Source organism: Drosophila mojavensis, unplaced genomic scaffold (assembly GCF_018153725.1).
Source record: "Drosophila mojavensis isolate 15081-1352.22 unplaced genomic scaffold, ASM1815372v1 contig_136, whole genome shotgun sequence".
NCBI lineage: Eukaryota > Metazoa > Arthropoda > Insecta > Diptera > Drosophilidae > Drosophila > Drosophila mojavensis.
In genome coordinates this window covers 13,986,217-14,041,510 of record NW_025318667.1, presented here as the reverse complement: position 1 = coordinate 14,041,510, position 55,294 = coordinate 13,986,217, and the positions used below count along the sequence as shown (strand labels likewise).

At 39.9% G+C, this 55,294-nt stretch overlaps 6 protein-coding genes and 1 long non-coding RNA gene across 13 annotated transcripts; 4 read left to right on the top strand and 3 right to left on the bottom strand.

Annotated features, from left to right (window-relative positions):
- Window positions 1-2,609: 2,609 nt before the first annotated feature.
- On the bottom strand, window positions 2,610-6,589 carry LOC6583804 (putative glycine-rich cell wall structural protein 1). The gene is made up of 2 exons (XM_002009433.3): window positions 6,482-6,589; window positions 2,610-3,447 (listed from the first exon to the last, which is right to left on the bottom strand). The coding sequence occupies exons 1-2, from the start codon at window positions 6,587-6,589 to the stop codon at window positions 2,833-2,835; spliced, it is 723 nt and encodes a 240-aa protein (XP_002009469.3). The 3' UTR covers window positions 2,610-2,832.
- A 3,848-nt stretch (window positions 6,590-10,437) lies between these two features.
- Window positions 10,438-11,815, bottom strand: LOC6583803 (transmembrane emp24 domain-containing protein 3). The gene is made up of 2 exons (XM_002009432.4): window positions 11,665-11,815; window positions 10,438-11,553 (listed from the first exon to the last, which is right to left on the bottom strand). The coding sequence occupies exon 2, from the start codon at window positions 11,425-11,427 to the stop codon at window positions 10,720-10,722; it is 708 nt and encodes a 235-aa protein (XP_002009468.1). The 5' UTR covers window positions 11,428-11,553; window positions 11,665-11,815; the 3' UTR covers window positions 10,438-10,719.
- A 461-nt stretch (window positions 11,816-12,276) lies between these two features.
- LOC6583802 (nudC domain-containing protein 1) lies at window positions 12,277-14,303 on the top strand. Its single transcript, XM_002009431.4, has 2 exons — window positions 12,277-13,690; window positions 13,761-14,303. Exons 1-2 carry the CDS (start codon window positions 12,430-12,432, stop codon window positions 14,243-14,245), a joined length of 1,746 nt encoding a protein of 581 aa, XP_002009467.1. The 5' UTR covers window positions 12,277-12,429; the 3' UTR covers window positions 14,246-14,303.
- Window positions 14,304-14,530: 227 nt separating this feature from the next.
- LOC6583801 (glutamate--cysteine ligase) lies at window positions 14,531-32,470 on the top strand. Of its 5 annotated transcripts, none has more exons than XM_015161381.3 (6): window positions 14,531-14,806; window positions 15,296-15,920; window positions 29,359-29,985; window positions 30,049-31,154; window positions 31,246-31,427; window positions 31,571-32,470. In XM_015161381.3, the coding sequence occupies exons 3-6, from the start codon at window positions 29,361-29,363 to the stop codon at window positions 31,752-31,754; spliced, it is 2,097 nt and encodes a 698-aa protein (XP_015016867.1). In that variant the 5' UTR covers window positions 14,531-14,806; window positions 15,296-15,920; window positions 29,359-29,360; the 3' UTR covers window positions 31,755-32,470. The 5 variants fall into 5 exon arrangements, with proteins under 5 accessions (XP_015016867.1, XP_015016868.1, XP_043863774.1 ...); XM_015161382.3 differs by having other exon boundaries at window positions 15,292-15,920; XM_044007839.1 differs by lacking the exon at window positions 14,531-14,806 and having other exon boundaries at window positions 15,220-15,920.
- A 1,529-nt stretch (window positions 32,471-33,999) lies between these two features.
- On the top strand, window positions 34,000-40,576 carry LOC6583800 (NCK-interacting protein with SH3 domain). Of its 2 annotated transcripts, none has more exons than XM_002009429.4 (9): window positions 34,000-35,146; window positions 36,056-36,375; window positions 36,439-36,588; window positions 36,988-38,232; window positions 38,893-39,090; window positions 39,153-39,261; window positions 39,347-39,556; window positions 39,613-39,785; window positions 39,863-40,576. In XM_002009429.4, exons 1-9 carry the CDS (start codon window positions 35,143-35,145, stop codon window positions 40,052-40,054), a joined length of 2,601 nt encoding a protein of 866 aa, XP_002009465.3. In that variant the 5' UTR covers window positions 34,000-35,142; the 3' UTR covers window positions 40,055-40,576. The 2 variants fall into 2 exon arrangements, with proteins under 2 accessions (XP_002009465.3, XP_032587939.1); XM_032732048.2 differs by having other exon boundaries at window positions 36,053-36,375.
- A 1,907-nt stretch (window positions 40,577-42,483) lies between these two features.
- LOC116804456 lies at window positions 42,484-43,517 on the bottom strand. The gene is made up of 2 exons (XR_004364422.2): window positions 43,122-43,517; window positions 42,484-43,056 (listed from the first exon to the last, which is right to left on the bottom strand). It is a non-coding gene; the product is annotated as an uncharacterized LOC116804456 (long non-coding RNA).
- An 806-nt stretch (window positions 43,518-44,323) lies between these two features.
- LOC6583799 (trichohyalin) lies at window positions 44,324-47,904 on the top strand. 2 transcript variants are annotated; one of them, XM_002009428.4, is made up of 2 exons: window positions 44,324-47,505; window positions 47,577-47,904. In XM_002009428.4, exons 1-2 carry the CDS (start codon window positions 44,444-44,446, stop codon window positions 47,626-47,628), a joined length of 3,114 nt encoding a protein of 1,037 aa, XP_002009464.1. In that variant the 5' UTR covers window positions 44,324-44,443; the 3' UTR covers window positions 47,629-47,904. The 2 variants fall into 2 exon arrangements, with proteins under 2 accessions (XP_002009464.1, XP_043863761.1); XM_044007826.1 differs by having other exon boundaries at window positions 47,554-47,904.
- Window positions 47,905-55,294: the final 7,390 nt, after the last annotated feature.

The following is a 55,294-nucleotide window of genomic DNA, read 5'->3' as shown; positions in this document are numbered from 1 at the left end:
ATGATATATGCTAACAGATTGATTGACTTTTACTGGCTGATTGAATGATTGATTAGGTTATTCTCTCATTGATTGACTGACTGATCAACTGATTGACTATGTTGATTTTTTGTCTGATTGCTTGCTGATATAAATTATAAGTTGATTGATTGATTGACAGATGTTAACAGATTGATTGACTTTTACTAGCTGATTGACTGACTGACTCATTGCCTGATTATCTGAATTATAAGTTTGATTAATTAATAGATTAAGAGAGATAGGCTATCAACTATATGCTAACTGAATAATAGATTGATTGACTAACTGTTTTACTAGCTGATTGATTGACTGATTCACTGGCTGATTGACTGACAGACTGTTCGACTGACCAATTCATTATATGTTTCAATTTTTTGATTGACTGACTGATTGACTGAGCGACTGTTTGACTAACTTATAGCTTATGTGATTCCCAGGCTACCTACCTGTGACTGTGGCTGTTTTATCTTTAGTCATTGTGCATTAAATGAAATTCGTTCTTAATAATAGCGCCCTACTACGCGATTCTCATAAGCAATTGATAAGTTTTTCAAGAGTTAATTTAAAAGCAGTTTGTTTTTTAATTTATATATAATTTTTATAAACATTTGAGCTCAGCTTCGTTACAACTCTACGAACATCCCTCGTTTGACGCATAAGCTGACAGTCAGGTGGGCTTTTTTTTTTTTTGTTTGCTGCTGGCTGTTGGCTTGCACACCTTGCTGGCTCTGTCCCTCGATCTCTCACTCTCTCTTTCTTCCTCGCTGTCCCGGTTTCTTTGTGTGTCTCTTTTTATCAGCTTCCATCTAATTGATACATAAAGCATTGGCAGCCAAAGCGGCGGCGGCATCGATGCGTATTTTTGTTTTGTTTTGGGGCGTGTTTGTATTTCATGTAATATTTGAGGCTTGGAAGTTGAGATTCATTGATTGGTGGCATTTATTATGCATGCTTCACATGCAAATCTGAATGGATGTGGAAACATACACACACACACATACGCACACACACATGCATAATTAATGCGTAAATACAGCTACAGGTATGGGGAGGCCGAGTGGAGAGAGGAGGGTAGCTATAAAGTGGAGCGCAATCGGCCAATGAGCTGATCTTTAATGGTTTTTTAATGCGCGGCAAACGTATTGGCATCATTTCGCCTCCCCCATCCCCGCATCTTGTTGCTCTTCATAATTAGCATGCAAATTGTGCTGGCTGCTTGATTAACCCCAATTACATCAATCAATCGGTCAATCGGTCAGTCAGTCAGTCAGTCAGTCAGTCAGTCAGTCAACGCATTTTCAAATGTCCTTCACGGCGAGCTGCTGTTGCCTTTCACCCGCAGCTGCGTATGGAAAATCTTCTTCTTCTTCATTTAATATTTTTTTTCTACTTGTCTTTGACATGTGTGTGGCCTGGCCGAAACGCTAGCGGCTAAAAACGCATCAAAGCCTAAGCACGCGCGCGTTTTCGATTTGCATTAAATCTTATTTTTTCTGACGATGTTCGCAACGTTTTGTTATTTACTAATTGCCATTTATTACTATTTATTTGTCATTAACAAATTGAGCAATTTACAACAATGGCTAGTCAGGGTCAGCCCAACAATGTGAGCTACTCGACTCCACAAATACCCTGTAATCAGAATTATGTCAAATCACGTTGAGATCAATATAAAGTTTAACCTATTTATATAGATTAAAGTCGAAATTATATATAAATATATATATATTTTATAAATGTTGGATTTGGTATAGAACTTAACGAAGTTTCTATATTTGATTCAGAGCTCGCGTAAAATATTTTGTGAGCTGTGAACATGAGCAGAAGATAATACAAAAAATATTTCTATGGGTCTGTTTTGAGATTTCTTTGGCTCACATAAACTAAAGCTTGGAACAACATTTGTAAATGGATTTATCTTGGTACTAAAAAGCGTGTTCGCCATTTCATTTGGCATATATTGAGCCATTTGGGCTATTTACAGGGTATTTCACATTCGTATACTGTGATTCATAAACCAGCAGTCTGTCTCCTTCACTCTCGCAATCTCTCATTCCCTCACTATATTTCTCTGTCTTGCTCTATATTTTTTCTTTCTGCATCTCTCTCTCTCTCTCTCTTTCTCTCCCTCTTTCTCACTCCCTCTCTACTCCTCTATTCTTATCTCTACTCTTTCTCTCCCTTCCACATTTTAGATTCATGAATCCATTTAGTCTCACACCAACTTACAGGGTATTCCATATTCGTATACTGGCAAGCTCTTGTCATCTAGCACAATTTTCATAAATCACTTAGACAATGGCCATCAATAAAAGAGCTCTCTATCTCTATTTGTCTCTCTCTCTCTCTCTCTCACTCTAATAAATCAGCTTAGAGCCATAAACCAAAGCTATCCATATCTACCGCTCTCTCTCTCTCTCTTTCTTGCTCGCTCTATCTGCGTCACAAAAGGCATGCAAGAAAAGACTTTGCTGTCATTATATCACCGTGAGACAAAGATCCTTCAGCTGTGTGGCAATCCAGAGATTTATAGATCCATTCAGCATGGAAGACAGAGGCCCTCGAGCCCTTGGTTAACAGTTGACAGTATTTATATTTATTGGTTATTCGTGAAATATTCGGTAGTCTTTTGGCCAAGTTGCGACTTTGCAATCTTTTACATAATACAACATAATTTCTTTTCTTTCTTCCGTTACATAGGAAATTCGTATATAAAAAAAAGTTAAACAAAAAATGAAGGAAATTACAAACAATTTCTCAGTTATGTACAGTATATACAGGATGCTGGGATGGGGGGCTGTGCCTGGAGCCTTAGGCCCAGCCGCCAGCTGGCTGCCAGCCACCGCCGCCGCCGCCGCCACCACCACCCGAGGACCAGCCACCGCCGCCGCCGCCACCACCACCATGTCCGCCACCGCCGCCGCCGCCGCTGCTCAGCTTAATGATTTTGATGACCTTGGTGGCACCACCGCCGCCTCCGCCGCCACCACCTGAAGACCAGCCGCCGCCTCCACCGCCACCACCAGACGACCAGCCACCGCCGCCGCCGCCGCCGCCAGCGCTACCCAGGCTTATGATCTTAATGAGCTTTATGTCGCCACCGCCGCCGCCGCCACCACCGCCTCCTCCAGAAGACCAGCCACCGCCGCCTCCGCCGCCGGAGGACCAACCGCCGCCACCACCGCCTCCGCCTGAAGACCAGCCACCGCCACCGCCACCGCCGCCGCCGCTCTCTGTGATGACTTTGATGACCTGCACATCACCACCGCCGCCACCACCCCCGCCATGTCCGCCGCCGCCGCCGCCGCCGGATGACCAACCGCCACCGCCGCCGCCGCCACCACCACCCGAAGACCAGCCGCCTCCCCCGGGCTTGGGCTTGGCCGTTACGCTGGCTGCTCCAATCAGCAGAAGACACACGAAGGCCTGCAGGAGAGAGAAGAAGAATGTGACTCTTAAACTGTGTACATACAATGACTCTATAACTGTGAGTGTGTATGTTGCGCTAATGGTAATTCTTGAGTGTGAGTGAGAGAGCTGTAACATAACCAATGACTCTTAAACTGTTGAGCTAGTCTAGCTTCGCTGTGACTCAGAAACTGTGACTGTAAGTCTACCAGTTGATGTCGAACTGTTGCACAATAACTGCGGAATAAATCTAGCCGAGGGCGTGTCAAACGGTGACTCTTGCGTTGTAACTTTAAAACTGTACTTTACTAGGAGTAATAAACAGGTAGTGACTCGAAAACTGTGACTTGTGCTTGTCAACCTATGATCTAACTTTTGCTTTTATAACTTGGACTGTTAATTGTGACCGAAACAGTGACTCTTTCAGCTGTTACTGTGATTGATATTAAGATATAATAACGCAGCTATCGAACATAACTATCGATTCTTAAACAGTGACTCGTAAACCGTGCAGTGATCAATGACTCCAATTTGTGACTCTTAAACTGCGCACTCTGACAAACTACATATGTATATTTCCTTTGCTAACAAAATGCAGTGATTCTAAAACTGTGTGTCCTGAATGGCTCACTCTAGGCTCTCTTAGAGAGTTGCTATTGCTCGCAAACTTTACATTTCAAGCTGACACATTAAGTCAAAATCCACAGTGACTGTCAAACTGTTCAAGAGTTACTTTCAACGATGACTCTCGAACTGTACTACTAACACAAAGTCGTGTATCTACTCAACAGTCACTTAGCCTATGGTATCTTCCGCACAGTGACTCCCAAACTGTAAACTGTAAAGTCAAACGGTCTTCTATTATAATCAATGTCAAACTGTACTTAAGCTGCTCGACAGCCAATATGACTGTGGCGCTCAAACTGTAGATTTATGTTCACAACATTTTGCTGTGACTCTAAAACTGTTCGTTAAAGCGCTGCGCGCGCAATCGCTCTGAAACTGTACTATCAATATATATGTACATATATTGACAATATATTGAAGAAAAAAAAAAGGATGTCAAGCCAAGACACATGTCCTTAACGCGATCACAAAACACAAAGGCAACAAGAATAAAAAAACAAACAAAAAAAAAAAGGAAAAAATAAGTCAAATTTATCGACTGTTGCACGCGGCGTATGCGGAATTCTTGTTCATTGCTCAACATTGCGTATGCGCAACACAATGGCACCGTACGTACTTTCATGGCTGCACTTGTACGATTATTTGAATATATTCTCAGTTGGCTTTGAGTTGTTTGGTTAAGTCGGTTAGTCCTGCGCTGGCTGCTTTGACTGCGCCACGAATCGACACTGACATGACCACAGCTGGCGGCCCACACTTTTATAGCGACTAACCAAATGGCAGGCAACTGGCGGCACATTAACCGGAAAAACGTTTTTCCAAAAACCATTCGCCGCTGCATTCGCCATGCGGCCCGCGGGGCAGCGGCGGAGGCGGCGGCGGGGCGACGTCGGTGGTGCGGCTGCAAGGGTTTGTGTGTTGCGATTTTTTCCCGCCGTTGTCATGATTTCTATGTGTGAGTGTGTGTGTGTGTGTGTGTGTGTGAGTGTGTCTCTGGCAATATGGGCCAAATGCTGCCGCATCATTGCCATTAGGCGAAAGTGAGACTCAGTCAGAGTCACACTCAGACTCTGGCATAAAATCCAGCCAGACGCCACCCCCCCTCCTGCCGCCTGCTGCGCCCCCATGCTCTCGTCATAACAGACAACAAACAGTTGCTGCCGCATCTGCAGCAGCAACAGCAACAGCAGCAGCAGCAGCATCTGCCAGCGACTTGTTTGCGTTGCATCCGCAACCTCAGCCGCAGTCGCAGCCACCGTCGCCGTCGCCGTCGCCGCCACTGTAGCCGCAGCATTAACTCTGCACCTTTCTCATTACGTAAGCAACGGCTGCTGCTGTCTTTTGGCTTACAACTTGTTGCACCTTTTTTGGGTAGTTTTTATTGTTGTTGTTGTTGTTGTTGTTGTTGTTGTTGCTGTGGTCATTACACCACTTACATCTGCCTGTCATCAATATCCATTATTGGGCGTTGGCCGCTGCTTAGCATATGCCGCGTATGCCACACGCCGTTAGGCGATTGCGCATACGCCGCGTTGATCGCAATGCGAATCGCCTTGCATTGGCATTAATGCCAAAGTGCAACTAGTCGCTCGCCCCCAGCAGCTGCCCTGAGGGCCATGTTGCAAGCAAACCTTGGTCTAAACGCTTTCTAGCCAACCGCAAACCCATCAACTCGCCATTGACTTGAATCGATGCACAGCAGCTGCCTGATCCAGCTGAGTTTGTTGGCGAAAAACCACATTGAATATGTAATCAAAATGAATTACATAAATTAAACATTACATACGTATATTAATTATGCTAATTTAAGCTCTAAATAATTATTTAAATAAAAAGAGATAATTTATAAGAATTGTATATTAGATTGTAATTCATGTGTACATTCAATACATGATGTGGAAAACCACTGAGCAAATTATTATTATAATTTCACTTTCATTTTCCCACTACAAGTTTTGATCTCATTGCTGCAATTATTGACGAGTTTGATCAAAAATACCATGTCTCTCTCTATCTCTCTCTCTCTGTCTTACTCTCTCTCTCTCTCTCTCTCTCTGTCCAACTCTCTCTTTCTCTCTCTCTCTCTCTCTCTCTCTCTCTCTCTCTCTCTCTCTCTCTCTCTGTCTCAACCACTCTATCCCTTTCCCTTTAATATTCTCCTTCCACTTCTCCTTCTCCTTGTTCTCTTCTCAACATTCCCTTCTAGCTTTTTACTCATTTTTTAACTTTTCTTCTCCCTTCCCTTCTGCTTTTCCCCATTCTCCTCTTTGCTTAAGCCCACTTCATTTTAATTAATTAAAATTCTCTGATATTCTTTTACAAACTCTTTTCTTAATAAATTTATTTCTGTTTTCCTTGTATTTATTTTTGAGTGCTTTCCTTTTATCTTTACTTTTTCCTAGGTTTTCTTCTCTTATCTTCCCACTTGTCTTCTCCATAATAATCTATTCTCATATCTTCGCTTGCGCTCTATGATCTTATCTTCTTCGATGCTATGCTGTACTTTTTCAAAGTAGAGCACAACCTTTCTCATCTTGTTCTATACAGAACTTGACAAAAGTATATATGCTGCTTAAATATGCTGCTTATTTCAGTAAAAAGAAATTAAATTCAAGAGTCATTAATTTATCTTTTTAGTTTTTTTATTTAATATATATATAATATAATATTTAATAATATATACAATGCGTTTGAGTTCGTTCAATAGATATTATTATTCCAATTGCCTTAATTATGATAATAAATGCCTTAATCCATCCCTGTATATATGTAATTTTATTTCTATTTTACATCTAGACCCATTTATTTATTTATTTTTATATGCTTATTCTGTAATGTTTCCAGTTTACTTGATTCCATTCTGATCTAAAGTTGTGATCCGTTCCGCCTTAGCCTGTTTTTATTGGTATTATTATTAAGTGGAAACAGCAAATCACTGTAAAATATAGCTGCATCTAGTATAATATGGGATTTACACGATTTATTGTTGTATGTACATATATTGTTGCATGTTCATATATATTGTATAAGAGCCAAAAACCCCTACAAGCACAGCCCAAGAATTTAGTTAGACCAATTATGTTTAAATTAATTAAATATTTTAAATTAAGTAAATAAATCGATTTAATTATATTTAAATTAAATTTGTATCTTTAAATTAACAAATATTCAATTTAAAAATTATACAAATTTTTCTATTATATAAAAAAAAATAAAATAAAAAAAAAAAACTGTTGTCTAAAACATTAATTTCCAATTAAACATTTCCAATTAACTTTACTCTGAAGAGAAAGGAGTGTGAAGTGTAATTTAGTTGAGCACCTGAGACAAGTGCCACAATTATGATAAGGCACACCTTCACTGCTGATAAGATATGCACCGGGATCTGGGCGCTTTACAAAAAGTCTAGGGAAATTAACTAACTGAAAAGCTAACGAGCTGCAGGCCATTTGAATGCCTAAATGTCTCTCATCACAATGCAAATGAAATAACGATAGAGCCAAGTTAAGCTATTGGGATGCACGTACCCCCTCACTAGCCATCTAACCAGCTCACCCCCCTCCCTCCCCCACGCTGCCGCTGCTTACGCACGAAGCGAATTGCAAAATGGAAATTGTCAGCGAAATAAAATGCAATCATAAAATGCAATCAGTCGCCACTTATACAACACACGTGCGACAGCGTGCAGTGGGGCGGGGAAGGGTGCGGGGCCAGAGGGCGGCAAATAGAAATGACAAAACTGAAAAGCGTCGGAAAACCTCAAATTGCAGCCAAAGCCAAATGAAGTGCAGCGCAAAGCGATGAGAGTCATCCCACAAGTCCTAATGCCAGTTGCAACTCATTGAACTGAAAACGAAGCTCAAGCAGATGCAAAGCTATACGTATACATACATACATATACATATGTATATATAATATACATACACATAAAGAGATTGAAAAGCATAAAGAAAAACAGCAGTTAAGTCGATTGCCTCAGCGCCGTCTCTCACCTGGCAAACAGTCAATGGCAGCGCGTTTCTCATGCTGTTATATATAGTAGATAGTTTGTCAAAATTGCTGGGAGTAAGAGCCAGAGCCATAGTCATAGCGACGGAGTTACAAACGCAAAAGATATATGGGCAATATCATAAATATCATAGCCGACACTTTGTTTGAACATCTGACATAAATATATTTTAGTTAAACCAACGAGCTTCTCTATAGATCCTAAGTTCAAATGGAAAGACTATACATACATATATGTATGTAAACCTATTTTGTATCACTGTGGTAAAGGTTTTGCCCATGGTCCAATTCAATTATACTCGTTTATGATCTACAAATAGTAAATTGATTATAGCCATTATAATTTATAAATATTATATGTTCATCATGTCCGTCCGTCCGTCAGTCTATTTTGCTACTATTGAAGCTAGAAAGCTGCACATTTGGAATATATGTATATATATATGTACGTATATATCTCGTCTTTAAAAGTCATGTTCACACATCATACGATCGTTCCCCTTCAATTAACGTAATTTCAGATCATATATATGGTAGAGGAGAAATACTATAACTTTAGATGCTAAATACAGTCGAGGCTCAATAATTCGTACGCCGCTAAATCGAAAAAAAATTCGATCCCCTTGAAAGGAATTCGCTCTCAATAATTCGCGACAATTTGAATTTCTGTGTAGAGCGAAATAACACAGATCCCCTTGCCATTTCGAATTATCGGGATTCTACTGTATTTAAAATTTGTAATTGGCTTACGAACATAGACAATACACAGTTATTTATTTATAATGCCATTTATAATGCCATTACTATTAACCTCCTCTGATGATGCTTCCCCATTGAGGGGTGTGTCGTGTCGAAATCGAAATCATATAATTTCCATAATTTTTAATGCCGAGCCTAAAACTTAAAATTACATTACTCTAAACTTCTTCTAAGGATTGGTCGAAAATCATATATCCAACGCAACTTGAATATAAGAAATCGTAAACACTGTAAAAATAAACATTGATAGAAGGGAGGCATATAGTGTTAGATCGCATTTCTTATATATGTAGATTGATTCGAAATTGAGCAAGTCCAGCTCATCATATCTTTATCGATAAACATGGATGCTAAGTCAATTCTCTTAAGAATTGTAATGGATTATAAAACCCACTTATTTCATAATTCCAGGGTATGCGCCAGCTAGAGCTCCCGCCCACTCGCCCATTTGTCCGTCTCTCTTACATATTTCAGTGCATTTTAAAAGCTGCCAACGAGGAAGCAGCATCCAAAATCGCGACAACCTCGACCTATGCAGCATGCCCGTATACATGCATATATGTATATATGTGTGTGTGTGTGTGTGTGTGGCAAGTGAGCGGCAGCTGCTGCTGCTGCTCTGTAGTGTAGTGGAGCAGCAGGTCAGGCCGCGTCGCTCAAATTGCTGTTGCAGCACAAATTGTGGCTCATTTAAATGAACACTGTCATCGTAGTTGAAACAAAACGTGTTTTCTATTGTATTTGTTTACAAATACCCTGTACACATTGTTGGCTTGAGGACGAATAGCTTAGCTCTGAAAGATGGCCTAACTGTATAAACCAATATATGTATTATTATATTATTATATTCACTATTGCTGCATTCAACTCTCAATTGAAATTGAAAAATTAACAGCTTTAAATATACTCAAGTTAAGTATTTAATATCCCACGCAGTTCAACTGTTAGTCGAGCATGCCCTTTCGCTTTGCACTTGCTCTTCGCGACGGCTGAACTATGAGCCCGAAGACGAAATTGCCGCAACGAATTCGCCGTCGCTCAGCTGAGCCCAGCTAAGCCAGCACTGCACTCTTCAGTGTATGTGTGTGTGTGTGTGTGAGTGAGTGAGTGAGTGTATGCTTGCTCTACTGCTCTGGCGCTCTTGTTGATACAGTTGTTATACTATCGTATTGTTTCATATTTTTATTTTCTTTATTTATGTATGTATGTGAATACCATTCGCCGTCTGGCCCTGTGGCAGTTTGTACGAACTGTAATAATAATTTTGATCGAAATTTGATGATTTCGGTGCAAAATGCCACGGCAACAACAACAACTTCATATGTATGCCATCCCTGTCTCTCACAGTGAATCTTTTAGCTTCCGCCTATTAGGTAATCTCTAGCTGCTTCCTGCAAGGCGAGCGGGGAACAACAACAACAACAAGAGCGTGGGGCATCCTGCCTGTGCCATAACAAGCGTACATAATTTATAGCGAGCGTTAATAGCAACCTTTTATGGCGCTATTCTCCGCACTCGTCTTCAGGCATTGCACAAGCCACCAAAACACAAAACAATTTTTGCAAACAAAAATTCTAATAATTTGCAATTTTCAATTAAGAGTTTTGTTGTTGCTTTTGTTTTTAAGAAAAACATTCTCTTTGTTTTTAATGGGTATGGAGCGTGGAATTGGCTGGTGGCGCCAAGCTTTTGGAATACATGTGAGAGGTTTTTTTTTTTTTGGCGTGAAAACAAATGTAATAAAATTACGATTTAAAAAAAAAAATAATATATTTATATTTATGTATAAATGTAAGTGTGGTGTGTGTGTGTGGTGTGTGTGTGTGTGTGTGTGTCTGTTTGTGTATTACTATGGTAGAGATAGTTTCGCTGCTCCAGCTGCTTCCATTGTTACCCTTAGAGGCGCCCATAGCGCGCCTGGCTTGGCTTGCGATCTGTGAAGAAGTTGCGCAACACCAGGATTTGGACGAGGCCGATCAGGATGACGCTCGCCGTTTCCAATGAAGCCCAGACCATTACACGCTGATTGATGTCCTCGGCGCGTTTACGTCCTTGGGCCTCTCTTAGGCGATGGTGCGTCTGGGCGTCGAGTATGTCGTTAAGTGCCTTGTGTATTGCCTGAGCCGACGTCTCCATTTGGGTTAGCACCGTGGCGTGCTCGTCAACGCCAGGCAGGGACGGCTCGTCACCTACCTGAAAGTCCACGTAGACGATTTTGTGCGAGAACGCAGAGAATTTATTGCTAAAACAGGCCGTATAAACACCAGTTGTCTCGGCCGTAAACTGATGGCTATCGAAGGTCGCACGCTCCAGCGAATAGATAATCTTATTCTGTGGATCCTTCAGTGTCACATCCACATCCTGCTGGCCGCCGGCCGATACCTGAAATTCGAAATATGCGCTCGTATTGCGTTTGATCTCCTCGTAGAAGCAATCCTCGGCATTGTCCGCCAAATCGAACGTGAATTCCACTGCTGCGCTGCCCTGCAGCAGAGCCATTAGCGCTACCAGAGACAGCCACAACATTGTAGTTAGCTTTTTGTTATTTCTGCTCTTGCTGATGTTGGTGTCGTTCCTTTGGCTGTTCATCTGCTCGTTTCGCATCCTTACTATCTAACTTCCTCTATTTGGTATGCAGCTGGTTAATAACTAAATGAAAAATTTGCTGCCCCACAGCAGCTGACTTAAGGCGTAAGTTTTCCGGGCGTTCGCTGCAATCTTCGGTTTCGGCTTTTTTGCAAAACACGTCCACACAAACACAGGCACACACACAGAGAGGAATTAGAAAAATTGAATTATTATAATTCTAGTCAATTGTGCGGCATGCGCGGCTCTGCTTACCTGTTTAGAACGTTATTGCAGCTGTTTTTTTTCGCCTGACTTTCGCCTCGGTGGTTAACTAAATATACCAATAATAAAATAATTGAAATTAATTCGTCGTAAGACACGAACCAAATGTTCTGTCAACGTGTCAACACTTTTTTTTGTGTTCTCGTTGTGCAGCACTGGGTGAGCAGAGTTGCAAAGAACACGTATGCCTTGGCTAGTCAGCGGTTATGCTGGGATGACTCCAGACTTATTTCAAATGTGTTTCACTTGGCTGATAATTCCGATGAATATTATATAATAATTAATCGTAAAATATATATTATATAATAATTAATCGTAAAATAATTAAGAGTTTCAATCGAAAGTAACTTTTAGGTTTATAAATGTATAGTTAATTTGTTCTTGTTTGACAATTACCAATAATATCATAATATCAAAACCCACTCTTTTGGCTTACCAAAATTTACAACCACATGATAATATCAAAGCACACTCTTTAGGTCAAAAACTTTCTTAAAAATGTACACGATATATCAAGTTTAAATAATCTTCACCTATGTTACATATACAACAGCGTAGTAAGTGTCATGCTGGCACAAATGAGTTACTCGAACAGCATGCTAACATATCATAAACAGAGAATATTGTCATATCATAACGACAATATTGTCTTTATAATTTTACAACACTTTGCTGTGAAATTGAAACTTCAAAAAATTCAATCCAGTTTTTGCTTTCTCAGAAATTATCTCGACGCAGAAAATTTATTAATTCGCAATGGTGACCGTGGTGGACCTTAAGGTCGATCGCAATCTTTTGTGTCCCAATTTCGATGGCTATAAGCTCTCCTTCGATTCGGTACCGATGTTGCGCCAAAGCTTCCGTCACTACAAGGCTTTGAAATACGATCTATACAAGAATCACTATTCGCTGCTGCACACCGAACTGTTTGCCAAGCACAATTTGCTTACCGCCGATCCCTGGGCCCGACGTAATACCTATTTTGTAAATACAAACCATGAGGTGGTCCACTGCTCGTTTGACGAGATACGCAGCGATGCACGCAAGCCGCGCATTGTTTACAAAATGCAGTTCGAGGATAGCGGAGATGGCTATTACCAACCCGGAGACTATAATTATAGTATGCGTTTCATCTCCGAGAAGTATTGTGTGCTGTGCGACGGCAGGCAAAGCTATTTCCTGCTCGAGACGGGCGATCGCAGACGCCACACAGAATGGCGTCTTGTGACCAAGACGCATATAATACCTTCCTCAGAAACTCGTGGCTTTGTGCTATACGATGCCAGGCTGGACATTTTGCACGCTCGCAAGCAAGTCTCTCTGGTTGCCGGGCATGTGACGCGCTCCAAGTCGACGGACCGGCATTTGATGCTGCTGAATTGGTCATACTGGATGCTGCCAAATATTAAGGAGGAAGTCTGGTTTTATGTGCAGCGCGAGCAGCTACAGACCGTAGGCTCTGTCTATTACTGTGCTTTTGAACCGCACTCTGAATCCATCATAGTCTGCACCGATGGTCAACTGAAAACTGCAGAAGAAGCTCGTGTAGAGACTCTACAGGAGCTGAACAAATTTAGTTGTCCCCAATACAAGTGGACCCAGACAGAACGCGATATCGTCGTGAAATTCGATGTGCCAACAGGCACCAACCTACACAATTATAATTTCAAATACTCCTCCACCCACATCAATTTTAAATTGTACGAGCAGACGCTGCTGGAGGGCACACTCTATGCGCGAGTCAATGGTGACTTCACCATCATTAACTTGGATGAAAACGGACTGACGCTAAAGATGATCAAAGAGGAAGCATTTTTATGGCCGCAACTAATGCAGTGCGAGGATGAGGAGGAGGAGGAGAAGCTCTTTGACGAGGAAATCGGGGATGTCGCGGAAGTCGAGGAAGAGGCAGAATCATCAGAAGCGGAGCCAGAACCTCTGCCCATACCAAATTTGGAGGAGCCTATTGAGGAATGCGACCTTGCCATGGCCACAGACGAACCGGAGATTCAAATGGGCAAGCATAAGCATATGGAGCACATTATTCCTTGCCTAATCACAGTTATTCTCTACGACTTTCTTTTCAGTTCGCTATAATCTCCACGATTCAAAAATTACACACAAAGTTTCCTTGGGGAATATGCCGCCGCTCTTCACCACCTCGCTGCGTGCTGGCTATCCTCCGGCGTTCGCCACACGCGAAGGCGTGGACGCCTCCCTATGGCTGCAGTCCCACCAGCCAGTCAATCCGTCAGGTTGGAAGGTCCGCCACGAAGGCAATTTACATGCCTTTGGCTATGTGCTGGCCTCCAAGCAGCAGCGCAAATTCATTGACTGCTGTCCGGACCTAGAATATGCAGTAATTGCGGAGACCCGCCGCCATGTCTTCATCTATAAGCCGCGTAACGAATCCGCCGGAGGATTGCGCAATCGCAACGGGGCGCAGGTGATCATTGGCAAGCAACATTTAGTTACATTGAACGATGATTTCGGTGATATACTAGGCATGGCGACTGCCCCGAATCTGATTACTTTGCTCACCGCGAAAGCTGTACTCTTTCTCTCGGTCTAACATAAACAAAACAGAATGAAATAAATGTATTTACATATAATGTGCATTTATTTACAAACGAAGTGTGTTTTGGCTTTTACCACTATCCATATGTATATATGTACATAGTTCGTGCTTGTACTTTAGCGACATGGAATTTGAAATTCGGTCTCAGCGCGCGCGCTTTGCAACACTATCAGCTGATTGCGCTGCCATTTACACCCCATGGTGTGTTAGAGCATTAACATTGTCTGGCAGCACTATCCGATTGAATGCGTACAACCTTTTTTTTTTTTTTACATAAATAGCCGCGCGCAGTGGCAGGTTTTCTAGTTTGTTTTTCTTTTTTTTTTGGAATTTTGTGTTAAATATCGGTGTCGCTATTATTACGCTGGCAATTAGAAATTAACAACGAATAACAAAATAGCTGAATATTTCGAAGCACGTTAATATCGCCATTCAATTGAGTTTCAAGTGAAGTTTCTAGTAAATAATTGTGTGTGTGCATTTTAGTGGAATTGTGAAATTTTTGGTAGCGGCTCCATAAGACTTCGGATCGTCAGAGAGAGAGAATATTAAGCAGTAAGCAATCGGATCGCTAGCGCACTCACACTCATTAAACACGCACTCACATGTACGCAGCACACAACACATTAAGCAGCAGCGTCTTCTAATTAGAACAACTCGGTCATACACACATGCAAATGTAGAGGCCCATAGACAACCTTACATATGTACACACGCACACACATGCATAAACAACAAAATAGAAACTGAAAGGGACAGCCGCAACATTTGTGCTGTTCGTAAATATATACAAATTCTTATGCATCTATTATTAAGAAATATTCAAATTCTGCATGAGCTTGCAGTCGCAGTCGCAGTCAACGCTGATGTCACAGCTGTAACGGAAGTTACATAGTAAACGCAGTGCAAAGCAAATCAAAAAAAAAAAAAAAAAAAACACGCGGCCTGCACATTTTGTTGTTCTCACACACACATATATGTATATTAATTTATAGACAAATCTAAATGAAATTATATATGAATTTCTTTTGTTTACTAAGCAAGTTGTGAAATCGTGGCAAAACAATCTACTGCAATAAATCGGAACAACAACAAAAACAGAAGTGCAAATTACAACAACAGTTACAACTATTAGTAGCGACAAGTCGGAAAGAGCTAAGGCATCGCTCGTCAAATTGTCGCTGGTCAGTTGAGATTGGCCTTTGATTACACAACCAACAACAACAAAAGGAACGGCAAAAAACGAATGAAAAAAAAAAAAAACAATATTCAATATATCAGAATTAAAACGTGTGTGAAAAACATCAGCACGCGGTCGGTCACATACACGCGGTCCCATACACACACAAACACGCACACACACACACACACAGACAGCGCGAGCGCGCACGAGTAACAGAGACAGCGTGAGTAGCACAGCCAGTAGGAGCGAGTACAGCAGCACCAACAACAAACAGGTCATTTTGTTGTTCAGCCGACACCGACGCTGACGCCGACGACGCCGCCGCCTTTGGGCTTTATTATTGCTTCATATTCCAAAAGCGAGAGCAACAGCTGAGCAGCAGCAGTAGCATAATACAGCAACCTACCCAGAAATCAACCAACAACTTTTATTAGAAAGAAGCACGCGTTTGTTGCTTTTGGAATTCTTCTTCTACAGCATTTGCCGGTAAGTGTTTATTGTGCATACAAACATAGTTCTGATGACAATATAAGCTTTTAAAATGCACTTAGGGTATGAGATTCTTTTTTTAAACAAGTGCGTAATTTCGCAGTGGGTTTGAGTTTCTATTGATTTTCGTTTGAAATTATATGCCTTTTACCGTTGCTTTTGTATGTTCTCGCCGTTGTTGTCCAATTTTCAAGCCGTGCGCAACCTTGACATTCGCTTTCCATACCAATTTATGTGCATACCAATTGATGTGTGAGTGTGTGTGTGTGTGTGTGTGTGTGTGGGTAAGTGTGAGAAGGGTGCAGCCGCTACTTACATACAGTCCAATTGAGTTGGGTCACTGCTAGTCTTGAGACTAGAAGCTTCTAATTTGATTTTCTAATCAATTTGAAAACTTATCGCTGCATACATACTTACCTAGATATGTATGTGTGCTCTTAAATATCGTACGCGTTTAATTAAGTGCCAGTCACATTTCTGTGGAGTCATTCACTTGCTAAAATCGTCTGCTTTGTTTTTTAAAACTGAGAACAGCGTGATTTTTTTTTTGTGTTATTCTTGATCACTAATTGATAAAGTGCTTCACAAAACACGCATGCGCACATACACATATGTATTTTATACATTATGATAATATATACGGCAGCTGTGTCGTCACTGACCCATTACTCATGCACAAGTCGCGTGTGATAAACGAAAAGTAAATTACTTTTTAAACGGGTTTATGCATTGCTGCGGCTTTAGCTAAAAGACCTGCGAGTGGATGAGAGAGAGAGAGGGAGAGAGAGGGAGAGAGAGAGAGAGAGTGGTAGTGATGGGGGTCGAGCGGGTGTAAGTTGTGACTTTGAAGTTCAAGGCACTCCGCCGAGAAAATAAAAGTTGAGCGAAAGCGAGAGCGAGAGCAAAAGAGCGGCGAGATCAGCTCACACACTCATACGCATACGCACCAATCAATGTATTGATAGCTGCTATGGATTGCGCTCTCTTGCATATGTGAGAGCTACAATTTCACCACAAGAACGAACAACAACAACAACAGAAACTATAGATAACCGAGTAACAACATCATGCGAATTAGCATATTATGTCTGTGTGCTACAAGACTCGCAAATATCATCGTGAGTCAGCACATTAGGCGCAAACTCGCCATGACTCACGACAGGGCACGGCACCGCACGACACAAAACGTAACAGCACGGCACGACACGACATGACACGACACGACACGAACGTGGTTGCACTTGGCCTCGCTAATAACAGTTACGCATAGACACGATCGATTACTATCGCAATCAATGTTGATTCCCCTTACAGTAAACGCACACATACACCCAAAGGCACATTAATAGATAACTATTTATTATATATGCATGTATGTACTGGTGTATATAAATACATGTATCTGTATGCATAGTTTTTATCTATTGTGTGCAAAAGTTGACCTTGTCATTTATTAGTTCATTAAAGTCTATCTCAATGCCCCGTGGTGCCGCCGTCCATGGGCTAATCGCTTTGTCAAATGACGACGCAAAAAAAAAAAAAAAAAAAAAAAAAAAAAAAATAACAATAATTATGATAACAAAAAAATAATTACAGAACTAAAGGACTTTCCCGTTTTTCCGTGCGCATGTGAATTTTAATAATGTTCATTCGAAAACAAACATCAATAAAAAAATAAATAAATATAATAATATATTCACAAACATAACAAATGAAAAAAATATTAGACAGGTGTCTCGAATTAATAATACTCTATAGCGATTAAATACATAATACATACATATATTCGTATTTATTAAAATATCAAATGTCATAATTTTTATGGGTTTTCTAATAATGGTTTTTCATATATTTAATCTTGGCTCGAAAGTATATTAAAAAAAAAAGACAAAATTTTTAATACATCTTTTTTTTTTTTTTTACTTTATCAGGCAACGTACGCTTAAGAACTTTCTCGAATTCTTCAAGGCTCTCAGAAAAATAAATATAATATTCATTGTGGTGAAATACCCACATATGTATGTATATGTATATGTGTATATTAATAAAGATCTTGCAGCCTAATGAGAATAGAATGAACGAATGAGCTGTTCTTACTATTAACACAGGATAATTAAAAACCTTTTCCTTTCTCTCTTTGTAATCTGTGATCTCATATTGATATCTACAAGAGACTTGGATATTTTCCGCCCTATGTTCTAGATGTTTTTATTTATTATTAAGTGCAGGACAATATGAACTTGTTTGTTTCTAGAGAGTTCTTATATTTATGGATATAAAGATAAGATATAATATTTGTGAGTTCACTTTCACAGGGTACTTTCCTGTCGAGCTTGAGAAATATAATAAAATAACAGTTAGATAAGATGAATTAGACATACTATATAGAGGCATATCTAACTGGGCGATAGATAAAAATAAAAATAACAATTTTTTATTGCATATACAAATATACCCTATATTTTCATAAATTACAGTTAGCCAGTTATCTAAGCGTATCTCTAAGCTGTTTAATAGTTTTATCCCACTTGCTGGGCCGTTTTATGTGCCCTTAGATAAGGCACCTGTCCAAATCCTAAGGTTTATTAGTCATAATTTTAATCATATAACCAGCTGTTGACCCTAATGAAATTTTGTTGCACGTGTTGATGAAATGCATAGCAAAACAGCTATATATATATATATATACATACGTATACGGGTATATACGTATGAGGGTATATGCATGCTTAGGAAACTTTGACAATGAAATTCAATTTGTAGATATTAAAATATTTATTTCGGAGAGCAATAAACGTTTCTAGTTTTTTAATAGAGACATATTCTTAGCATATGATCTCAACTTTTGCAATGCTTATTTATTATAATTTATTTAGCTCTGCGGCACTTCTCCTTTACATAGCTCATCGAGGAATTTTTTAGACTGATGATTTCTATCTATATTATATATATGTATGTATATCTGTAACATATGCCATGGTGGATTATATGATATGCTTTCCGGGTGCAGCTATTTCTCTTTCAATTTATGATCTCAATTTAAATGTCGCTGCTTAATTGGCTATATAATTGGCACAAGAAATTTAAGCTAAATATGGATATTTATGAGTATGTGTATATATCTACACATACATATGTATATGCTCTAGTGCGTCATCATCATCATCATAATTCTTAGAGTTATCGTCATCTTCGTCAATTGTCTCGCAATCAGCTTGTAGTGCGTCATTCTAAGGGCCGATGTTAGTTTGGAGTGGTTGATGTATTTTCACTCCACTATTTACACATCCGATGAGATAAATGGCTGAAATAGCACCAGCAATTGCATAAGACCATTTGCAATACTCTGTACTCATTGAGGCGAGCAGTGATATTAACTATATACATGTATTATGAAAAAGTTGATATTTTGAAACATTTTCTGTTTGAAATATGCAAAATTATAAAATTATAAACGGTATTCAACAGCCGATACAGTCCATCATATCGCCTGCTTGTCTACGTCTTACTAATGAAAACCTGTTTAAATAAATGTTTAACGAAATTAACAAATTATTATAAATAACAGTTGAACTTTATTATGGGTTCAATTTACACAAGTGCTTTAGACAATTTGATATCAGCGTCAGTTCCTGTCGGCCCTAAAAATACAAAATCAACAAATAGGCCACAAAAGAAAAAGAAAAATAATTATAAACTTCAGAAAAAGAAGTTATTTTTATTTGCCATGCCCATTATGAAGGATTCTCGTTGTCGATCCACGCAAAAGAACAAAATATATTCAATTCTAGGAAAATTGCTAGATATGGTTTTTATATAAATTTGTCTTCTTTGACCGATAATAAGCCCAATCTGATTTACATCTTCAGTGAGTCAGGCACTTAACTCTTGGGAAATACAGTACAGTTTTAATTTTGATTGCTGAAGCAAACATCGAACCCGTTCGATATCAGTTTACATTTTTGGTTTACGATGAAAAAGTCTCAAGAAATATTAGCGCAATCATTTCAATAGGCAATTCAGTGAGTCAATCCATCAGTCAAGTGGTTTAACTGTCAGACGTATCAACCAATCGTTCAGTCAATCAGAGTTTGAAATGCAGTCGTCAATTTGTTATCCAAACTGTTAGTCTTTCAATCAATCTATCAGTCTTTTGACGTTCAGGAACTAGCTCAGTCCATCAATCAGTCAAACAGTCAATCGATCACTTGATCAAATGGTCAAATAATTAGTCCTTCAATCAACCTTTAGTCATCATCATCATCAGCAAATAATCTATTAGTTATTTAATCTGTGTCAGTCATTCAGCCCCTCAATCATTAAGTCAATAAATGAGTCAGTCAATCAGTCGGTCAAACAATCAGTTAATCAAATGTCGATTGCTCAGACTTTTATACAATCCATCAGTCATTTGGTTTAACTTTCATAAACTAGGTCAGTCTATCAATCAGTCAGTCGATCAACAGTCAGCCGATCACTTGATCAAATGGTCAAAATGGTCAATCAACCGCTATCATCATCATCAGCAAATAATCTATTAGTTATTTAATATATGTCAATCATTCAGCCACTCAATCATTAAGTTAATCAACGAGTAACTCAATCAGTCAGTCATTCAGTGCCTCAATCGTTAAGTCTTCCAATAAGTCACTCAATCAGTCAGTCAAACAATCAGTTAATCAATTGTCAATTGATTAATCTTTCATTCAATCCATCAATCATTTGGTTTAACTTTCATAAACTATTTCAGTCTATCAATCAGTCAATCATTTGGTATATCACTTCAAACTTCTCGGTCTAGCACAGGCAATAAATTGCTTAAATAGTCCATCTACGATAGAGTCAATCAGATGGTCAGATCGTTGCATCATCAGCAATGCATTCATTCAATCAGTAAATTGGTCAGTCAATAAGTCAATTGGTGAATCAAACAGTTTATCGCTTGGTCAATCAGTAGACAGTCAATCAGAGCAAAGCGCAAAAGCAAACCGAACAATTTGTCCCATTGACAGCTACCAAATTTAGAGACGCATTTTCACAAATAACTCAGCAGACAGACAGACATATGTATATGTATGCATGTATATATGATTGAGTAACCGTGTACACACACACACGCGACTTATCTATGCAATAATATAGCCTCTGCTCTCTGAGCGAACTCTTACAATTCTATTACGTCGCAATTGTTTTTATACTCATTCACGAAAGTGAAATGAGTATATTGGTTTTGTGCAATGTCCGTCTTGCTGTCCGTCCGTCTGTCCGTATGAACGCAATCTATTTCGGCGCTATTGAAGCTAGAGGCTAGAAATTTGGAACACATACTCCTGTATATCTGCGATTTATAAAGTGTTAAAATTTTCCCGATCCGCCCACTAGGGGCGTGGCAAATCGGAAAATACATTTTCCGATATACCAGAAATCATGTTTGCTGAAGAGCTAGAAAGCTGAAATTTAGTACCACCCAGAATCACGAGCTATGGCGGATATATCTCCGCCCATTGCACGTCAGCTAATGTTATGATTCTATAAAGTCTAAAAACAAAATTATAAGTCTACGCCCATTAGGGGCGTGGCAAATCGGACCTGAAGATATAGTGATTTTTTATGTTCTGCTATATTTTGGACACTATTGATGCCAGAGACCTCAAATTTTGTATATATACTCGATCTGATCACCCAAGACCAAAAAGCTTTGTCGGATATATGTCCGCCCACAGGGGGCGTGGCAAACCGCAAACGTCTATATCTGCTAAAGTATAATAGCTAGAAGCTTCAAATTTGGATAGTTGAGTTACTGGTAGCCTCCCCTATTGATTCCTCAAAAAATAATTTTTACGCCTCTTTAGGGGCGTGGCATATCGGAAAATACCCTGTAATTTCACTTTTTTTGAGGGTAAGCATTCAAACTTTGCAGTTAGGGTACCGTTATCACGTTCTAAAAACTGACAAAAAATGAGGTGTCTACGCCCAGTTGGGGCGGGGCAAATCGGAAAAACCTGTATATTCTACAGTATTAGAGCGAAACTTAACTACTAAATTGTTGATGGGATGTGAATGAGTATTCCGCAGTCGGTAACGCCCGACTGCTACGTTCTTGCTTGTTTCTTTTGCTGTTTGCTTTTGTTTTGTGTTTAGCGTCGGCCGACACTTAATTTGACTTTCCTCTTTCGCCCTCTATTCTTCTCCTTGTCAGTTGGCGTCTGGTTCTCTTCATTTTATGTTTTCGCTAGCATTCGTAATTTTGCTCGTTTTATGAGCCGTATACGTAATCTGTCCTAATCTCATATGTCATGCAATTATTTCAAGTGCAACGACTACAATTTCCTCTATATATGCTCACATGCATGGCAAATCGTTGGCAATTTGTTTATATTCCGTTACAGATAAACCCAGAGCACATCTATGATTCCGATGTGTATATATATGTATATCTGGTATATTCTATTCTCTGTATCTTACGTTCTGCATCTGTAGTTAGACTCTTGTATGTTTTCTATTTCATTTGCCTGCATTGTTTGACCCTGAGAAATGGCTATTTCTGTTGTTGCTGTTGTTGCATGTTGTTGCATGTTGTACATTAGCTCTTTCCGCATTCGATTCGCGACTTTAGCTTATTACGTATACGCCACCTTGTGCACTGCCAGTGCTCAGCAGCTCAACAAGCTGTGCTGTAACTGTTTTTCATCAACTTTATCAGGGTTTATCAACGCTACTTATGACACATAAACACACACCCAAATACTCACACACACACACATACACATACTAAAATCTATAATAGATTTTACAACACAAGCTTATCAACTTGAATTGGGCTTATCAAAATTGTTTTTCTTTTGTATCAGAAATGTCTATTGATACAACGTGTAAGAACATGTTTACTGAAGCTGCTCAACTAATTGCATACCCTGTGAATTGCATAATCCTTAAACTGGTTTGATGATGTCTAATTAAAGGCTAAGGTGAAAACTAAGATCGGCTAATCAAACAAATTTAATTGCAGATCAATGCATGAACCTTGCGCTAACTTTTATTTGAAATATGTAATTATTTTATTTAACATTTTATTTCAGTATAACTTTTATGATTTTGATATTTGAATCGATAGGAAACTTCTGATACTCTACTCTTGTTATACCCTATACAATTTAAATCTACTACAACTTGAAGCTTTCTAACCATTGCTATCCATTTTATGGATAGGCATTCAAGCATTCAAAAAAACAAAAAACGCTACGAACGAATTTCAAGCCGTGCACAAAATGAGAATTAGGCTCTCTCTCTCAACTTCCCTCTTTCTCACTCACACGTGTTCACATATGGAGCAATTTGTACACACACACAGATACATATAGACGTGCACACACAGACACTTTTAATGGCTTCGCAGAATTTCAGCAATTTGTTCAAATCATTTTGGCCAAGCGAGTTGCGTTGGTCAGTATACATTAGATACATATACATATATGTGTGTGTCTGTATATACGTATATATATATGTATATATATAAATGCTATGTGGCAGTAGCTGAATAAAGGGCACATCATTTGACTAACTAATTAGCCCGTTGTGTGTTTTTAACATTTTATAGTCGATTCTTATCTAAATATTTGGTCCACCCTAATGCTAGCTCTTTGAACTAACCACGATATCGAATGCTTGCTAACCTTGCGAGACTATATATATATAAATCGAAGAAAAAAAATGTATATAATAAGAGGAGAATGTTTGACCAAAAGTTGGTTTTACATATATATTTGTAATAAATAATAATAATATATTATAAGTAATCCATTTCGGCTAGTCTAATCAGAAGGAAATGGAAAAAATTTCTGGTTTGACAAGCTGTGAATTTCGAAAGCACTTCAAATGATAACTGAACGGTTTTATGGCCTTGAAGAGGGTATAATATAATTATTGAGAATGCCATAACTGTTAGCTGTAAACATATAAAAATAGATGCTGTACGGTGTCTACAGATATGAGCACTGACATATAATATTTTTCCATATATCTTAATATATCTGTAGATATCTATAATACCTTACTATATAGCGAAGCTACGAACAATCACTCAGCAAGAAAGTTCGAATATACTACAGAATTTCTAAAGGTATTTAAACTTCGGCATGCTAGACAAAAATTTTTTTGTTTGTTTTGGATTATTATTATTTTTTTTTTTTTTTGATTGGTATTACCTATCATTATTTTATTTTATGGCTTTGGACGAACTAATTTATGGGCGCAAAAAAGCTTAATTTGATTTGCAATTATTATAAATATTGTATAATTTATTAAAATGTTTAAATATAAATATAATAAGAGACCATTATATAATACTCTTTTACTAAATTAAGGCAATCAAAAAATCCTGAAATGCGATGAAATACTGTAAGGCTTGATCTTGTATTTGGTTTATTTTAGTATATGAAATTTTTATTACATTGAAGCTCTCACTTTTGTATATGTATGATGCATATTTATGAATGTATGTGGTTAATTATACCCTGAACCCATTGAAAATGGGAAATCAGTGTATAATGGTAATGGTGTATAAAGTACATATATTCTTGATCAGGACGACGAGCTGAGTCGATATAGCCCTATCCGTCTGTCCGTATGAGCAAGATATGGGAGCTAGCATACGCAGTACAAGTTTATCAACTATTTTTGATAACTCATCCGATAACTTTTTTTATCGAAGATAATCGAAAAATTGATTTGGTTTTTTCAGCCTAATTTGAACACTTTTAGACCTGGAGACTGTGTATACACAGTATATATATATACAAGATTTTGTTATTTACAGATTTTGGATACGCCCCTTCGCCCCCAATTTGTAAAAAAAACGCATTTCAAGTACTAGAGACTTGTGCTTTGGAATGTACACATATTTTCAGGGTATCTCCTAGTCGAGCAGTCTCGTCTAGAGCCTTCTTACTTGTTTTAGTTTAAATTAACTACAGCTGCGACCAAACGCGAACTGCTTAATTAAACCATTTAGATTTTATACAGAAATTCAACTGATGCATACTGTAGTCGATTGTGTAAGCTTATTCTGGTAGCTGTTCCGTTATGTGTTCTACGAACAGTAATTCAATTTGCTCATTCAGATTGTTAAACAATCAGAACTTACAGAGCCCAACATTTCGAAACATATAGTATATGTAAAACCCCCTATAACTCATCAATCAGAAGTTCCCTTTCTTCTCCTCCTCTTCCCTTATAGTATATACAATTGATGAAAAGACATTCATAATTCTGTTTACGATACGGCAATATATAATCGTTACACATTGCAAGGTAATCGTTTATCGATTTATCTTACTACTGGAGATCGGCATATTAGTTGGGCTCTTCAAATGAACGATAATTTATAGGCTTTTTACACAAAGACTTTGTTGTGAGTTGTTGAGCCTTTGAGTTTAACTGACTAACAAATATTGACTATTGATATGTGAATATTAAATTTAGCGAATATTCTAAACTTTTTTACAATGAAGATGTTCTATATAACATGTAAATATTTATGTTCAGAAATATAAAATTACTTATTTAACTGTAAATATTTACAATGAAGATATTCATGTGAGCTGTTAGGCTTTGAAGTTGATTTACATGGTTCAAATTTATCATGAAGATAGATAGATTCATATGTATCAGTTAATATTATCATGAGCTCACGAGAATTGAAGTTGCTCTACATAGTAAAATTATGTCATGAAGCATAAATATTCGATACATATTTGACATGAGCATATCTTCGTGGTAACTGTAGCAGATATTTGAAATATTTACCATGAAGATACTTGTTACAAACATGAACATATCAGTCATATGATACAGTTCAATAAAATATGTAGTTTGATCGGTCCTCGAGAAGCATTTCTTTAAAATACATATATAGCTTACGGTATCAAATTACGACCCCGTCTAATTATAATCTTTATAGTCTAATAAATCAAAATGCCGGCCCAATGTAGCAAGTGCAATCTATAATAAACAAAATATAAATCCATATAACAAGAATTAATAATAATAAAAAATAAAGTATTTTATTTTTACTTTACGATTGGTATTAAATATGCATAATAAATTAAGTAGTCCAAATAATTATAAAGGCAATCTAGAGTTTCAAGTGCCGTCAAACGTACCACACTCCATCGTCCACCTTTCTGGGCACCTGCCTCAGCAACTGCGACATCCGTTCCAATACAGATATGAAAATCCCCAAATGGGTGGCACTTCCACACGCACAGTGGTATCAGCTGATAGTTTTTGTTACAAAAAACAAAAAATATTGCTTGTGATCTTGATAGGGAAATCATTGTAAGAAAATCAATTTGAACTAGGGAAGCAATATGTAGTATTAAATAAATATATGAAGTGATCAGAATCAATGAAACTTTCTGGGTCAAATTTCTTGCTTATATTCTCACAGTCGACATAATATACATATACATATATATAAATAATATCATATCAAATTTTGTATGAAACTAAAATCTTTTGTATACCACATTATTATTATTTATTATTATTATAAAAGAATACGAAAGAATTTAGTTTCATAACAATATGATATGATATATGTATTATGTGTAAACTGTAGAAATATGAAGATATGCCAGAAATTTAACCTAGATATCATATATATAGATATGTTTATATTTGATTGATCTACCTCAACTTGGCAAAGCTGAGACATTGTTTATCATCATAGTTAAAGGAATTTCAAGTATATCCTATTCTCATCAACAATAAATAAATAGAACTTTTGCGACGTTTTTTGTTGGAATCTCCCACTGTGATCGTCAAATTTGGCAACGGTAAATTTGTCGCCGTTGTTGTTGTCAGCTTCGTCATCGGCAATCGATGGATGGGTGGATGAATGGATCGATGAATGATCGTTGGATCGTGCGCTTGCAATGCGATACGAAGCGCTATTCTGACTGTCCGAGCGTCGTTCCCATCCACTGCATAAGTAATCGGAGTCTGGCCGTGGGTATATTTAGTAGTGGTTTAGCCGTGAAGCGATCAAGTTCTAGTTGACTCTCGTTTCTTCAAAGAGGGTTTTTCGAAATAGAGTGCATCAGTATTATTTTAAAGTGCTACAACTAGCGAACGTATCAAAGGTATACAAACTCTACTTTTTTTTCAATTTGGAGTGAAATTTAATTCTATATAGAATGCTTCATCAATGCATCACTAATCAATCAAATCAAATCAAATTGTCTCATCTAAGGCAGGCTTAACTAATGAGTAAAATGGTCAGAGTTAGCTTCTCTAGGCGTGCTCAGGTGAAGCATTCTAATTTTACTGCCATCGATTGAGCATGTCAAGGGAAACAGACCCTGTCCCAACTCTTGTACAAGCCAATCGAGTTGATCTTTACGGTATCAGCTGGCGTAAATAGATTGCCTAGGCATAAATAGATTCAATTGATCATTATTAGGCTTCTCTTTATCGCACCTATCTAGAAGAGTTTTTATTGTAATACATACGATCCATATCGTATTACGATACGGAGCTCTTGCAAAATAAATATTTTGAAACTTTTCGATCTCGAGTGGCATTAAATGCTTACTGAATTGTAATAGATATACACTACTATGCTTTCTATTATATAGTTGCTATAATAACTATTTGTCGGTTTTTTTTTTTTCATGTTTCTTTTGGCTGCTAGTTCCACTGAAATATACAATTACTGTCACAGCTGAGCGATTTGGTATTTGTTAAAATGTGTAATGTGAAACAGCGACAAAACTGGGTTTGAGTTTAAACGTGATTTATATGCAAATCGAATATAGTATATATGTATGTATGTAGTACAGAATCACAGTAAATCGCAAGCTGAAGATATATAGTGCAGTATTTCAGATGGCAATGCTGTTTGTTGTTTAATAGCTTCACAATTTTGAGCTGGATTTATTAGACAATTAATTAGCTGGTAGTTGTTTTTTTTATACCCTGAACCCATTGAAAATGGGAAGTCAGGGTATAATGGTTTAGTGAAAAATATGTAACAGGCAGAAGGAATCATCGCAGACCCCATAAAGTATATATATTCTTGATCAGATTGACGAGCTGAGTCGATATAGCCCTGTCCGTCCGTATGAGCAAAAGGATCTCAGAAGATATAAGAGCTAGAGAGCTGAAATTTGGCATGCATACTCGTGTATACCATAGGCAGTACAAGTTTATCATATTTTTTCGATTAATCGTCCGATAACTTTTTTATCGAGAATAATCGAAAAATCGACTTGGTTTTTTCAACCTAATTTGAACACTTTTAGACCTGGAGACTTCGAATTTGCATTGTATATTGTAAAGTTTGTGTTTGTTTGTGATACTTATCGTGCAGTTCGTGATGATCCTATCGAGCGACTGATTTGAATAACAATGGATCGATTTCGGATGACCTTTGGTTATCCCAGGTGTTGCTATGCACTGGAATTTTTATATATGTAATTTAAGTTCTCAATTATATATTGTATCAGATATATATATATGTATATAACAAAAAAACCTATCAACAGCTATAATTTGTGTTATCAATAACATGATTAATTTTCTTTTCACTGCTGAGGGTATTATTAGGCCATTATCGATTTAGCAATTATTTATTTAAAGCTCATCAATTAATAAAGCGAACTGAACCCTAGCAACTATATACTGGAATTATTCACCAAGCACATCTAATCGCGGTCAGACGATTTTCTTTTACATTTTTATAAATAAATAATAATCGATGCATGCGTATTATTTAAAATAGGCACACAAAAAGGAGTTTTTGCCTTTGTTAAAGTCAACCATCGAATACTCGTTCTGAATTGTAGATAGATAAAGGCCAATTGGATTGTGAGCAGTATGAAACCAAGTATGAAACCAAGGTACCTTTCACCTCTCTATGCACTTCTCAGTGCTAACTGTGAATATATACCTCAAGAGTTTAGGTTCGATGCAGCTGTTGCTGTTGCTGTCCCGCAACATCGCCTATCTGTCCCTCAACTGACCGATTAGCTTTTTACGACTTGTGCGGCTCTTAAAATAGATTTATTTGGATGTATGTGATTTGGGTATTGAAACTTGAATTGCTTTTCCTTTCAAAAGATTACTTTGTCAGTTAATCAAAGAGTTCCTTGACCAGGAATATTTTCTACAGAGAACGAAAGATGGAATAAGAATCAGAGACAGTTCGGAGTTTTCAATAGAAACGAGACACAAAATTGACAGAAAGTCAAAATTATAAATTTATCTAAATGTGACAAACTGTGCCTTGTTCTCGCCCTCTCTCTGTCTTCCTCGCTCTCTCCCTCTCTGTCTCTCCTCCACCGTGTATGCAGCTGTGCTTTGGAGCACTATTAATTTTCTATATCAATATCAATCTAACAACATCTGACTCTCTCTCTCTCTCTCTCTCTTGCAGCAATGGGCCTATTGAGCGAGGGCAATCCACTCTCCTGGGAGGAGACCAAAAAACTCGTAGATCATGTTCGTGAGCACGGAATCAATCAGTTCATACATTTATATCACAGACTTAAGGATCGCCAGGGCGACATACTCAAATGGGGCGACGAAGTGGAATACATAATTGTCAAGTTCGACGATGAGCAGAAGGTGGCGCGCGTTTCACTGAAGGCCAAGGATCTGCTGGCGAAACTCAACGAAAAGGAGCTGGCGGATCCCAACGGCGTGAAGTCGCTGTGGCGGCCCGAATATGGCGCCTACATGATCGAAGGCACTCCGGGCAAGCCCTTTGGCGGGCTGATGGCACATTTCAACTTGGTGGAGGCCAACATGCGGTATCGCCGCGAGGAGGTCACCGAGCTGCTGGACAGCGATGAATGTGTGATGTCCATAACAAACTTTCCGCGTCTCGGTGCGCCAAACTTTACGTATCCGGTGTACCAGCCACGACCCGAAGATCCCCTGAGCTCGGCCCGTTCACTCTACTTTCCCGATGAAGCCATATTTCCGGGCCATCCACGATTCAAGACGCTCACGCGGAACATACGCATGCGACGGGGCGAGAAGGTCTCTATCAAGCTGAAGGGTAAGCTCCATAGCCGCTCAGTCTATACTCCAATTGCTAATGAGTAATGCAATCGCTTTCCAGTCTTCAAGGATGTAAACACACAGCTGCCTGTGGAGGGAGCGCCGCCTGGCGAGCCGGATGTTGTGCTCCTGGATGCCATGGGTTTCGGCATGGGCTGTTGCTGCCTCCAGCTAACGTTTCAGGCCTGCAACATAACCGAGGCGCGCCGCCTGTATGATCAACTGGCGCCGCTTTGTCCCATTATGTTGGCCCTGACCGCCGCCTCGCCGGTTTACCGCGGCTATCTAACCGAATCGGATTGCCGCTGGAATGTGATCAGCTCCTCGGTGGATTGCCGCACAGAGGAGGAGCGCGGCCTGAAGCCGCTTAAGGAAAACAAATTTCGTATCGCCAAATCGCGATACGACTCCATCGATTCGTATCTGTCGCCCGAGGGGGCGAAATACAACGATGTGAAGCTCACCTACGATGAGGCTGTGTACAAGCGTCTCATCGAGGGCGGCATCGATCATCTGTTGGCCCAGCATGTGGCCCATCTGTTCATTCGGGACACCGTATCGCTGTTTAGCGAGAAGGTCCATCAGAATGATGAGGAGGACACAGATCATTTCGAGAACATCCAGTCAACCAATTGGCAGACGATGCGCTTCAAGCCGCCGCCTCCGAACAGCTCGATTGGCTGGCGTGTCGAGTTTCGTCCCTGCGAGGCGCAAATCTCCGACTTTGAGAATGCGGCGATTGTGTGCTTTGTGGTGCTGTTGACCCGTGTCATCTTATCGTATCAGCTGAACTTCTTAACGCCCATCAGCAAGGTCGATGAGAATATGCAAACGGCCCAGAAGCGGGATGCGTGCCGCAAGGAGAAATTCTGGTTCCGCAAATCGTCCAAGTCGACGGAACAGCGCGCCGCCTGTGTCCAAATCAACGGCACCACAACGAACACAAATGGCAGCAGCAATGCGACGGATTCGATGCCTCTATTCAACGGCACTGCCAAGCTGAATGGTCATGGAAACGGACTAAACGGCAATGCCAACAGCAGCAGCACCAACACCAATGGCACCCACATTCAGAATGGAAGCACCGACAGCGATCACACCGATACAGATGATGAGGACACCGAGCTGTTCCAGCTGCTTACCATCAATGAGATCTTCAATGGCAAGGTAAGTGCTGGAGGGAGGCTCATCCCAATTGACGGCTGTTTATATAGAAAATCTACGGTCATCTAAATAGCCACAATCTAATTCCTTGCAGCCCGGCGTATTCCCTGGCCTGGTGCCGCTAATACGGAGCTATCTGCAGTCGATGGAGGTGGACACAGACACGCACTGCACAATTGAACAGTATCTGCGCTTCATACAGAAGCGCGCCGCCGGCGAGCTGATCACCACGGCTACCTGGATACGTGAGCAGGTGCTCAGCCATCCGGACTACAAGTGAGTGGGGTATAGATATATATATATATTGATATGTATATACCTCTATATATATACCAAATATATATACATATATACCTATGTATATACATATATGTATATAGCTCATGTCTCTAATGATTCTTTGCGATTGGCTATTGCAGAAAGGATTCGATAGTCAGCGATCGTATTAACTACGATCTGCTCAAGAGCATACAGCGCATACAGGAGGGCAAGCATGTGGAGCCGGCGCTGCTTGGCCAGGGCAATCATTCCAAGACGAAAGATTTCATTCCGCCCGCACTTCAGAAGCAGCTGGCCAAGACGGGCTGCTGCGAGGACAAATGATCGCGTTGATTTGACTCGCCGAAATACACACACGCCGAAATATATACACAAACACACACCACAGACGAACAGATTCACACACACAACCAACAAAACAACTAAAACAACCCAAAAAGGAAAGCAAATCAGCCTCTACTCTAAACACACACGTGATACATATGCATACATATGTATATGTATACAGATACATATACATATAGATAGATAGATATATGTATATGTAGTGTGTATGTTGCGCGGCAAAATGTTAGCCGAGACGCAGGCAGAAGCTCGAGCGGATCGGCTACACCGGACAGAAGCCAGCTGTGGACAACAGAATGCGCGACAGTGAGAGGAAGAGAGCCGCGAGCTTCGTGCTGCGTGCCACGAGCTTCGGGAGGCGTCGCACTTGGGTCTTTCGATGGGGAGCAACATTTATCAATATTAATATTTTTGTAGCATGATTCTTAATATTTAAACAGGCCACAAATTCAAAACTAAAAGAGATAGAGAGAGAGAGGGGAAAAGAACGACAGAGTGAGATCTAGAAAACGATGGCTTATTTCTGACATAGAAAAGGCGAGTATGCTGCTCAACCAAAAACAACAACAGCAAAAATATATTGATTGAGCAGTGTGTTTGAGAAGCTAGGCTGTCGATTGGGCGTGTTGCGCTAGATATAAATCTATACAAATACACATATAAACAATAACAAAAAAAAAAAAAAAAAAAAAAAAACATAATACAATATCTTTTGGCTACTTCTTTATTCATTATTTTTTCTTATGTAACTGCATATATATATTTATGTATGTGTTTACTTTGTATTACTACGATTGTGTTAGAAAATGCCCCAGCAGGCCCGGGCGAAATCTCAACCAAGTGCCGTTCCATATGACGCGATAAACAAACAAAGAAAAGTGAAATAAATAATTAAAAATAATAATAATAATAATAATATACGCCTAAACGAAATAGTTCAAAGTCAACCAAGTTGTTTATTTTTTTACGTATATATATAAATATACAAATACATATATATAAATTAATATTGTTTGGTTTTTTTTTTTTTTAACAGTGTAAATGATAAGTATGTTGAAGAGAAATAGAGGAAAGTGAAAGAGAAACTTGTGCTATTATAATTTATTATGCGTAATTGTACCACAAACATTAATATTATTTTTATTATTATTATTTAACTATTATAAATAAAAAACAAAAGCAAATTAAACCCGATTGTTAAGAATTTAATTTGGTATATAACCAGAATAATAATAATATTAAAATATTCAAAATAATAAAATTTGATCTTTAAACAAATAAAAATTAAAAAAAAAAAAAAACACACACATATAGACATGCATAAATAGAACTTATGAAAGTAAATCAAATTTGTAAACATATGCCTATAACTGTTTTGCATAACCATTTTGTACGGTTCATAGATGTATACATATATACATATATGTAAAATATATATTTATGTTCTTTATTCATCGAACGTTATGAGAAATGCCTTTTGAATGAAAAATCGATTTCATATTCACAAAAATGTACTTAGGACTTATGATTAGTTAAACGACAGCGTTAATTACTGGAAAAGACGTTGGGTTATGGTGCAACAGAGGTTAGGGAAATATTAAACTTTTAACTAGACTAGCGTTAATAGAGAATTCAAAGAGCTGGACGCTGAGCATCTTTACATATACATATAATTAATAAATTGACTTGATAAACAATCCTTTAATTAATTAACACTACTTATAGAAAAAAAAAAAAGATATACATAATTCACAATATAATATTTTTAGCCAATTTAAAAGAAATGTACAGCACTTGAAAATTATCATGCACATGGCATGGTGAGCAGAGCATTTAAGTTTATATATACATAATCATATAAAAAAACGTATTTCGATATATGTATGTATGTTGATTTTTTGGTTTTCAAATTGAATGCCTACCCTGCCCATAAGAGCAAACGCAGTATTTTGATAATATCAAGTGCATATTATTATCTACATATGTATACCAATCACTAAATGCAAATAAAAGGAAAAAACGAAACAAATATGTTTGTAACAAACATAGTTTTATTTATCTTTGCTCGCGGATCTGCGTACAGATTTCAATTTAGCTTTTAACGTTAGCGCATTTTGCGTTAGCGTGCTCCGTTTTGCGCTCTGTATAGCGCTGTTACTGTTAAAACGAGCATGTTAGCTTTACGTTGAACTCGCTACGTTGTTTTATTCGTTTTGTTTACATTCGAGCTACACATTGACATTCAACTTCCATATACATATTTTATTTATTTTTGGCAGACAACGTGCGTTTAAATGTTACGTTCTATGCTCGCATCTATGTGTATTGCGCATTTAGCGTTGTCCCAAGTGTTGCGTATTTTGAGTTTGTATTTGCTCACGTCTTTAATGACAGTTTAATATACATAATTATGAAATCAGCTGGAAACAACACATTGCGGTTTCATCGTGAAATACGTCATGCACTTTATGCAGAATTAAATTACATTTCTAGTGCCCTTGTGCAAAGGATTTGATTATGTGCGTGAGTCATTGCAACAATGCATATTGTTTTTGATTCACACTCTCTATTCCGAGCAAAACAAACACGAAAAAATACCGTTACATTATAAGTAGTTGCGAGAGGGTGTGTGTGCTTTTGGGTGGGGTACATGTGTGTATACATACACATACACGCAAACATGTCCATGCATTGCGAAGCTCTGTAGAATTCCTTTGCCTGAGCAGCACATATCTTTGTGTGTGTGTGTGTGAGAGTGTGCCGCCGCTCTTGCAAACACAGTTGGCGAGCCTAGAGTCAATGATGGAACATACAAGGAAATTGCAAAAACTCATTTGCCAATAAATTAAAAACCGGGAAAACTGCAAACCAAATCAGTTTAAATTGATTGTAACAAATACATAGTGCTCGTTCGTGGGGCAACAGGCGACGTGTTGAGGTGGACGTGATACATGGCTGCACAAAACGGCTGAAGTGCCTGTCCTCCTCGTCACATCTCTGACAACAACAAGTGATAAATAAACGCTGTCCAACTTGCAATTGTAAATAACATGTGTATGAATGAGTGTACAGACGCATTACGGCAAAACGGAAAACGCCCAGGGCGATAGCCATAAAGTGTTGCATATGACGAAAAAGGCTCCACCGTAGGAAAAGCAACAACAACAACGACAATAGCAGCAGCAATAGACAGTGTTGCCAAGTGTCGCAAACTGTAACAATAAGTCGAATAAAAAACGTAACGTCCTTGGTAACGGCAAACGTCAAAACTGGAACAGGCATAAAAAGAACAATAGGAAGAGACAAAAAGGACGGCAAAGACGCGCACGGCGCATACAGCGTGAAAAAGCAAGGTGTGCTAAAAAATATGGGTAAGTGGGTTGTTTTCAACATTTGACAAATTTGCATGAGTATGTGTGCATGTGTGTCTCTACTAAACTACCTTTGTGTATGTGTGTGTGCGTGTGCGTGAGTGTGCGTGTGTAGTGCTTGCAGGTGACAATGGTCACAGACGCAATTGACAGTTGAATGGGTTAGATACCAAACGCCGAGAGCGCTACTGAGACAGGGCGAAGATAGAGAGAGAGAAAGAGCTCGAATACAACAGAAAGAGAGTGTGAAGGCGCGCGCGTGAGAGCAAGCCGTTGAGAGTGCGAGAACGGAGCAGTGGTATGTCCTGTTATTTTTTGTTTTTATTACTAACACACAGCGAAAGCTTTTGTGTGTGTGTGTGTGTGTGTGTGTGTGAGTGTGAACACAATGTAAGCTAAAGCAGGCTTAAAAGGACACGGCAAACGTACACACGCACACACACAATATGCAAATTGCATTTTTCCTGTGCGCTTTTGTAATTTCTTTGGCTTTACGCTGCTTTGTGTCGCTTTTCTTGATGCTTGTTTCCTATTTTGCTACTGTCGCTTATTCGTTTCATGCGCTCGTGCCTTGCGCTCTGTGTGTTTCATGTGTGTGTGTGTTGTGAATGTATGTGTGTGTAGGCCAAGCCAAAGCAACCGTTAGCTGTTTGGGCCCTCGGCAGTGAACTTTTTAGTGCCTGGCTGCCAGGAAGGGCCGCAAGGAAAAGCAAAGGCCTCCGCGACTGCAACTCGAAATACGTTTCGCTGCGTTCTGCGGTTGGTGTTGTGTGTGTGTGTGTGTGTGAGTGAGTAAGAGTGAGAGTGTATGTGTGCTTGTCACGCCCCTTTGACATTTTATTTTACTTTTTTCTGAATGCACAGATATTAAACAATAGAACACTTTTGTCACATGGTTTGTTGCAGCAGCAGCAGCACCAACATCGCCCACAACAGCAGCAGTAGCAGCAGTAACAACAACAACAAAGGCTGCAGCAGCGGCAGGACCGACAGCACCTGACAGCAGCGGCGTCGGCGGCGGCGGCAGCGGCATCGACATCGGCAACGGCATCGAGATGCTGAAGGCTCTGTACGACTTTCAAGCGGTTTATCCGAAAACCATTAGCTTTGATGAGGGCGAATATTTTATACTCTACCAGACCTCCGCACGCCAACGGAATTGGTGGCAGGTGGTCAGCATGAAGGGCAACATTGGCTTTGTGCCATCCAATTACGTAATGAAGATTAAGGTAAAGTGTCTGCTTACCGAAGTGGAGTGACAGTTAATTAAGATTTTCTTGTTCGTTCGGCAGGTGGAACATGATTTTCTCATCAGCTTTCTCAACTCATCGATTGAGTCGCTGGAGAAGTGCACTGAGCCAGAGATTAATGGCATCATGTCCAGGGAGGAGCTCCTCGACAGACTGCGAGAGAAGAAGCACACCATGGAACGGCTCTATGCGGTTAGCATTGATTCAATGTAGATATACATATATATATATATATATATATATATATCGGCGATAATGATGTAGATAGAGCTATAGATAAAGATATTAAACATAGATAGATACAGATGCAGATACAGTTACAGATACAGATACAGATAGAAATTAGGATATACATACGGATACAGATACAAATATAGTAGGTCCAGATAGGTAGATAGATAGAAACGGACACAGATATATATGGATGCGTTGAGAGTCAGATACATATGCACACAGAGACCAAGATTCGGGTACATATACAGATACAGATACAAATAATGCTATAGAAACGAATGCCCATATTGATGCAGCTACATATACAACAATAGATATTCAATGTTAACTTTTCGTTTTGTTTGGCTAACCTTGCAGGAGAGCTCGGAGCGTGACGGTGACTCATCGCTGTCCTATTCGCACAGCTACAGCGACAAGCAGCAGCTGAGCGGCAGTCACAGCCACAGCCACAGCCACTCCCACCGGCACTCGCACACGCATCCGCATCAACAGAAATCCCAACAGAATAGTCCGCCTGCTACGCAACGCCTGGACATGAGCAAGAAGAGCATGTCGAGTCCGGCGGTGGGGGTCAGTGTGCAGCAATCGATGCCGGAGTCCCCTAGCATGGGCAGCATGCAGCTGCAGAGCAGCAGCTGCACCATACAGACGCCACAGCAGCAACAGCAGCAGCCCCTGCCGGCGCCTCCGCTGGCGGCCAGCACTTCTGCAGCAGCAGCAGCAGCGGCGGCTGCTGCCACACAAGCACAAAAGGTCTGCAGCTCCGTTTCGGATGTGGCGCAGGACAATAGCATCACCTCAGAGCCGTCGGAGACGACAACAACAACCACGACCACCAGCGAGGATGTGGTGACCACGTACAAGGAGACCAGCCAGCTGAGCACCAGTAACGGTGCCACATCAGCTGCAGCTGCAGCCAACGCCGCCGCCAGCGCAGCGACAGCCACTGCAACGGCAGCAGAAGCAGCCGCTGCAGCATCAGCCTCAGGATCTGTTGAAGAAGTGGGAGCAGCTATGAAGCACAAGCCACACAATGGCAACAGCTCCACGGCTATGCACGACGAGCAGCTCAGTCTGAGCCTCAGCCAGGGCGCGGACAGTGCGCCCGACAAGTCAGAGGCGAGCGATGATGGCTGCAATGGCTGCGGCGACAATAGCCAAGCGCTGGACAGCATCGACAGCCCCTCGCTCTCGCATCGATTGGGCGCCAGTCTTACAGCCGGCGCCAATGGTACTCTGGACAATGGGCGTGGCCAGCTGAAAGTTGAGTCATCCGATGTGTATCAGATTGTGGATGCACTGCGTCGCAATACGAATCTCAGCTTTGATTTGTCGTGCGAGGCGCTGCGCGTGGTGCTAACCAGCTTGGAGCAGCTATACAATGGCGCCATCAATCCGTATCTGGAGGCAGTCGCCGTGCACGTCACCGGCAAGGTGGCCACGCCCAAAGAGCTGCTGGGCATCACGCACGACTCCAAGCGATTACAATATCTGTTTGCCCAGTTGGCCGACTGCAAGAACGACACGGAACAACGCACCTGGATGCTCTACGAGGACGAGGAGGATATTATACAATTTCTCGAGGAGCTCGTTGAGATACTGGTATGGACGGTTCAAATTGAAATTGATTGAGCAAGATTGTGAAGAATAGCAAAGTGTTAGACTTTGTTCTAAAGAGGTTAAAAATGCTGAATACCATTCAGAAACTGGAAAAGCTCTAGTACTACAGGTTTGAAGATATTCCAAAGTGCCTAAATCCGTTTTTCGGATTTTAATGGATTTTGAAAACTAGCGTCCGTTACAATAACTGAATGAACTGTTGTCCTCCGGTCTTTTAATAGGAGACTATGTCTGTCCTGAAATTAAAGCGAGATAAGGCATAGAGCAGGAGAGATGTAACAGACGGATTTCTAAAATTGTGATGGCACTGATTATTATTCGCTTCATCTTGTGACCGAATCGATTAATATCGACGTTTAATTATATTCTATACTTTAATAACTAGAAAAAATTTGCCATGGATTATTATAGATTGATTTCTCTACATGTAAGATGAAATTTTGTAGATTGGCTTAAATCGATAAATATCGATTTAAGGTATAATTTCAAATTAAGGAACTAGAAACAGAATCTGTGGTCAGCATAGAGACGAAGGAACATTTAATAGAAGTATCTTTTCAGAAAACCTCGCTGAATATAAGCCACGCACTTACGCAAAATCAGATCAATCAATCAATCACTTGCGTTCTTGTATCTTTGCAGAATAACGCTGATGAGAACATCAGCTGCTATGAGATGTCGTGTGATCAATATCAGATGTTCATCAATCTGGTACAATACTATCAGATGGAGACACGTTGGTCCATCAAGAAACTGTTGCTTAAGACTTTCACTGCTGCCTGTCACTTGGATCACATCATTGTTGATATACTGCTAACCTCAGTGCTGCCCCTGGAGATTGTAAGTTAACGATTGCAACAGTTGACATGGAGTTAATTACAGTTTTCTATTCTGTCAATCAGGTGGAGGATATGAAGACGCACTTTTCCAATTTGGATCGCTTCAAACAGTTGGTCAAAATGTTAACAATCATCTTCTCACTGGGCCAGCCCATGCCCGTGAATCATCAGGGTGTGTATTACCTTGTATATATATATACATATATGTATATATCAAATGCATCCATTGTAATTTGTGATTTACAATTCAAATTTAGATTATTTGGGCGTGCACTTTGCCAGCTTTCTGCTGGAAATTGTGGAAGGAAACAATCCGGAACAGCTCGTGGACATGGTAATCGCCCTGATATTGGCCTTCAATCAACAGTTTGGCGATCATACGGTGAATGTGATCATTGAAGCCATGCAGAATCTGCCCACAGCCAAAGTGTTCACCGAGAAGCTGTTGCTGTTGCTCAATCGAGAGGGTAAGTTATATAGATACATCACATATACATACTATATAATAGAATACTTGAAATAGATGATCCAACGCGCCTGCTGAAGCATCACAATGAGCATATGAATACGGTGCTGCGCATGTTTATTGACATATTCAGCCATACGGATACGGCCGGTATGTTCTATACGAACGACATTAAGGTGCTAATCGATATTGTGGTGCGTCAGCTGTCCGATTTGGACGCGGGCAGTGCGGTAAGTACATCTATATAGGTATAGGAATGAAAAGTTTGTACATATGATAAATATATATCTGTTTATATTTCATTAAGACACGCCCATGCTATTTGGAGCTGTGCCGTCGCATCCTGCGCAACACAAACTATCAGGACCATCAGCATCGCAAGCATGATCTAATGAAGATATTTACGCGCATCTTTTGCGAAGAGACCGAATGCAGCGCATCCGATCAGCAGCTGGTGCGCGAGATAGCCAACGAATTTCCCCAATTATTTAAGGCATAAATGCAAAGAAACGAAACGGAGAAACCATAGAAAGAAGAAGAAAAGAAAACACTCCTATTAAAACAAAATTAAATTATGTAAAGCGTTGCTAGTGAGGCTACTAAATAGGCCAACAACATTTTAAATATGAAATTGTATAGTTTAGAAAACTGATCAAGTTCTTTATCATTCAAAAACTTTAGCAACTGGAACATACTTATTTATAATCTCAATTATATAAAATTCATTTATTAAGCTAAGTTTCGGTCTAACGGCATTTTCGTAGTTCATCTTAAGAGGCAGCCAACTAGTTGCATTTAAATATGAAAATATTTTGTGCTTGTGTACGTAACCATTATAGAGTTATAGACGCTCTAATATATCACGATTATGATCATGATTCTGATTGTCATATTATAATTCGATTAGAAACGGAGAATGTGTGTATGTTTAAGTAAAATGAAGCCAAAGCTAACACATTACCATAATGCTGTTTGAATGATAATTATATGAAAACCACTTCGACTATTATTCTGATTCTAATTCTGATTCTGATTCTGATTCTGATTAGTTCAGTTTTACCAAACACATGTACACGTATATACACGCATACATATATGCTATGTATTTTTAGAGATTAACAACCAAATTTATAGAACGAAAATGACAAATTTTACATCAAAATTTATAGTTAAATGTAAACCAGTGTCATACCAAATTTATAAATGACAATTGATTTGTTTAGCAACAAAATTATACATTATATAAAAACTAAAACGAGAAACTTAATAGGCAAAAAAAGATTATAAACTCACTACAAAAATGATATTTGATTGCCAGTTATATATAATATGGTAAATGATATTTAATGGAATCGAATTGAATCGGAGTACGAAACTCAATGTTAAATTTGTTTATATAATCTATGAGAAACAGAAACCAATATGCAAAATCGTCGATCGATATGTTAAAGCTCAGCCGCTAAATGGCCTAAAAAACATCAAATGGAGAACATAAGAAAGTTTATAATTAATGATAATATATAGAAGAATTATACAAATTTGTTGAGAAATAATGAAAAACACACACAATCGCACACATACACTAAGACTTACTCACTATACCCCTATCTATTACTCTTTCCCTCACTCTCTCTCTCTGTCTGTCTCTGTCTCTCTCCCCTTGTCTCTTCTAATCTATGTATTGCACTTTGTACAAGCGAAATTTTAAATAGGTTTTAAAAAACAATTAACGAAATTAGTTTATTGGTAACCAAGTTAATAAAAGACAAATCTATTAAGTTTATTGTTAAACAAAAACCAAATATTGTTGAATTGAATTAAGTAAAAGGAATGTACAAAATGCATAAACAATGATAAAGACAGCGATAAACAGCGTTAACAAAAACTAACTAAATGCAATTAATAAGCCGCACATTTCAATAAAATCTGCAACAAAACAAAAGAGAAAACATTTCAAACAAGATAACAAATTATAATTGTGCAAGATTTTAAAAGTTTTTCGATTTGACTAACAATCCACAACAGCAACAGCAACAATATTTGAAATGAACATTTAACTATTTATATATGAATATGAAATTAATTGAATTGAAACATTTTGCCACTTTGTTAATTTGATCATCTTTAGCCAAAGAGAACGAACGAATATAAAAATATTCAATATTTAAATAAAACAACAGCAAATGGCAACTTAAAAAAAAAAAAAAAAAAAAGGCAACGCAGCAAAAGACATTGAAAGTGTAACAAACAATGAAATTGCAATAATTGTAAAGAGTAACAAAATATAATATTTAAAATTAAAAATTATAACAAATAACTCGATTTCATTATTTAGTAATTTTTTTAATATTGCAGAAATTTTATTGAATAAGGGTTTGCTTACTGTATATGGAATCATATAGTTTGCAATTCTATGATATACATAGCTATTGACATTTGGTCTATTTAGATTTGTTGTTTTATCTATCCATAATCCATAGATAACTGTAGAACCATCTCAGGCTCAATATATAATTAATATTATTGGTTCGATTATGCTGTGTGCCTGACTAGAAGATATCTTGAGCCCTGATGTTTCAATAAAATGCTACACTTTGTTTTATATTTTTGCGGACAGAATAACTGCACTTAGGCAGCCGTAATTTTGCAATTAAATATGCGTGTTGCTGTATACTTGTATATAGAAATATATATATCAAATGAAAATCTCTACCTTAGTCTCCGAGATGGTTCCATGAGGGGTATGGCTAGATTCACTCAGTTCGGTGCTCTGTTCAAGAATATATAGACTGTTTAGAGTTTGCCACGCCTCCATATGTTTGTTATATATCTTTGAACAAAAACCTTATTCCCACTTTCAATGTGTTTGGGGTATATTCTTCCCATAAAAAATTCCACCACTTTTGTTTGAATTGAAACGATATTTAATGGCTTTCGCTTGCTCAACACATGGGTTAATAAATTTTATTTTGCAATTTACGAGTATAGGCTTTATAGATTGATAGAGTATTAGATATGTGTGCCTAACATGGGCACGATTAAATATGTCATTATATTATCATATGTATGTGCTTCTTGTATGTTGTCTTTATAGGCATGGCATACGTATTTATAACAATTGGTAAATAAGTTGGTTAAGTATATATATGTATATATATATAGTATAGATTGCGAGTAATATGAAATGCTAATCGATTTTGACAAGAGGACATTCTTGTGACAATACGATCCCAAACAACAGCAACATTTAACATCGTTAAAATACCATTAGGTTATATATATATATATATATATATATGTATGTAGTATGGAAACATTAGTATATATATGCGATTATTATGTAAAGTACATCCAATTTGGGCCGCTTAACAAATGGCTACAACTGTAGTTGTGAGTTTGTTTCCCGGCCTCATTTTGAAAAATGAGCCAAGTTTTCTTCCTGCCTTGCTTCTCATATTTCCTCAACGGGGGTATTCACATTCTCTTGCTAGTAGGGTAGTCCTAAGTAGATAAAGATAATTATTTATTTAAACTTTTGCTTCAAAAGTGTGACCAAGTAATACTACAATTTTGTTCACTCTCGTCTCGATCTCCTCTTTCCAACGGTTCCAGTTTTGCTGCGGTAAACAGCTATGTCGGGTGGACGTACCAGCCGGTACGACCGGTGTGCCATCGACTGAGGCTGAGAGGCAAATGCCAAGCGTGTGGACTACACACATTTGCTTTTATAGGAACATCTCGACCGGGGTCTCAGTTGCTTCAACTTCAACGCAATTTTACGCCCAGATGCGCATCTAACCTAATTCATTTATTTAGCACTTGTTCGACGAGTGAGCCAACATATTGTTCATTGCACTTTAATTCGATTTTGATTGGAAACGCTCTTATCGCATTTGTGCAGACGACCTAAGCACTGTGTCTGTCTTAGCTCGAAGTACAAGAAGCCTTGACGTCACGCTCGAAATGTTTATTTCGTTTCAATAGCTAGTAAATAGGCATGTCTATATGTATATAGTATATGAATTTGTGACTCTTCAATGGAGAGAAGTGAATAGTTAAGGGTGCTCAATTAGTATCAATGGTTTTGAATAGTGAAATAATTGATTTGTATATATGTACTTATACATACATATTTCAAAATATACAGCAATACCGTTGTATATACAATTAAGGTTAATTGAGGAACTTTCTTTCTATCTAGTTCTGCCTATATATTTCAGTACTATTTGTGGTTAATATACATAAGGCCATCTGATTGGAACTCATTAGATATTTTACATTATACTGTTACCCTAAGGAAAATTCATATTCAATTGCACAACTCACTCCACTCACTCAGTTTAATCATCATTAGATTCAAAAATAGCGCCAATTGCTCACACATACATGAGCCCTAGTTTTCTTCCTCTTGCATTTATTTTTGGAAATCAATGAGCCGTAGTATACCGTAATTTTTTCTCCCCTATGACGTCACACCATACAGCTACTCTAGTTGAAATTCATTCATAAAAAGTTTCAACTGCAAAAAATAAGCTGGTAAAAAGAAAAAGAACAATCTACGCATTAGAGCCAGTTGAGCGAAGTTCTTTTCGCCTGGACAAAAGCGCATTGGTGCACATGTGCGATAAGCGAAATTGAATCAATCAATGGAAAATTGAGATTCATTGAGAATACTGCGGCTCAAACGCTGCGTGGGCGTTGTATGTGAGGACTTAGTGCGCTCATAATACAAATCTGGTATAAAAGGCCAGCCTGGTAACCGGGCTAGTCATTCAAGTTCCGAGACTTGCTCAAGTAACGGCAACCACATAGAGAATTCTGATCCAAGTCGAAGCACAGCGGAGTTAACAACTGCAGCACATAAACGGAGTACTTAGAACACCGAAGGATGGCCGCGAATCCCCAATGGTTAAGGCTTAACATTCTAGTTCTGCTCCTCCAGCTGGGCGGATTGAACCTCATCTATGCCAATACCGAGGCATGCAGTAATCGGCAGCAGCAATGCCCATTGCAGCCGCTGTATCGCTCAATCAACGATCATCGAAGTGACCTAGAGGAATACGACGAGCATCTTATATATAGACAAGTAAATGAGAGGGATCATAAGCCCTTGCATCGAGAGGACAGTCGGCGCGATGATTGGTCAGCACGACTAGACCCAGAGGATCGCGTCCAGTTGCTGGCTCACGATGACAGGCGGGACACTCGCAGGGAAGTGCGACAAACTACTCGTCGCGATCATGTTCGCCGAGAGGCAGAACGTGAAGATACCCATGATGCTACTCACCGAGTGGATCTGCAAAGGGAAGTACGCTCTGTTCTCCGGAGAAAGGACCATGATGATAATCGTAGGGAACAGCGCAACGATTTCCGAAGGGAACAACGTGATGCTGTTAACCGAGATGACCGTGTAGATCTCCGAAGGGAAAGCCACTCTGATATCCGAAGGGAGGAACGTGATGATCTTCGCATAGAAAGCCGCAATGATTTCCAAAGAGAGGAAGGTGATGCCAATCGCCAAAAGGAACGCGAAGATCTCCGAAGGGAAGAAAGCTCTGATCTCCGAATGGAAGAACGTTTTGATGTTCGGCGAGAAGAACGCGAAAAGGATATCGGCCGAGAGGAACGTGATGCTATTCGCATGGAAATCCGCGATGATTTCCGAAGAGAGGAACGCGATGATATTCGTCGAGAAGATCTCCGAAGGGAGGAACGTGATGATCTTCGCACCGTAAGTCACAACAATTTCCAAAGAGTGGAACGTGATGATATTCGCCGAGAGAAGCGTGATTCTATTCGCATGGCAAACCGCGATGATTTCCGAAGAGAGGAACGCGATGATATTCGCCGAGAAGATCTCCGAAGGGTAGTACGATCTGATCTCCGTAGGGAAGAACATGATGATATTCGTCGAGAGGAACGCGATACTTCCCAAAGAGAGGAACGCAAAGATTCCCGAAGAGAGGAGCGTGACGATCTTCGCACCGTAGGCCACAACAATTTCCAAAGGGAGGAACGTGATGATACTCGGCGAGAGGAGAGCGAAAAGGATATCCGCCGCAAGGAACGTGATGATACCCGCATGGAAAGCCGCGAAGATTTCCGAAGTGTGGGTGATTATACTCGCCGAGTGACACGCGAAGACCTCCGAAGGGACGAACGCTATGATATTCGCCGGGAAGATCTTCGAAGGGTGGTACGATCTGATCTCCGTAGGGAAGAACATGATGATATTCGTCGTGAGGAACGCGAAGATTCCCGAAGAGAGGAGCGTGATGATGCTCGCCAAAATGTAGATTCTCGAAACGAAAGACGCTCTGATCTCCAAAGGGAGGAACGTGATGATATTCGTATGGGAAGCCGCGATGATTCCCAAAGGGTGGGTGATTATACTCGCCGTGAGGAACGCGAAGACCTACGAAGGGAGGAACGCAACGATATTCACCGAGAAGGTCTCCGAAGGGAAGGACGCTTTGATCTCCGTAGGGAGGAACATGAAGAACGCGAAGCTGCCCGAAGAGAGGAACGTGAGGATGCTCGTCGAAAAGAGGACATACGAAGCGAAGGACACTTAGGTCTTCGAAGGGAGGAACGTGAAGAGGGCATCCGTCGAGAAGAACGCGAGCATCTCCGAAGGGAGGAACGTGATGATTTCCGAAGGGAAGGACGCTCTGATCTCCAAAAGAAGGAACGTGATGACGATACACGAAGAGAAGAACGCTCCGATCTCCGAAGGGAACAGCGTAATAATTTTCGTGATGATGCATTGCGACGACTTGAGTTACGAGAAGACATTCAGCGATGTGGAAATGAGGAACGTGACAGTCGTCGCTGTGAGGAAAGGTTGGAGCGTGTGGATGCAGAGCGCGATGAAAGGCGTGCCAATCGGGAGGGTATGCGACGAGTTGAAATTGAGACTACACAAAATCATGATCGAGAAGTGCGAGACTCCGATATGGTGTCTCGTCGTGGACCTCAACGTGATGGCCTTCAGCAAACAGAACGTAATAGTCGTCGTGGAGAGGAACACACTGTACAATTACGTGAAGAACGCGATACATCTCGAAGAGTGGAGCGTGAAGCTCGTCGGGATGTAATGCGAGCAGAGCGCGAAACTCGAGGACAGACTGAACGAGTTGATCTGTTGGACGCTGCTCGAAGACAGCAGCTCGAGACCCGCCGTCGTGTGAACGTGGAGCGAGATGAGATGAATCAAATAAATCAAGAGAGGAAACAAGAACGGGAGGAACCTCAGCGCTCAAGTGATCGCTATGTTGTTCGACAAGAGGAAAGAAATGATCTCCGCCTTGTAAGTCGTGGAGAACGCACTGATTTCCGTCTCGTAAACCGTGAAGAGCGAACACAGAAACACGAAGATCGTCAACTTGTTACGGAAGACATGCGGCGGATCGTTGGCGCTCGGCATGAAGAGCGTTTTGAAGATCAACATGAGAATCGACGAGACGAACGTGTTGATATCCAACGAGAGGAACGCATGGAGCGGCGAGCGAATCAAGAGGTCGACCGCCGTCACCAAGAACAGGATATCTCCCGCAGCCAGGGACACGAGCAACGAGGTGTATCTCGAAGAGAAGATCGTGATGCCGATATATCTCGACGTAGAGAACGTAGTGATATGCGGGAAGACAATCGACAACAGATCGAGAATCTTCGTGGCATGGAACGTCGTGAACGCGAGGCTTTAGCCGATAGGGGGTCAATGGACAATGAGAGGCGTGAACGTCGAGAAGATGCCAGGTTGAGTGCCCGTGTCATATCGTCAGCGTATAAGAGCAATAGTCTTGCAGACCAAAGGCTGTTTGCACAGGAAAAGTCTCTGGCCTGGCTAAGCAATAACTCCAGCAAACAGATTCTTTTGATTACAGGTCAAGCGCTAATTTTGCTAGTACTCTACTCAAAGTTGAACAGCCGTAAAGGACATGATCTTGGGTGAGTATATGACGATGATATACCCTAATATATAATTTATTCATGTAGCTTAATACACAATGGTTTCATAGACACAGACTGGGTCATCATATCCAGGGCTTTATGCATCCAGCCGGCTGTTAAGGCACACGGCTAACGCGACAAACACGGCTTTACGAGAAACTTGATAACCTGAAACGCATAAGTACCTAAGCAAATATACATACATATATACGAAAATGCTATTTAATGAAACCCTTCGTTCCCACATACCGAGCAACGAGTTGAATGCCGAGAGTGGATCTGAGAGATGTGTTTGCAAATGTATTCTACAATTTATTCTAACTGTTACTGTAAACTGTAAACTGTAAACTACACTGAACTACAAGCAAATATATAAGTTATACATAGTTGAGCATATGCAAAGCGAGAAATCTGTTTCAATTTGGTTTTCAGACTTTGCCGCCTGTGCGACCGCTGACCGCTGCCCACAAGCCCCTCAAGAATATCATATAATCCCTGATGTTCTGGCTGCGATTGTCCACATCGCATAGTTAGTCACATGCCTGCTGACCACCAAGCCATGCATACAGTACGACTATGGGTATTACCCACTTAAGAGTTACAGCACAGCCAAACACAAACACACACACACACAGACATATGAGGATACGGAAGGCTGAACTGGAAAATTATTATTGCGATTTTCCATGTCGGTTGCCTTCATCCTGGTGCGCCTTTTGTATGGCAGACAGTATCGTTGTTGATAAATTTCGCACATATTAGATGCCGGACTGCTGGTCCATACATCTTTCGGTTTTCAAAGGATTTCCCCAAAAGGCTGCCAGGACTAACTGCCCGACAGCCAAACGGCCAAACGGCCGGACTGCCCGACCAGCCAAGCAGTAAGCCATTCTTAATCAGTGCAACCAGCACAAATTTTACACAATTTTCTTCTATTGGGGATTATATCGCATGGTGAATATATGTAGACTCAACTTATGGCTAAGCACAGAGTAGACAGTCCGACAGACAGACTGACAGAGGAGACTATGTTTGTTTGTTTGCTTCTTTTTTTCCTTTTTTATTTTTTTTTTATTTTTTTATCTACATATGTACATATTTTCAGTCGAGTTATGTGATGAAGTCGTACATAAGCTCAAGGCTCGCTTGTTATACCCTCATATATATTTCACTGGAACTGAAAACGGTTTCAAGTTAATAAAAGAAACAAGTAAGAAGGCTCCAGTCGAGACTGCTCGACTAGGAGATACCCTGAACCCTCCAAGCTGATATTCTAATCATTCTGCACTTCTTCTATGTACACATACATACACATGCACTTATAAGCACGCGCTCTGCTAACTGCGCAGTAAGCAGCGGCTGCGCTTGGGCTGCGCTGCAATGTGGGCAATATTATGACAATTTATTTGTTAAATAATTTCTTTTGTAGACATACAATCTTAATGAAACTTTTAGAGCGTAAGCATATGGTGAATATGTGTGTACATTCCAAAGCACAAGTCTCTAGTACTTGAAATGCGTTTTTTACAAATTGGGGGCGAAGGGGGCGTGGTATCCAAAATCTGTAAATTACAAAATCTTTGTGTCCATTAACTCTATATACAACGCAAATTTGAAGTCTCCAGGTTTAAAAGTGTTCAAACTAGGCTGAAAAAACCATGTCGATTTTTCGATTATTCTCGATAAAAATGATATCGGATGAGTTATCGAAAAAATAAAGCAAACTCGTACTGCCTATGGTATACACGAGTATGCATGCCAAATTTCAGCTCTCTAGCTCTTATATCTTCTGAGATTCTTTTGCTCATACGGACGGACGGACGGACGGACGGACAGACGGACAGGGCTATATCGACTCAGCTCGTCGTCCTGATCAAGAATATATATACTTTATGGGGTCTGCGATGATTCCTTCTGCCTGTTACATACTTTTCACAAAACCATTATACCCTGATTTCCCATTTTCAATGGGTTCAGGGTATAAAAAGAGAACATTTAATTAATTATTTTGAGATTGTGCGGCATCTACTGCTTAATGCCTGCCTTAAGCCCGGCTTAGTTCAATCTATTCTTAAGCCGGTTTAGATAATAATCTTCGCCCTTATCGCAGGCAATAAAATTGAAATTTATTTGCGATTTGTGCCATTTATTATGTGCGCTTCATTCCCATGCATAATTAGCTCTGAATTTCGGTTATTTGTACAACGAAAAAGTCTATAAAAAGTGTGTGTCTGTGGGTGTGTGCGCGTGTGTGTGTGTGTGTGTACATATTTTAACTATAATATGGGTAAGCAGCAAGTGTTGTGCTTTACGGCTGTCTATCCAAACAAACTTTCACACTACAGGGCTGGGTCATAGGACCAAGGCAAACACACACACACACACACACACGCAGAGAGAGGGCGAACAGAGAGGACATTCGCCAGGGAGAGTTATTCGATATTAAAATGCCACAAAAGCGCAATAAACCAACCAGAAAACATCATAAAAAATTGAGTTTTCAATATTTATTCGAATTAAATAATTCACGCGCGTTGGTCTGTGCGCCATAGCTGGGCAAATGAAAGCCGCACAGCCACGCAGTGATGCTACACACACACACACACGCACGAACACCAACATATACTAACAGCGAGAGAGAGACAGTAAGTGAGATGGGGTTGGGGTGGGAAGCGCGTGTGTTCGTGTGGCTAGACTACCGGAAGGGCTCAAGAAGCGTTACACAAAAACAAAAAAAAGCAACAACAAAAAAAAATGGGCGAGAAGAAGAGGCTCGGGCATCAAGGGGGCTGAATTTGGGTGTGTGTGGACTTGTATGTACGCCATTTTACGAGCATTTGAGGTTTATTTTATGCTTTTAAGCAAACACTTGCCCGCTCCCTAGAATACACAGACACACTCACCCCTACACCCAGACAGCCACACACACACACTTACACTGTCCCACCCACTTACACACAAAATGCAAAACAACATAAATTTTGAGTCAGAAATCATAAATTTCAATAAAAACAAGAAAGTACGTCTGTTGTTTGGAAGTTGACCAAACTTTTAATGCCCTTGAATGCAGCGCAGCACGAATAAATCATCGAATGAATGATTGATTGACTGATTGATGGATGGTCTACATACAACTGTAAGCTGCTGAGCAATATAGCTGAAGCTTGAGTAATATGAAATTGTATAGCTAATTGAAGGATTGACTGATTGATGGATGATTAGACTTAAGTGTAAAGCTGTGTTTGAGCATGTGAATGATTGATTGAATGCTTGATGCATACTCAGCGGATTTTCAGCTGTATTCTAAAGATCAGAAGGTCTTAAAGTTATGAAAGATCACATTGACTAACTGCTTGATTGATAGACTGATTGATAGATGATCAATGTTCAACTGTTGACTTCAGAGCAGATCTAGCTGAATTCGAATTGATGGATGATTAGTGATTTATTAGCGGATCAAAAGGTCCTAAAGCCATGAAAGGGTAGAGTAAGACTTGGTATACCTTATGCAAATACTGACAGATAGAATGATAAGGAGCGGGTGTAGTGCTGCTGTCAGTACAAATGATTGATAATCACTGCAAAGTTGAAATTTTGAGGAGCAGCTCAAATTTGTAGTTCAACTTCTTGAAATGTTCAACAGATCTCTCGAAGACAAAAGGCAGTTAGGGCTTGCAGAGCAGCCAGTCTGTATTCCATACATGTATATATCATTGCATCTAGCCTAGCCTCTATAGCACGCTGTTGTAGGGTATGATGAAAGGAGCAAAGCAGCAAATAAATACACAAACTGGAAACCAGGCAGCTCCATAGCAAGAGCAGTGAGAGTGCGCTTGCATCAATATAGACAGAGTGCAAGGCAGAGAGTAGGGTTGAAAAAGTGTTGGAAAGCACGTTTACATATGGTAGTGCTTGCACAGTTAAGTAAATGCATCAGCCAGTTGTGTTAGATAGTTGCCAATGCTTTGGCTCTAAGCTCCCAGCTCCGAGCTCTGATTGAAAGAGCTGCTGCCTTAGCTGCGATGCAGAGAACGGACTTTAAAAAGCTTTAAACTACTCCGTGACATATTGAATAAATTTATGTAATTAATTATACGAATTTGTAAGTCTAGAATTATGTGTACATATGTGAAATTCCTTTTTAAGACAGGCTAGACTGTTTATTTTATGGACTGATTTAGGAATTTGGTATTTGTGATACTGATAACAAACTCTACAAGGCAATTAGGACTACTTCACTATGTTCAACCGGTATGCCGTCCAATTGAATTAAATTCAATTCATTTACTCGAACGAACTCAAAGCCATAAAAGAATATTAATAATTGTTTATGGCGATTATTTGTATTTATTACTGAAATATTTGCTGAAATATCTGTTACTAATGAACCTGCAGATATTTTATTACAATCAGTGGTAATGTCTTAATATAGAACTGCACAATATGCAGAGGTTTTCGAAATGAAATTGGAAACGCGAATGGCGGAGCTGATTGGAAAACGCAACGAGAATCTCGATGTTGGCAACAGTGCGTGGGAGGCGCCGATAGTTATCGGGTGGGAGTGGCTATAGGGGTGGCAATGGGGGCCGGCGACATTTGCTCTGATATTTGCTAGCAATTTTCTAAATTATCAATTTCATCGGCAACTGAGCAGCTAGCGAATAAATAAATACAGAAATGATACAAAAAAAAAAAAAAAAAGTAAAAAATAGAAGGAAAATGCGTGGAAAATGGAAATCGAAATGGGCAAAAAGAAAATACAGCGAGAAAAACGAAACCATGGCACAACTGCCAACTGGTGAAATTCGTGAAAATTCGTGAAAATTCATGAAAATTCGTTTGGCAGAAAACCGCAGCAATTCGAGCAGCGACAGCAAAAATTCAGCACAACTTTGCCATTAAACGTCAATAGAGTTGAATGCGAAATAGGGCTCAGAAAATTGGGTAGAATAGGGGCATGGGGGTGGACGATTGAGGTAGTTGGTGGGGTGGCGGGGGGTTGACTGATTGGAGGGCGGCTGTGGAAGCTGCGACGCTCTAAGCGAAATGTGCAGTTAAATAAAAATCAAAGCGGTTTACGTTATCAGCGACGATTCGCCAAAAAAGGGGCGTGGGCAGCAGTTGGGGCCTGCACTTGATTTGGGGACTCTGCGTTCAATCGCACTGCCAAATGCGTACAACTTGCGTTGACAGCGGCAAAACGTTTGCATAATCCACCGCCCACCCGACCAAATCCAGTTGCCAGCAGAAGACTAGACAACGCTCTCCCCTCCACCCCTACCTCCTCTTCTCCACTGCTCGTCTGCTCGCTTCCACCCCGCCGCCATCGACCACTCAGATGCATTTCGTGCAAGGCAAATGCGAAATTGGTTTATGCAACAGACTTTTATGGCGCACGTCAGGCCGGCGCCAAGGCAAACTTTGACAGCGCCAACGCAGTCGCTGGCAAATTTTTAAATAGAGGCGAGTTGGGGTAGCTTTCGGTGAAGGCGCATCGGGCTGGGAGTGGGGAGGGGAGGGGAGGGGCTCGCTATGTGAGCTGCAAAACCTGGCGCACAGCATCCATTGCATTCGTGCAAATAAATTTGCTGTGCACGTACATGAAAGCCGTTTGCACAAGCATGCAATCATCCACAAATATTGTCTAAAAACACACACACACACACACACACACATGCACACCTACACAGACAAACACCCAGCCCACCCACACGCACACACACACGCAAACAAATGAGTTGAATATTCAGGTTCAATTCGTGGAATAAGTTCAATTGGTAATTTCAAAGTCCTGAACTGGATCTATAAAAGAACAATAAATATTTGTAAAAAATAGAAGAGAAATATGTAAAAAAAAAATAATATTAAAACAGTTGGTAAAAAAATAAATAAATAATATATTTCTTATTTTATATAAAGAAGCCAATGAGTCTCATCGATAAATATAAATATAAATATAAATATATATATACATATACATATATATATATAAAAGAAATATTTAAATAAAATAAAATAAAAATTAAAAAATTAATAAAAAAAAAAATAAATAATATATTTCTTATATTATATAAACAAGCCAATAAATCTGATCGATAAATATCGATTTACAGCTATCGTTTGCCGTTGGAAGTTCTGCTCCACTTTGTTGTCTAACTGATTTCTATACCATCGTACCGTGAGCTAGTTCTTTCATATTAATCCCTAGTTCCATTTAAGGAGTCACTTACAGCCGTTGAATAAGGAACGGATCGGTTCTGAGCTGCTGAGTGCCTTAATGGAAAGAACTATTCATTGATGAGCTACGGTAAAAACATATTGATAATAAAAATTTGGAAAGTTTAACTTGCTTACTAATTCATTACTAAAACTATCTCCTATCTTGAGGTACATTAATCACTACTCGGCCTCAGTAGTTCAGTCGAACTGGATCGGAACGTAGGCAGACAGCTCTGCGTGCTGCATAGCTTTGATAATCCACGGCTTGTTGTTGAACTGATCAATTGGAAAGCAGTCGCAACAGCAATTGCGACCGCATGTCAATGGATAGGCGCAAGCAATGGCAGCACCGGAGAGGTTCTGCAAGGATGTTTGTCAGAGGACCTCCAGCATCCCAGAAACCTATGCCTCCCACAACCACATAGCGCTAGCCCGGAATAATGACAGTTACTGGTCCGCTGCAACAGCAGAAGGAGTCCTCAACTGGCTGGCAGCTGCTACCTGCTACCTGCCACCAGCCCCCAGCCCCCCGCCAGCTGCCACCAGCTACCTGCCACCTGCCACCTGCCAGCTGCCAGCTGCCATCTGCCACATGCCACGTCCTTGAGTTTTATGGGATTTTTAGATATTTATAGATTGCGCTCTTACAATCGCCTTGGCTGAGCAGCAAAAGTTGTGTGTGCTTTGCTTTTGCTAACAAATGCCCAAACCAAGTGCCTCGACTTGAATGTATGTGTGTGTTGGTGTGTGTGTTTGCTCTGAAGCTGTTGCGCAACGTAGCATAAAAAATGGCTGCATTCGGCCTGCATGCAGCGGGCGGCAGGGCATTGCGGGGCCGGGCATGGCAAATCAAAGTCAATTTGGCAAAGCGAAGAAAAAGGCTCTGGACGAGGCGCCCTCGAGTGCCATGTCCTTGCTGCCGACCACAAGCACTGGCGCACATTCAGCCAAATTGCAGCCTCAAGCGCTCAATGGGCGTGGCATGGGCATGGGCATGGGCATGGCAAGAGGCAGCGACAGTCGGCAGGCTGCTTGGGTGATTGGGTGACTGGATGGCTGGCTGGATGGCTGGGTGTTGCAGCGGCGAGAGCGTAACAAGTGTTGCAAATTGAAAGGGACTTGGGGCAGCAAAGCGTGGAATGGCTTGCTATGTGTGCGGAGCGGGGCGGGGCCGGGCACTGCTTGGCACTGCCGGCCTGCACGTTGGTCAACAGAAGCTTTGAGCATATTGTACAGCTTTGCAATTTTCTCAGGTAGCATTACCAACATACTTAAGCATGAGGAATACCTCTCCACCAATAAGCACTCAAGCAGACGTCGAACAGCTAAATTCTTTTGCAACGGACCAGAGAAACCACGATATATTCAAGATATGATATTGCTGAAACTGGTTGTTCCAAGAGCTAAATATGTTTATAATATAAAGCATATTATATTATCCAAAAAAATCCAAATCTATTAGTTAGTAATTCGATTCAATCTATTCCGAGAGATATACATATATCTAATTATTATTTTTATTTTCTTTTTTAATAGTCTCTATGCAATTTTTAAATATTAACAAAAC

Excerpts from the sequence above, each read along its gene's own strand:
- LOC6583804 (XM_002009433.3), bottom strand. The coding sequence starts at position 6,589 with ATGAGAAAGGTTGTGCTCTACTTTGAAAAAGTACAGCATAGCATCGAA. Across the intron at positions 3,448-6,481 it reads GATTATTATGGAGAAGACAA|GCCTTCGTGTGTCTTCTGCT; the intron begins GTGGGAAGATAA and ends TCTCTCCTGCAG.
- LOC6583803 (XM_002009432.4), bottom strand. The coding sequence starts at position 11,427 with ATGCGAAACGAGCAGATGAACAGCCAAAGGAACGACACCAACATCAGC.
- LOC6583802 (XM_002009431.4), top strand. The coding sequence starts at position 12,430 with ATGGTGACCGTGGTGGACCTTAAGGTCGATCGCAATCTTTTGTGTCCC. Across the intron at positions 13,691-13,760 it reads CGAACCGGAGATTCAAATGG|TTCGCTATAATCTCCACGAT; the intron begins GCAAGCATAAGC and ends CTTTCTTTTCAG.
- LOC6583801 (XM_015161381.3), top strand. The coding sequence starts at position 29,361 with ATGGGCCTATTGAGCGAGGGCAATCCACTCTCCTGGGAGGAGACCAAA. Across the intron at positions 31,155-31,245 it reads ATGAGATCTTCAATGGCAAG|CCCGGCGTATTCCCTGGCCT; the intron begins GTAAGTGCTGGA and ends AATTCCTTGCAG. Across the intron at positions 31,428-31,570 it reads CTCAGCCATCCGGACTACAA|AAAGGATTCGATAGTCAGCG; the intron begins GTGAGTGGGGTA and ends TGGCTATTGCAG.
- LOC6583800 (XM_032732048.2), top strand. Across the intron at positions 38,233-38,892 it reads AGGAGCTCGTTGAGATACTG|AATAACGCTGATGAGAACAT; the intron begins GTATGGACGGTT and ends GTATCTTTGCAG. Across the intron at positions 39,786-39,862 it reads ATTTGGACGCGGGCAGTGCG|ACACGCCCATGCTATTTGGA; the intron begins GTAAGTACATCT and ends TATTTCATTAAG.
- LOC6583799 (XM_044007826.1), top strand. The coding sequence starts at position 44,444 with ATGGCCGCGAATCCCCAATGGTTAAGGCTTAACATTCTAGTTCTGCTC. Across the intron at positions 47,506-47,553 it reads CGTAAAGGACATGATCTTGG|CTTAATACACAATGGTTTCA; the intron begins GTGAGTATATGA and ends TTATTCATGTAG.